Source organism: Dipodomys spectabilis, unplaced genomic scaffold, assembly GCF_019054845.1.
Source record: "Dipodomys spectabilis isolate Male_0828 unplaced genomic scaffold, ASM1905484v1 ptg000229l, whole genome shotgun sequence".
In the NCBI taxonomy this organism is placed as follows: domain Eukaryota; kingdom Metazoa; phylum Chordata; class Mammalia; order Rodentia; family Heteromyidae; genus Dipodomys; species Dipodomys spectabilis.
The window spans coordinates 354,059-415,006 of NW_024870906.1; the positions used below are offsets into that span (position 1 = coordinate 354,059).

Consider the following 60,948-nt stretch of genomic DNA (forward strand, 5'->3'; position numbering starts at 1 on the left):
GAGCAAAGGCTGTGAGACTCTTATCTCCAATTAATCACCAAAGAGGCTGGAAATGGAGCTGTGACTCAAGTGGTAGAGTGCCAGCCTTGAGCAGAATCCTAAAGGACAGCTCCCAAGCCCCTAGTTCAAGCTCCAGTACACACACACACACACACACACACGTAAGTATGAAGCCACTAACAGGGCGATCTTTACTCAGGTCAAGAAAGATTATTGACATTCCTACTCTTCTCTCTGTGGTGTTACAAAGTCTGCTTTCATTTTTGCCAGTTCTGGGGTTTGAACTCAGGGTCTCGTACTTTCTAGGCAGGCAACCTACAATTCAGCCACATCTCCAGCCCCGTTTTTGGCTATGAGAAAGGATCTCACTTCCTGCCGGTGTGTGTGTCTGGACAGTGATCTGCCTACTTCAGAATTCCCATTGTTGCTCGGATGACCAGTGTGCTCCACCACATCCAGTTTCCCTCTATGGGAATGGAATCATGAAGACTTTTCTGCCTGGGGTGTCCTAGAACTTCGATACTCTGGATCTCTGCCCCCCACTCACCCCAGCTTAAAGTTTCAGTTGCATGCCATTGTGGCTAGCTATAGGTTGAGCAGGGATCTCGTGAACTTTTCTGACCCAGCTGGCCTTGAACCATGACCCTCACTCTCTCAGTTTCCCAAGTAGTTAGGATGACAGGCATGAGCCGCTGGCCCCAAGCCCCAGGCCGCAGCCGGGTTTTCTTGGTGGAAGTTGCAGGTAAGCTTTCCTTTGCTAAGCAAAGGGTTGAAAAACGCTGATCTAGTGCAATGTCTCCCTGACATCCTATGGCTGTCTCCATTGCCTCTCATCATGTACACGCCCGTCTTCTTTGCTTGCCCTCAGCCACCTCTTTGATGCTCTTCCCACCCAATGGGATTAGGAGGAAGGATGGGTTGATAAAAAATAATCATCATTTAGAAACCCACAAAAATGCGTAGGCTAAGAAGGGGTTTGGGGGCTCCGGCTGTTCTCTCCCTTTATCTGTGTCCTTCCCCCCCCCCTTCCTCCCTCCTTCCCCACTCCTATCCCACCGTAAGTCATGGAGGACCTGTCACGAGTACGGAAGTAATTACAGAGGACCAACCGCACAGCGGCACTAATTACAGCATAAAGACCAGCTACCAATCCAATCCTATCCATCCCTTTTAGTCACAGTCCCTGCGTTTGTAAGATCAGGAAGGCCATATATCTTGGAGCAAGTGAGGGGTCCCAGAACAGAGAGGTTGGAGGTGCCGGAGCAGGCAAGTCCAAGGAGAAAGGGGGATCAGATTCCAAGTGTCATGGGAAACTATTGGAAGGTGAGGCATCAGTGAATGAATGAACAAACAGATGAACGGATGAAGGGCATTGCTCTGTGGAGAACAGCGACCAGGAAGTGTGCTTGCGCGTATCGCCTGATTTACGTCCCTCAACAATCCTGAGGAGAGCTGTGACTACCTCACTTTCCAGATGAGGAAATGGAGTTTTGACTCTCACCTGACTGGTTAGAGCCAAGATCTGAATCCAGACCCAGGGGTGTCCTTTCTCTGTGTGCCTCAGGCTGTTGTCTTGTTTTGCTTCTAGGCCTGGCCAAGAAAACCCTCTCAATTATGCTAGAGAGAGGTGGTCAGGGACAGGAGGGAGATGAACCTCTAGCAGGTGGATGTGTAATCATGTGATGGTCCACGGGGGAATGTGGGTCCTGGTAAAATAGAACACAAGGGACAAAATATATCTCTTATACCACATTTTATCATTTAAAACATGTTTACGGGAATGTATAAGACCTCCAGTTCACTGTTGAATACAGAAATGAGATAGTCCCATTTTTTATCTTGAAGAGAACGCACTCTCTGTCTTCCTTCCTTCTGTCTGTCTTCCTTCTGGCTCTGCCCTCACTCTCTTTCTTGTTTATCACCAACATAGAGCAATGCACTTCATTCATTCACCCTTGTCATCGTTACCATCATCATCATGATCACTCCTTTCCTGTTCTGTCTCTCTCTCCTCTGTCGTCCCTTTCTCCCACACAGGGTCCTTCATTAATGTACATGTTAGAAGAGGAGACTTCTACCTTAGCAGCATTGTCTCGGGACTCTTTTAAATACTAGTGCTAGGCTGTGTCTGGACTCTTACATGGCTTCTTTCTTGGACCCGATCTTTCATATTTAGACCAGTGATCACAAGAACTAGTCTCTCATATTTAGACCAGTGATCACAAGAACTAGTCTCTCATATTTAGACCAGTGATCACAAGAACTGGAGGCTTTTCGCTCTTCTGAATTAGCAAGCCAATGGGGGAAAGTCCCTCTTTGTCTAGCAAAGTCTGGGAGCCAATGCCCTGTGGCGGATCAATCCTGCCTGGGCAGTGTTCCCGCGACTGCAGTCACTGTGTTCTTATCACTGAGTCACTTGTCCCTCTGGGGGGATGTGGGTGGTGAGAGCAGCTCCTTTGTAACTTCATGCCGTGATGCAAGTGGCTTGTCCAGGGGAGAATAGAGGTGTTGTCACTGGAGGAAGAGGGAGCAGATGCTTGGTGAAGCAATACAGTAGCTGTCTGCTGTAGGTGGTGCTGGGGCAGGCTCTGGGGCAGTAAAGAGGCAGGGAATTCTGGGAGGAGGAACTGGGTCAAAAGCACAAGCCAAAGGGCTGGGGCAGGACCCAGCAGCCTGGCTCCCCGGCCCCAGGGTGGTGGTGGAGGGGGTGGTGGTGATGGTGGTGAGGGCCAAGGGCCGAGGGAGGCCGCCGGCTTCCAGAATAACCTTTGTTGCTTTCATTATCGCCAACACGATGACATCATTACTTTTGTCCTTAGCGGTTCTGTTGTGGAAAACTTCAAACATGTCAGAAGGTAAACAGCCGGCATAAAAAGCTTCCCTGTACCCACCGCTCAGCTTTGCATTTTGGTTTGGCATTTCTGGAAGTTTCTGGACCTGTAGTGAGGCCGAAGGGTGAAAGGGTGGGTGAGAGGAGATCTTCCTCTTACAGTGGCCAGAAATCAGGAAAGGACTGAGGACAAGGATCTAATTCCAGGGCACGTTCCCAGCACCCCACCTCCCACAACGAGGCCCAACCTGCCACAGACCACCGCTGCTGAAATTTGAATCTGGCAGGGGGTTCATCCACTGGCGAAGACAGAGCCTTCACGGTCCAAGCAGTTCTTCAAGCCCTCCCGTCTGAACACCGCCGGCAGTGCAAGCCGAGCTTTCCATACATGGGCATCTTGGGCAAACCATAAAAGCTAGGCATCCCTGGCACACAGAGCCATGCAAAACCACAGCCCAGCCCAGCACCCAACTCACCATTGCAAAACACAGCCCAGCACCAGAGCTGGGTTCAAATGCCTGTGAATTTTCAAAGAATACTTTTATGAGCTGGTTTGTTTGAATCAAGCGTTGCTTTATTTTATTTTATTATTTGAGCCAGAGTTTCAGTGTATGTAATCCACACGGACCTCAAACTCTCCATCCTCCTACCATACATAGCCTCTAGACACTCCATTTAACTTTGGATCAGTTTCCTCTCCTCTCCTCTCCTCTCTTCCCTCCCTCCTTCCCTCCCTCCCTCCCTCCCTCCCTCCCTCCTTCCTTTCTCCCTTCCTCCCTCCTCTCTTTCTTTCTCTCATTTTTTCTTTTCTTTTTTCATTCTTTTTTTTTTTTTTTTCGGTCTGGTCGTGGGGCCTGAACTCTGGGCCTGGGCGCTGTCCCTCAGCTCTTCAGCTCAAGGCCAGTGCTCTACCACTTGAGCCACAGCGCCACTTCTGGCTTTTTTCTTTTTGCTTATATGGTGCTGAGGAATCGAACCCAGGGCCTCAGGCATGCAAGGCAAACGCTCTACCGCTGAGCCAACTTCCCAGCCCTCATTCTTTTTTATCCTGAGCAGGCACACAACATCTGGTTCTCTTGAAAAGAACATTTGAGTTCTTTGGGAAGGGAGTTACTGTGGGATTTTTTTGGAGGGTAGCTATTGTATATATTTGGTCTAAAAGTTCCCTCCTATTCTTAGTTTGCTAAGATTTTTAGTTGTGGATGAATGCTTAGATTTACTAACTGACCTTTCCGCATCTCTATGTCTTTATTTTTTTTCCTGCGAATTGCTGTCCACTTTTTCTGATCTAGAGAGAAGTTGTGTCAGACTGGAACTTTGTCTTCCGTGAGTGTTTTGGTAGAATTTGTATGTGAGGCTTTCTGCATGGGTCTACTGTTTTCCTTGTAAGATTTTTTAAACCGCAAATTCAATTTCTTTCATGGTTTCAAACTCTTCAGGTTTCCTACTTCTTAAGTTAATTAGGTGAGTTATATTTTCCTATGAATTTGTTTGTTCCACCCAAGTTTTCAAAGTTACTGGCATCAGATTTTCATAATATTTGCTTTTAGTGTCGCCTTTTCCATGCTGATATTTCTGTTTATTCCTCTCACCTTTTTCTTGGTCAGCATTGCCTAGGGGTTATCAGTTTTCTTTGTAAAGTTGGTTTCTTTCAAAACAAAATCAACTTTTGAGTATGCTGATTTTCTCTATTTCAAACATTTCTCTTTCCATTTTATTAATGTCTGCCACTTTATATATCCTTCTACCTTTTCTGTATGTTGTGGCAAACTTCTTTACATGCCTTAGACTGGACACTGGACTCGCTGATTTTATCCTTTCTTCTTGGTCTAATAAAATATTTAAGAGCACCAATTTTTTCCTTTTTGCCTTAGCCACATTCCTAAATTTCTGAGATACAGGTTTTTTTTTAAATTATAAAATAGTTTGAAAAATATTTTTGATATTTATTTAAATGAATTCCTACTCTACTTTCTTTTACGCTAATGAGTTTTGGCAGCAGCTTTCTATTTTAAAAGGGAAAATTAGAAAGTGAGTCTTCATTTACCGTCAGTGACATGCACCACCATGTCCTCGCCTGGACAAGAGCTTTGAAAGGCACACACCGATGCGACTCCCACCTCTCACCTCGAGATCATCCGCAGAGCAGCAGTCTGTCCCTACACGCCAGAGGCAACAACGACTCCAATTTTACCTTCATCCAGTAGTTTTGCCTTTGCTAAAAGAGCATACATGCAATCATTGTGCATGTACTCTTTCATATCTCACTTCTTTACTTTTTTTTTTGGTCAGTCGTGGAGCCTGAACTCTGGGCCTGGGCGCTGGCCTCAGCTCTTCAGCTCAAGGCGAGTGCTCTACCACTTGAGCCACAGCACCACTTCTGGCCTTTTCTGTTTATGTGGTGCTGAGGAACTGAACCAGGGCCTCATGCCTGCAAAGTAAGCACTCTACCACTGAGCCAACTTCCCAGCCCCTCTTTCCTTTCTTATAGTAGTTTTTCCTGGTATTACTTGTGTTTTATTGGTATTCTCCATCTTTTTTCTCCTTCTTTGCTCTCCTCCCCAACGCCCCCTCTCCCTCTTTTCTCTCTTCTTTCTCCATTTCTCCATCTTCCTCTCCTTTTGTTCTTGGACCTTCTTTCTCCCAGCATCCCTCTATACATACACAGCACAATTTATTGACCCACTCTCCGATCCATGGATATACGGTCTGGAAGTGTTCAGGTTTGGGCAATTATGATTAAAGCTGCTGTGAATTTTTTTGTACAAGTCTTTTGGAGGAACATGATATATTTCTCTTCAACAAATACCTCAGAGTTGAACTGCTGAGTCGTACGTAGGTGTGTGTTTACATTTATAAGAAGCCAAACCATTTTCCAAAGAGGTTCTTCCAACTCCCACCCCACCAGCAAACCCTCAGTAATGTTTGACATTTTCAGTCTTTTCAATCTTCATCATTCCAGCAAGAAAAATATTGTATCCTACTTGTTGTTTTTAATCAGTTTTATGATGCACAACTTAAATACATTGAAATGCAAAATATTTAAGCATATAATTTGGTGAATCTTGACAAATGTATAACTACCTTAGTAACCCCACCCCAAATGATGATGTAGAATATTTCCTACACTTTGGGGCTCTTTGCAGTTGATTGCTCCCCACTTCTGCACCAGGTACACACTAATCTTATTTCTACCTTCCTAGGTTCATTTTGCCTGAATTCCATTCATGGAGTTATACACCGTGGAATTCCTTTTGTGTGGCTTCTTTCAGTCAGCTAATTTTTTTTTGAGATTTATTCATATGTTTGTGTTTATTCATATTTGTTTCTTTTTTAGGGCTAAATGTTATTCCGTGTATGGATATATTACAGCTGGTTTATCCATTCACTTCAAGATGACATTTGACTTACGTTTAGTTTAGCCTTGTAAGACTAAATCTTGGGGCTGGGAAGGTGGCTCAGTGATAGAGTGCTTGCCTTGCATGCATGAGGCCCTGGGTTCAATTCCTCAGCACCACATAAGCAGAAAAAGATTAAGTGATGCTGTGGCTCAAGAGGAGACTGCTTGCCTTGAGCTGAAGAGCTGAGGGACAGCGTCCAGGGCCAGAGTTCAGGCCCCATGACAGACAAAAAAAAAAAAAAAAGACTAAATCTTCTGCAAATATTTTTTGCACTAGTATTTTTAGATATATATGCAAGTTTTTAATAAGTTTTTTTGATATATGTTTTTCTTTTTCTTTTTTCTTTTTTTTTGTCAATCATGGGCTTGAACTCTGGGCCTGGACGCTGTCCCTCAGCTCTTCAGCTCAAGGCTAGCACTCTACCACTTGAGCCACTGTGCACTTCTGGTTTTCTGGTGGTTTATTGGAGATAAGAGTCTCATGGACTTTCCTGCCCAGGCTGGTTTTGAACCACAATCCTCAGATCTCAGCCTTCTGAGTAGCTAGGATGACAGGTGTGAGCCACCGGCACCCGGCTCTATGTTTTTATTTCTCTTGAATAAATTTCCTAAGCCCTGGAATAGCAGAACTAAATGGCAGGTGTAGGTTTAACTTTTGTTTGCACCTATTTCAAAGTTGTTGTATAATCTTACAATCCGATTAGGAGTACTTGAGAGTTTCAGTTGCTCACATCCTTGCCAATAGTTGCCATGCTGAGATGTTTCTCCTCATTTTAGCTATGTCAGAGTGGGTGCAGTAGTTTTAGTTTGCATTTCCTAGATCACTGATGGTATTGGCTGTCTTCTCATGCTAACACATTTTCCTATGAAGTGCCTGTTTATGTGTGTCACTGATTTTTTGTGTTTGTTCATCTTCTTATGACTGAGTTATAAGAGAACTCTCTATATAAATTCCATTTATAAATTTTGTCCAATAGTATCTCCAAATGTGTAATACACAATTATTGTTTGTTTATTTATTTATATAATTTACTTAAGTGGATCTCTTAGTGAACAGATTTTAATTTTGTTGTATTTTGGTTGTGGGGGAAGGTGCTTGGGATCCAGCTCAGGGAAATGTGTTGCTAGGCAAGCACTTTGCCACTGACCAGACCCCTACCCCAAGCAGATTTTATTCTGATGAAATCCAATTGATCAATTTTTAATTTTTTTTGTCAGTCATGGGGCTCGAACTCATGACCTGGGCTCTATCCTTGAACTTTTTTGCTCAAGGCTAGTACTCTACTACCATGAGCCACAGCTCCACTTCTGGTCTTCAGGTGGTTAATTAGAGATAAGCGTCTCACGGACTTTCCTGCCCAGGCTGGCTTTGAACCATAATCCTCAGATCTCAGCCTCCTGAGTAGTTAGTATTACAGGTGTGAGCCACCAGCACGTAGCTAGTTTTTTTAACTTAGCTTGTGAGGATATAAACTGAAAAAAACATCCTATTTCCTTCTTTGTCTTCTATATCTGTGGTCCTCACATTTAAGGGGCATCAGAATTCCCTGGAGGAGCTTGGATAAAATGCGTATTCCTCTCCCTTTTTCTCCCAGCACAATCCATTCTGCGACTCTGCATGAACAGGTCCTGTCTGAATTGTATGGGCTTCTGGCTAGTTGCACCCCAACAGTGGTCCTTGCTGGGAAGCACTGCACAGACCTCCTACCACTTCACCACAAGCCTTACACTTTGAAGTGTAAGAAAGAAAACAAAGGGCTGGGTGTGGCTCATGCTCAAACCCCCATAACAAAAAAGAGAAGGACTGGGCAGGTAGAGGCAAAGAAAAAGGAATGACCCACATCTCTACAGTTCACGCAACCCCAGGATGTCTGCTCAGCCACCCCTGGGGTGGGGCTTTGGGAATGGCTAGCCTTTAGCAGCCCATCCCTGATGGAAAGTTCAGTGTGGTCAAACCATGTCTTTCAGCTTCCAATTCTTTCTCCTGTGGCTCTGTTTTGACAGGTGTATCCAGGGCTGGTGAAGTAGAAGCTGCCAGCTCAGCTCTGGCCCTGTGAAAGGAGCTGCAGGAAGGGCAGAAAGTTTGCCCAGAGCAGTCCTGCCCTGCAGGAGAGAGAACGAGGTTGCCAGGTGATTGAGAAGGCCGCCCTGGGGTTTTGAGAGGAACTCCAAGGCTGGGGTCCAGGTCTATCGCTTCCAGGAAGCCCCTTGCTCTCCTTAGGTGGCCCAACAATGACTTTAGGACTTTGCAAAATCTGTTGCAGAATAAAGCCACTCTCGTGGTGAAGTCTGTGCTTGTAATCCGGTGGCTGAAATTCCACCAGCCATCCCTTCTCAGTTTGGGTTTAGACTTTATTGCCTTGGCCCTGGCAAGTTCCAGGAAAGTAACCAAGCAGAGCAGGAGGAAGTGCTTTGTTGGAATGACGGGACAGAGGAACACAGCACACCAGGCCCAGTGGAATCAAGACCAATTCCATTCCCTTAGTTTTCTGAAGAAGAATCTCAAGATCCAAGAGGCCAGTGCTGGGTTTAGGGTTCCACAGGAAGCAGGGCCAGGCCTGCCTGGCCCTATCCAGGAAGCACGGCCTATCCAGGTCTGTGTCCCCTGAAGGACTCCATTCTGAAGCCCACACAGCCTTCACTCCAAGGATGCACAGCTCCATCTCGCAAGATCTTGGAACATGGTGATTCCAAGGCTTTGCTTCAGGCTGTATGGTACTCATTGCCTACTCCTAAGCCCCATGAACACTCTGGAATCTCAGCAGTATTTAAAAATACGCACATGCTCTGAGGGTTCTGTGATGGCCTGGACGGAGGGACTGGGGTGGAGAGAAACAAAAGGAAAGGAGCGGAGTCAGATCACCCCATGTCATCGCGCCGGCCTCCCATGGCGCAGGGAGTCATTTCGGAACAGGAGGGGCTTGTGCCCTGGCCACCGCTTATCTGTCAGAACACAAGTGTCCAGGTCGATTGGAGCTTAGCTGCTAGGTGATACCGCCATTACAATGGTGGTGTCTCCGGAGGGCTAGCCATTGACTTCTGTCCATGGTGAAGCCCTCCGTCTGAGTTTTCCTGGCTCCGAGTTTGAGGTCATTAAGGGTGGTGGGTGAGGCCCTAGCTTGATGGAGCTGTGTGGCCTTAGAAGAGGACCAGTCCCCGCCTGCCGCCCTGTAAGAGCATGCTGAGAAGGTGGCCATCCGCACACCAGGAGGAGCTGTCCCCGGGTGTTGGACTTCTGCGCCTTCAGAACTGTGGTAAATAAATGTCTCCTGCTCAGGCCACGTGGTTTGTGGTGTTTTATGATGCCAGTCTGAGCAGACCGAGACTCTGGCCAACAGGCCAGAGCATCTTCTCAGCAACCTCGTGGAAGAAAACAAGCACAGAACAGTTAAGCAACTTGTCCAGGGCTGAGTTATGGCTAACAACCTATGTCTGCAAATAGGGGAAGTCAATGAATCTCTCCAGCACTCACTTTCCATCAGTAGCGAGGATGGTAGCTGCTATAGTGAAAGTTGTAGGGAAGAATAGTGTTAGGAAAATGGAGGAGAAAGGAAGGAAACAGGCTGAGTGCGATCTTCCACGGGCTAGGACTGTTTATTGAGATAGAGTGGGAAGGAGCCCAGGCTTCCCGGGGGCTTGGAGCCTGTGTACAGGAGCTGGGTTCGATGTGGTCTGAGCCAGGAAGCAGAGGTGAATGGAAAAGCCATTAGGTCTAGGGAGTTGGGGGCTTTTCGGTTGGGCCCACGATGGAATGTTTAGGTGGATTGCCCTGCCCGCACATCAGGTATGTCCTCGAGTCCCGGGGATTTTGCCTGGTGTCTGTATGCACCTGGGACTACTAATAGGGTAGGGGTCGATCCTTCAAATAGGAGTTTCTATTTGTGAAGTATTAGGATGGTCTCCTATTGGAGGTGTTTGCGATTATGACTGTTCCATTGTTGTTGACATAATTCTATTTCCACAGCGCCCGCCAGGTTTCACTGACAGCTTGCGCCATCTCTCAGGCTGCTGGGTCTCTCATTGTATTGCTGTCTATACTCCCTCTCCGTCTTCCTCTCCCCCTCCTTCCGCTCCTCCCTCCCCCTCCCCCTTCTCTCTCTCTCTTTCTCTCTTTCTGTGGTTACAGCTTGTTGTAGCAGGGTCCCTTCCTGTCTTGGGGATTCACAATGGGATTTCTTGCCAAGGAACAAAGTTAGGAGCTTAAAAGCCAGGTCCCGTGGGGGTCAGTGTCCGTCTTCTGTTGATGAACCAGATGATGTGGGTCACGGGAGAGAACACAGGAGTCACTGAGAGCCGGAGAAATGAGAGAACAGCCAGTTCTCCAATCTATTGAGGTGTTTTGTTTTGCTTTGTTTTGTGTCAGTTGTGGAGCTTAAACTAAGGGCCTGCGTGCTGTCCCTGAGCTTTTATGCTCAAGGTTAGTGCTCTACCACTTGAGCCATAGCTCCACTTCTGGTTTTTAGTGGTTAATTGGAGTTAAGATCTCAGGGGCTTTCCTTCTCAGTCTGGCTTCAAACCAGGATCTTCAGATCTCAGCCTCCCGAGTGGCCAGGATTATAGGTGTGCGCCACCAGTGATTGGCTTGATTGAGTTTTTTGTTGTTGTTTGACCCATGTGACCGTTTCTCTCACGTTGTCCCCAAGCTCTTCCCTTAGAATGTGTCTGCTGCAATGTGACTCCAGGCTATCCCGTGGCCTTTACACTCAGACCTTTTCTTCATTCAGGGCCTGGTCCCTCACCCCAAGTTCCCTGCAAGTGTCCTTGTGGCCTCAAACTGAGCTGACTCTACTGGTGGGTCTTACCTGTGGTCCTTGTCAACACCTGAGCCTTACCTGCTAGACTTGCGTGCGCAGTCTCCATCCTCCTAGGCTTGGCCTGTTTTGTGCGCGGCTGTAGGTGTACAGCTAGCTTTCACCGCATCTCCTTTCCCCTCGGAGAGGTGACCAGGTGAGCTTTAGACCTCGCTCACCCCTGCGGTCTCCACAGCAGCTAAATCAGCCCCCCACCCTCTCAGATCCTCAGGGGACCTCAGGCCGCACAGATGGATGGGGAAGTGGCAAGGCCTTTCTGTGGTGACGCCGTTCAGCACCTCTTTCACTTTTTGATCTACCAAGCCTCCACCCTGAAATAAAGCAAGCAAGCCAGTGCTCAGGGCTTGCCCTGGGCCGGGTTTTACCAGTAGAAGACCTTCATAATCTTCTTAGAACAACAGATCCTGGCGATTTCTGGGGACTTGACCGACATCCTGTTCCTGAGAACAGGCCAGCGCCCCCGGGCACGCCTGGCCCGGTCTGTTCCATCTCTTTGTCTGAGACACGAAGGGGGAGAATCCTCCCGGGAACTGTGCTGGGGCACACAGTGCAGAGCTCGGTCCTGTGTGGTCCTGCCCTCAGACAGTCCCTGCTTCGGAGGCTCCTGCGGCTTACTGCAAACCACTGGGAAGTCCTGGCAGATCTCAGTGCTTCTAGATTGAAGGGCCCTAGGCTTAGGGACAAATGCCACTGTGAGACACTCGGGACGGGTGCCCTTCAAAAGTCAACGCCAATCCGAATCCTAATGGCAAATCAGGCAGAAAAGACAGGAAGACGCCCCTCTCCTAGAAACAGCTTTTTACTGGGTCGGTATTATTATGTGACATGATATCGTCGTACGTGGACAGGGCGTTACATGTTGTGGGCAGGGGCTCGTGCAAGCCAGTTGCACATGTAGGTCGCCGAGGATGTGACGTGAAGGCCTGGAGCAGGCCGAGGGCAGTGTTGGGAGCAGACAGCTCAGACGGGAACTCCTCTCTGACAGTGGGGCCGGAGGTGCGTGCAGGGTGCAGGGCAATGCCACAGGAGCCTCTCCTGGATGTCTGGACTCTTACTGCTTGGGTGGAGAGCACTCCAGCCATTCTGGGTGGCAGTGGGGCAGGGACTCTAGGGACAGGAGGACCTCTGGGTATAGGAGGCGAGAGCCACCTGGCGTCAGCTGATGTCCTCCTTCAGCCCGTTCCTCCCCGGCCCCCACAGAGGAGCGCGGCTGGGAACAGGGCGCGTCTGCCTCCGTGGAGCACAGCTCAGCTGTGCACAGAAACTCTTCATCCCCGCCTTAGCCTCCTATTGCCACATCTGCAGCCTTCCTGCAAGCTAGGGAGCACCTAGGCAGAATGTTCCAGAACCTTACAGTCTCCTCCTCATGCAGATGGAACTCCCGCTTGGACTCCTTCCCAGCTGCTTCTGAGATGCAGGGGCAACATTAGGCAAAGGATTTGGGGACATGGGGGGGAATCCAGCAGGCTTCTGAGGGGTGCCAGGCTCAGGGCCCCCAAAATGCCAGCCTGGGGGGAGCCACGCTGCCCTCAGGAACAGAGGCAGCTCTCTGAGAGCCCTGCGCCTCTGGCTGGTGCCGAGCTCACCTCCTCCCTACAGTGTGAACTGATGCCTTTCAAAAGTTGCCCTAGGTCTTTTCAAAGAGGGTGGGGAGGGCAGGAAACTTCTGGCCCCCGTGAGTGTAAAGTTACCAGAAAGATGGAGCGGGTCTGGCACTCAGAGAGAGACCCAAGGCCTGCGTCCTGAGGCAGCCAGCTCGCTAGTAGGCTCAGTCCCAGGGGAGGGGTATTCTGCCCTCTCCTCCTGCCCAGTCTGCCACCTTGGCCAGCGGGCCAACCGTGTGACTGTGAACATGCATGTGTGTGTGTATACGTGTGCATGTACATACATGTGTGTGCATGCATGCACGAGGGGAGGTTGCTCTCCTAGGGCAGAGTTACTGGGGGCCCAAAGCAGCAAGTCAGCCCTGCATCACAGTCAAAGCATCACGAGTGTCTGTGGATGGTGAGGCTTTGTGTTCCCATCCCCCCCCCCCGGGTCCCCTGCTGTGTGGCAGTGTCCGGGCCAGGGACCCTTCTGGGTAGGGGCTCTATCTTCCAGGTGGGCCTGGGGGTCCAGGCTGGCCAGGGGGACCCTGGATGCCTGGTTCACCCTTCAGCCCCATGGCCCCCCGCTGACCTGGAGACCCTGTTTTCCCTGCAATCCCTGGTTTTCCCTGAGGTCCCAAGGGCCCAGGAGACCCCGGGGGCCCCTCTGGCCCGGGAGCTCCCACATCCCCTTTGGGGCCTGGCTGTCCTCTGGGTCCTCCAACGCCAAAGCTACCCTTTGAGCCTTTGAGGCCCGGGAAGCCTCGTGGGCCGACTGGTCCCCGTTCCCCCACGGGTCCAGGCTCCCCAGGCTGCCCTTGGGGACCCTGAGGTCCCGGGGGGCCTAAGTTGCCAGGGTCTCCTTTGGGTCCTCTGCCGCCAGGGGGCCCTTTGGCACCCACGTCGCCTTTGAGTCCTCTCGGTCCTGGAGGGCCAGGGGCACCTAGGATGGAGAGAAGAGGGCACAGGTCACGCAAGGTTTCATCAAGATAGCGGGTACAGAGACAACGGCACGGGATAGAAGGCCGCACAGGCTGTCACCCCTGGCATTCGGGCGGATCCCTTAGCTGTTGGTGAAGGAGGGTGGGAAGAGCAGGTGTGTGCAGTGCAATCGCACACCGGAGCGCGCATCAGGTTCGAGCACTGCCAACTCCTGGTCTCTGACTCCCAGGCCAACCCCAGGCAGGGGGTCCAGCTGCACGGCCATCTGTCCTACGCTGGAGGCTGTCTGACCTTCTGCTGTGGCCCCTACGGCACCCCAGTGACCCTCAGGCATCTGGGTACAGTCAGAGAACGAGTAAGACAAAGCCAGGCAAGTGAGTCAGCAGCAGGCACTCCCACAGTGAGTCACGCCCAGAGAAAGGGAGATTCCTCCAGGAAGCCCGCCCTGACTGCTTAAGCCTCCTCTCTGAGGTCTGGGGGTACTCCTCTCTAAAGAGAAATAGAGAAATCACGGTGCAGTGGAAGCCAACACTAGGTTTCTGTCTTCTGGGGCCAGAGGCTGTGGTCTCGGGAGGGTGAGACCAGGTGTGTGAGGGGATGAGAGGTCTCCAGGCTGCACAGGGCCTCTTCTCCTGGTTGAAGGGACCTGCGTGTCCCCGTCCCCAGCGGTTCCCTCTGTGTCTCCTCGGACTGCTTCCATGTGGAACACTGACAGTGAATACCTTCGTCTCTATGACCTCAACTTGAAACTCGAGCCTGACGGCCCCGGCAGAGCCCATGACAACCTTCCAGGGTTTCCCCGCCACTCCCTGCCACGCTATGTGGCCCTGGTTGGCGTGCCAGCAGAGAGGCTGCGTGCCAGCCCGTGGATGGGCCGTGGGCGGGGGCGATGGTGGCATCTCCAGGAAGCCAGGAGGCGGGACCTGCCCCCAGGCCCCCAGTGAGCCCCTCCTGGCACCGCAGCCCCCACACACAGACCCGGGCTGGTGGTGTGCGCAGCAGCCTGGGCCTCCCCAGCCTGGCGGCCTCGCCGGGAACTGGCAAAGCCACTCCGGGCTCCTGGGCCAGCTGCGAGCCCGAGAGGCCGAGGAGAGCCAGTCAGCAGAGGAGATGCCATTCGAGGCTATTCTGGGGGAGGAACACCCCTGGGCAGGTCCCTCATCCTTCAGAACTCAATTCTAGAACTCTCGGTGGAGAGCCGCACTGAGCACCCACGGGCCTGTGATGCTCCATGCTTGGTACTCTGTTCCCCTGTGTGCCCTCCTCCTCCTTGGCTGGCCGGGGACTCTGTCCCACCCCTGTCCTTGCTCCTTCTAGATGCTTCTTTGGGCTCTCTTCCTACCTGCCCTGGAGATGGGAAGTCCCCTGGGGCCTGCCCCCAGCTCCCCGGTTCTTGGGTTGTCTGCTCTGGACCTCCGGCAGAAGCAGCCCCGGTCCCCATCCCCTGCCTAAGAAATCTCAGAGATGGGGACACCCTGTCCCTCCCCCCAGCCAGCAGGGGATACCTTCTTTGCAGGACCACCTCTCCTGCTTGACCTGGAGAAGCACACTGCTGGGAGGGTTTTTGGGGGTGGGGCAGGGGTTCAGGCCAGCAGCTAAGGAGAAAAAATGGAGACGGAGGCCACTCGCCCACCCTCCTCCCGTCCCTCGGCCCTCCTCCCAGGGCAGTTCCAGCGCAGGGCGGTGTCTTTCCCTGGATGGGAAGTACCGCGTGCCCACGTGTGCCTGGTGGCCACACAGGCAGATGCCTGGATCACGTGATCCGCCTCACTGCCCCGTGTAAGTGGAGGCAGGACCCTGGGGAGAAGGCCACCTCTCCCACCCACGGCCGCTGCTGCTAGTCACCATCGATGGGAGCACAGAGGCAGCAGGGGGGAGGGGGGGAGCGCAGCGCCGCCCGCACGGCTTGCCTGCCGCACGGCTTGCCTGCCTCTCCCCGGCTTGCTCCCCGGCTCTCACAGGTGCCCGTTCTGCGGCCTGGCCTCCCTGGCTGCCTGTGTCTGGGCTGGGGCCTGGAGCCTGCACCATATCAGCTCGCCTAGCCAGCCCCGCTGCCGTCAGTGCCTGACTTCTTCTCCTCTCTACTGCACGGCAGGGCTGGGCAGGAAGGGCCTGGAGAGCAGTTAACGCCCACCCATGGTGTCAATTGAGCCGGCTGTGCCCTAGTAGGTTGTCATTCTTTTATTTTGGTGTTAGTACTAGAGCTTAAACTCAGGGCCTGGGTGCTATTGAGCTTTCTTTTGTTTGTTTGTTTACAGTTAGCATTCTACCACATGAACCACAGCTCTACTCTGGCCTTTTTGTTTGTTTGGGTTTTTTTAAATTTTTGTTTGTTTGTTTTTGCGAGTCCTGGGCCTTGAACTCAGGGCCTGGGCACTGACCCTGAGCTTCTTTTGCTCAAGGCTAGCACTCTACCACTTGAGCCACAGTGCCACTTCTAGCTTTTTCTGTGTATGTGGTACTGGGGAATCAAACCCAGGGCTTTCTGCATGCAAGCGCTCTACCACTAAGTCAACTTCCCAACCCTGTTTGAAGGTTGTTTTGGTGGTTAATTGGAGATAAGAGCCTCACAGACTTTCTTACTTGGGCTGGCTTTACGCCTTAGTCCTCAGATCTCAGCCTCCTGAGTAGCTAGGGTTGTAGGTGTGAGCCATTAGTGACAGGCTAGGTTGTTATTCTTATTTTGTAGATGACAAGCCACAGTGCAGAAGATGACACCTGGTCCAAGACAACTAACCTGCCGGTCCGGATTCCAGGCCAGCAGCTCTGAGAAGCAGACTCCCTCCCATCCCTGCTGCCCTTGACAGCCTGTGACTGGGACTACTGCACTCAGCCTTCAGGGCTAAGGCTGCAGTGGTCTGGTACTGCCTGAAAGCGGGGGACACCCTGAGGCCCTCTTCTAAAGATGCTGAGGGGTCCCTAAAGACTAGGAAGGTCCAGGTAGGATGACACACACCTGTTATCTCGCTACTCAGTTGGCAGAGGCAGAAAGATCAAAAGTTTAAAGCCAGCCTGGGCTACATAGCAAGACACTGTCTCAAAAAAGCCCACCCGTGGTGGAAGGCTTGCCTAGCACGCGCAAGGCCCTGGCCGCACCCCTGGCAGGACAACAGGCAGAAGAGAAGGTAGGGGCTCCTTCCTCGATGAGCATGGCTATCACCAGGCCCTGGTCTGCGTGAAGACAAAGCCGACAGGCCGCCGCTCACACGGGGAAGGAAGGTGTTGAAGCCGCTCCGAGGGTAGGGATCAGGGTCGAAGGAGGGGGCTTGCCTCCACTCTGCGGGAAGGCTTCTTAGGGCGGGGGTGAGGTGAGGAGAGCCCTGGAGACACCCTGGTAGCTCAGGAAAACATCGGCTATAATTAGCTGCCCGGGCCCATTTGGGCCCAGCCACAGCTGACGGCGTGTCTGAGGTTCGTGGGTGGTCAGCTCTGTGGTCTTGGCTTGGGGTGGGAAGGAGAACAGGACGGCCTGAAGCGGCTGTGTTCTCAGGACAACTGCCCATGAGCAGGGCGGCCACGGGCAAGGGGGCCCCCGCGAGCCGCCCCTCGCTAGAGAAAACCAGGAAACTACGTGGGCAGAAGGAAGTAGAGATGAAGGGGTGTCTCTAAGGTAAGGAACCCAAGGCAATGCATCTGCCTGGACAATGGAGGCGCAGGGTGGAGCAGCCGTAGCTGGGGTGTCACGTAGAGTGGGTGGGCTCACGTGCCTCCTGTCCCAGGCCACTATTGGCCTGGCCGAGGAGTCTCAGTCCTGGCTGTGGTCCCTTGAGAAGAACTGGAAACATGCAAGCACGCAAAGAGGCGCCAGGGCACTTGATCTACTGCCTTAGGCAAACTAACCTCCCCAAAGAGCAACCAGAACGGTTCGGGAAATGCCAGATCAGCTTTCTAGGAGCTCTAGAGAGACAGCAAGGGTGGAGCCCCAGGGAGAAGAGGCTCACGGGAGACAGCCTGCCATTCTCGGCTGTTTGTCCTCTCTAAGCACTTGTGGGATGGTAATCCGTCTGGGCAGAGACTGAGAAGCCAAACAAATGATGGCAGATTTTCGGCTGGGACACCTAGAAGAGGTCTTGGCAGCTGCACTGGGCTGGAGAGACCAGGGATCATGATTCCTCTTCACCTGCGCACCTGGCTCCTCTGCCTAGCCACAGGGGGCCCTGCCCTCCTCAATAGGTCATAGGTCATCTCTTGAATCCTGGAGCTGGAGGTGGGGGCTTGTGGAACAAGTTTCCAAGCCAGATCCTTCTCACTCTTCTGCCCACCCTGGGCTTTTAGCCTATGCTTATACTTCCGTTTATTCACTGATTGAGCACAGGCCCTCAGGACCAGCCAGGAGTCAGGGGTCACACACCTGCTGGGTATTTGTGAGTAGGATCAGGAGCCCCGGCCATCAGGCAATTTGGCTTTGTGAGAATCCCCTGTGCTAAGGTGCCTAACTTCAGCTTAGAAGAACAGGTTCACTTCGCCACCACTGCTGATGCTCACAAGGGCTCCATGGAGCCCTATACGAGGCAGGCGTTGAAAGTGGCCACGTGCTCGGCTCTAAGTCACTCAACTAATGAGTTGCGACAGCTCCTGGCTCTAATTTCCCAAGTACGGTTTCAGCATGACACTGCCTAACACAGACACAGAAATCATCCTACAGAGAAGTAAGAGAGAAATATGCTAGCAGAGGCACAAAGCACTTAGAGGCACCACGGGCTTTCTGTTGGATAAGTAGAGGCTTTGAATTAGAGCTGGGAGGTCTCAGAGAGGAGCTGGTTCTACCCATTCATTTACAGATGACAGAGCCGAGGCTGGAGAGACAGGTGAAGCTGTCCAAAGCTCCACAGCAGATTAGACACCTGCCTCTTTTCCTTCCATCAGCCTTGGCACCTCTTCATCACCCTGGCTACTGCCACCCTGTTCCTTTAGTCCAGCCAGGAGCTCTGCCGGAGAGGCTTCACAGGCAGCTCAGTGTCAGGGCACCAGCATGTATCTGAGGAATAGCCGAGGGATGATCAGGCCTCTACACGGCTGTGAGGAGCACTGTGCCCTTGAAATGTCCTTTCAGCCAAAGATTTTACATATGGCCACTTTGACAACCAGGGGAAATGTTGGCCAAGAGACACCATTTTGAATTGCACCCAAAGGACCACACAGATACAGGTTTGGGTGAAATCAGGTAGGAAAGCTTCAGTTGCTGTGGAAATACTCAGTACCTGGCTTTGTGGCAAAAAAGTAAAATTGAGCAACAAGCAAACAAGATCGCTTCACACACCACCAATTAAAGCAAGGAATAAGAAAAAAAAGCCCTGGCGCCAGTAGAAACATGGTTGAACCATGTTTGAGCTCATAGTTCAGGCAGCTATTGACAGGGCCTTACGCTGTTCTACTCTGCCGGGCGAAGACGGTAGCTAATGTAAAGCTCCAAGACTCTGCTCCTGTCGTGTTTACAGTGTTTCCTCTCCATGCTCTGTCCCATGCCTCATACCAACACATGACCTAGGCAGAAGCCATGCAGGGGTTGTTAGGCCCCGAATGTCCCAATTCAGCTCTCTTCTACGGCCTGTGCAGAAGACAGATGGTCGTGGAGGTGATGTGGGTTACTGTAAGCCAAACCATGTGGGGACTCCAACTGCAGCTGTTGCTTAATTATTTGAAGAAGTAAAGCACCCACTGTTTCCTGGTATAGAGCTATGAGTTTGGCAAATTACCTTTACGTCCATACCTGTCATATAAGACCACCAGAAGCAGTGTGCTTCCAGCTGGCAAGGTTGGCATATAGAATCTACATGCTACCTCAGGAGAGCAGCGATTCTCTAGCTGTGTACCATCACTCAGTATGTGGGGACCAAGCCTGTCCCTTCTCCATTCCACAAGGTACCACACCGGTCCATTATGTAGAAGACATTGTACCAAACGGAGCTATGGAAGAAGGACTAGCAAGGCCTCCAGATTTATTGAGTCTATGCTATTAGCATATCCGAGGGTGAGAAATAAGTCTGGTGGAAATGCAGAGGCCTCCCCTCTGAAATCTATAGAGGTTCGCTGTATGGTTTTACTAAAATTTCCCTTCTAGAGGAAATAATAAGTTGTTTCATCTGGATACTCCTAGAAAACTAAAAGAACAAAAAAGAAGTGCAATGCCTAGTGAGCGTCTTTGGATTTCAGAGGGACACATTCATGCTTTACTCGCTGTGTTACTCCAGCTGACTTACCACGGACCTGAAGAGCTGCTATGTAGGGAGAAGGCGGTGTAACAGGTCCAGTCTGCTGAGCAGGCTGTCCTGCCACGTGTGCCAAATCATGCAATGGTACTTGAGATGCCAAGGGACAGGCAGGCTGCTCGGGAACTGCAGCAGAGTCCCTTGGGAGTTTGGAGCAATTCCCTGCTTTTCTCTGCAAATAACTATTCTCGGAAGATCACAGTTCTTGGTCTGCTCTTGGGCTCATAGATCCATTTAGCCACAGGCCATTCTTTTACCACTTAATCTGAGCCACCTTTTGCCTATCAAGGGATGGACCTGGTGTCACAGCGATACTCCATCACCAAATGGAAGTGGTGGGTATATGATTAGACCTAAGCAGGTCCTGGAGGCACAGTAAGTTGCAGGAAGAAATGGCTCAGATGCACAGGGTCCCCACTCTTGCCAGCCAGGACGGCCTACATTGTTTCAGCCTACACCTATAGCCTCATAGAGAGTTTTCTGATTGGGAAGAGAACAGTTGAGCTTGATTTACAGATGGTTCTGAATGACCTGCAGACACTACCACCCAATAACCCCTTTCTGGGACATCCTTGAAGGACAGCAGGGAAGGAAAATTCTCCCAGTGGATAGATCTTTGTTCCTTTTTGAGAAAAGGAGAAATGGCTGGATTTGGGATTATCCATTGATTCGTGGGTGTGGATGATGGTTAGGTTGGTTGGTCAGGGACTTGAAAGGAACATGATTAGATAATTGGTGTCAAGAACATTTGTGGAAGAGGTTTGTGAATAGGTTCCTCTGCATGGGAAAGGTTGTGAAGTTATTTGTGCTTCATATGAATGCCCAGCAAAGAGTGACCTCAGCAGAGGAATTCTCTGGTAATCCAGTGGACAGAGCAACTGGTTCTATGGATAGCAGTCAGCCCCTTTCTTCAGCCACTCTGTCCGTGCCCAGGGGCCCTTGAACAAAGTGTCCGTGGGGGCAAGGACGGAGGTTCTGCATCGGATCAGAACCATGGAATTCCACTCACTAGACCAGCATGGCTATCATAACCATTGCTCCCGTCAGTTCTGCCAGTAACAGAGATCAGTTCCGCAGGGCACCCTTTCCTAGGCTTATCAGCCATTCACTTTGAAGGTTGGCATTGACCGGCTGTCATCATGTAAGGATCAGTGTTTTCTTCTTACTGGGGTAGAGACTTTGGATGTGGCTTTGCCTTCTCTCTAGGAAATCTATCAAAATTACAATCCATGTACATACACAATGCTTTATCTTATCTGTCAACTTCTGACCAAGGATTTCCACACACACACACACACACACACACACACACACACACACACACACACACACACACACACACACACACACACACACACACACACACACACACACACACACACACACACACACACACACACACACACACACACACACACACACACACACACACACACACACACACACACACACGGAGTTTGGAAATTCACTACCTGAATGGAATTCACTACCTGAACCAGGTGGAAATGCTAGAATGGCCTTTAGGAGACTGTTAGAGCAATAGCCAGACAGGTTTGGATTTGGTTCTCCAGGTGGCTGCATGAGCTCTGATCAGTATCTAGTATATGGTCATAGTTTTCCTTTAGCCAGAATTTTCTGGTTCAGGAATCAAAAGGAGATAACGGGGTGATGTCAGTTACTATTTTATCGAATGATCCACACACCAGAGTTTTTGTATTTTTTTTTCTTTCTGTTCTTGCTGGTGTTGTGCTGGGTTTTCTAAGTTCTAACGGGAGGAAGGCTTCCAGGAGAAGACAGGACAATGATCTAATTGAACAGGAAATGGAGATTGCCACTTGGCTACTTTGTGCTCCTCATGACTCTGAGTCAACAGGAAAAAAAAGGGGGGATTAATTACTGTGTTGGCTTGGGTGAGTGATCCTAACTACCAAAGACACAGCGTACTGCTCTTTGCCAATGCAGGCAAGGAAGGGTGAGTGTGTCTGCAGTGACGGAGAGTGCTTAGGGGGCTTCTTAGAATTGCTATGCCCCATTATGAAGGCCAAGGGAAACCTTCAGCAACTCATTCCAGGCATGAACAATAATGACCCCGAACCTTTAAAAAGGAAGATTTTTTTCAACCATCCTAACAGGTAAACAACTATAACACCCCGGTGCTCACTGAGGTCAAAGGATATTTGGAATGAATAGTAGGAGGAGGTAAATATGAATTATTACTGCTAGTGCCACAGAGCAAAGACTGCAATGGCCAACAGCATTTCCTCCTTACTTTTATGAATACATCTCTGTGTGTAATTCAACAAAAAGGCTTTGTTTCTCCTCTTATTTCCTTATCATGTGTCCCTGAAAACATAAGATTTATTGACTTGAATCCTAGTGTTTCAGGGTTGGAAAGAGAAGAGTGGAAAAAAATCACTTGAAGCCGGTCAGTCTTTGTGGTTTTGGTTGTATGCAGGACAGTTGTGCCATGTTAGGTAGAAGTATGATCTTGTTGTTTAGTGTTATTTAGAGATGGAGTATGGTGATCTAAGGAGATGTGTGCAGATGCCAAGCTGAGAAGAGGTAGACTTTCGATGGTTAATTTTATGTGCGAGTTTTATTGGTGTGTGGGATGATATTTGGCCAGATACTTGGTCAAACAGTCTGGCTGTTTGTGGGAGTCACTTTTTGATGAGTGTGATATTTAAATTGACAGCCTAAATAAAGGAGATCACCTTTCCTAATATGAACAAGCCTCATTAAAGCATTTAAAGGCTTGAATTTTTAAAAAGGGACCCTCCTTTCAGTAAGAGAATCCTGCCTGCTTGCTATCCTGAGACAGCTCCTCAGCAAATAGATTTGCTGTTTTTTATAATCACGTGAGCTGATTCCATTCTTTATAATATCTATCTATCTATCTTCCTATCTATCTACTTATCTATCTATCTACCTACACACTATTGGTTTTGCTCTCTGACAGATGCAGGATCACAGAGAGGCTAGGAGGAGAGGGCATACCAGAGGGACAGATAAGGTTGGATGAGCAAATGAGAGCCTGAATAAGGAAGGGGTGGAAAGGGAGAAAGGGAGAGTAGGCAGTTTCTAGGTCTTCCTATTTCTCTCTGTGGACCCAGTTAAACCAACCCTTGTGTTCAAGCCCCGATTTGTAGGACAGGCCATGACACCTTGCCAAGGTGTTTCTTAAGGATGTCTGTTGTCCTGTTATGGGATTATGTTAGACACACAGGAGCTGTGTGTCTGATAAGATTCCACAAGGACCCGGGGGTTTGGTGGCAATCCTGCCAGCTCCGCCTCTTACCTCGAAGGATGGTGACGTTGCGGAGAATTTCTCCGTGCTGCGTGTCCACGGCCTTCATCTCCTCCACAATCATGGAGAGGTTGCGGACGTTGAAATCCAGCCGGGCACTGAGCAGGCTGAAGTGCTCTCGGAGCAGGTCGGTGGTACCCAGCATGAGGGAGACGGACTTGTTCAGGTAGTAGAGCTCCTCGGCGTGCGTGTGGAAGCCCAGCGTGCAGGAGAGCCGCACGTCGTCCAGGTACTTGAGCATGCTGTGCACGTGGTTGTCCGTGGCATTGATGTTGGTGAAGATGGTGCCAATCTCGATCTCGTGAGAGGCCATGCGTCCTTCCAGGGACTCAAACCTCTCCACGGTACGGTTCTGGGCATAGCGGGTATGGTACTGCAGGTCATGCATGTTCTCCTCGTGGTCGTCCAGGGAGGATGAGACGTTGTCCAGCTGCAGCTGCAAGCCCATGACCTGCAGCACCAGGTCGTGCATGCTCTCGGCATTCTGGCTGATGCGTTGGGAGGAGGCCCCCAGGGTGGCCTGGATGCTCTTGACCGCTTCTCCGGTCTTGGCAGAGGTGGCGCGCAGGCCGCCAAAGAGACGAGTATAATTCTGCCAGTCGGTGACCATCTTCTGGAGGGTCAGGGTCTCCTCGTCCGTCTTCCGCTGGATTCCATGGATCCACTCCGCTGTCTGGCCCACGGTGTAGTTGATCTGGTGGACGGCGGCTTTGGCATCATAGCACTCCTGAGTGAGGTCCTTCAGAGAGAGGTCTAGGCCCGTGGTGGTGGCCTGCCAGCCCCTCACCTGGGCCAGGAAGAGCCCCAGAGACTGATTGACTTGGTGGATAGAGAAGGAGCAGCCACCCGTCTCTTGGGAGATCTGACTGCTGGTGGTGGAGAGCAGTTCATGGGCCCGCGAGGTCTGGTCTAGCTGCACTTCCTGAGCCAGCAGCAGCTTCTGAAGCCCCTCCAGCTCTTCCTGTAGCTTCTTAATCTCTTGGCCCAACTGCCCAGCCTCGTGGCAGACAGAACAGTTGTTCAGAACTTTAGGGTCTTCAGGGGAAAAAAAAAAGGGGGACATTTTGCGTTGCTGAATGAAGAACCGTGGGCTAATGGCACTATTTAAATTAAACATTTCACGGTAAGGCTCCTTGCCCTGATTTCGTTCCTAAATCCTACTATGAAATCCTTGGAAAAGCCCTGCTGTCTTTATTCATTTCCTTTTCCTTTTTTTTTTTTTGTCAGTGGTGGGGCCTGAACTCTGGGCCTGGGCGCTGTCCCTCAGCTCTTCAGCTCAAGGCTAGCACTCTACCACTTGAGCCACAGCACCACTTCCTCTTTTTTTTTTTTTTCTTTTTTAACTAAACGTCTTTGGGATCTGACCTGCAGTAGCCTTGTCTCCACCCCACCCCTGTACCTCAAGGACAGCTCCGAGGAACATGTCACAGAGAAAAATGGCTGTCACTCGGCCATGAAGTGGTACACTGGGACTTTGCGTTTGCAAAGCAGACCGCTTGAAAACCCTCTGTCCTTTCAATTGGTTCTCTCTTAGAATGTTCCTGCTTGGGGCTGGGGAATAGAGAGCATCATGACTTGTGTTAGGAGAATCTTCACCACTTTTGAGGGTAGGAGCACATCATGGGCCTCGAACCCAAAGACGCCTCAGTGTCAGGTGGTGATGAGTGTGTTGGGGGTTAGCCTGTCTGGCGGCTTTGGAAAGTCTTCAAAAATCACTTGAGCTGGGCACTAGTGGCTCATGCTTGTCATCCTAGCTATTCAAGAGGCTGCGATCTGACTGCAGTTCAAAGCCAGTTCGGGCAGAAAAGTAGGGAGACTCTTATTTCCAAGTAATCATCAACAAGCCCAAAAATGGGGCCACAGCTCAAGAGGTAAAGCACCAGCCTAGAGAAAAAAATAAATCAAGGGAGAGCACAAAGCCCCGAGTTCAAGCCCCAGTACCAATACACAAAAAAGTCATCACTTGACATTCATGGGAATCTTTAGGGAATGGATTCTGTAGACTATGTCTAGATTTATGTCTGGCACGGAATCCTCTGCCCTGGGCCAACGGGACGAACGATGCTTGCCTGGAAAGGGAAGGAAGCCGAGTGGGGACCACCCAGTCCTGTGCCTAGAAAGTGAGTAAAACAGGTCCTGCTCTGGGCGCCGCTGTGTGGGGCCTGCCCGATTCTGAGGGATACCAGCCTTTTATCAGTACACAGAGCATGCTTACCCAGCCCTTGAAGATTTTCCTGCATCGATGTAAGCTTCTTGTCATAAATGGACTGGGCCAAGGAGATGTCTTCTGAGAGAGAGTCTACTTTCCTGAAAACTGGAGGGAAACAGGAGAATCTAGGGCATGGTCTTGGTTCAGAAGCAGTGGTCATTTGTTTGGAAGATATTTTTTATCAGATTTCATGCAAACCCAAACCATTCATTTACTCTTAAGAGGAGGCCACTTCCCAGTGGTCCTAAACGCAGATGCGCCTAACGCCAGTCTGACACATGTCATGTCTGATGACAAGACCAAATCAGGAAAATTCACAAAACATATTAAAAAAAGAAGAAAACTATCCTTAAAACAAACCATCCAGGGATTGCTGCTCTTTATATCTTTCAGTTATGTTAACATCGACAGTATCTATATCCTGTATCTACACGGATATATACTTTTGCAGAAAGTATATACTTTTGTAGAAAATAAAAGCAAAATTGGGATGTTCTAACTATCTCAGCTTGTTTTCTTTCGCTTGGCTTTGCTTTTTTTGTATTGTGTCATGTGCATTTTCACATCAAGGCTTACCTCTCTTTTAAAATCATTACTTTCAGTGTCTTCATCCCTATACAATAATACTCCGATGACATACAAATCTCTTCTTTGGGGGGAACACTTAAGCACCTCCTCTTCTGAGTTCATAAATGAAATCTGATATGTAAATGCAAATAATACTTGATCTAGAACTAATCCTTTGTTTAGGATGCTTGTATGTATATGATTTTTTTTCCTCTTAGGATAAATTGTGAGAAATAGTGCTAAGGACATCAATAGTTTTGAAGTCCTTGGTACAAAGGTATGCTTCTGAAAAGCTTATACCACTTCGTACCTCTTGTCAGCAAACAATCTTGTTAGCCAAGAGCTAGAGTGTATTTTAGCAGCAGGGGCCTGGGTCCGGCCGTGGCAGGATGGGTAGTTGAACTAAGCATGTGCAGGCTGCTCCCTAAAGATTCTCTGGAATGCAAATTTAGGGGATGGATTTAGCACGGCTGACAGAGCCAAGTAACACGGGTGTTCAACCCAGATTGTTGTAAAGTCATTGGGTGACTTTGGGCAAATTAGTTAACCCTTCTGGAGCTCGATTTGTTAATCTATCAATCATTTATTAAATGAAAATGTGAAGTTAGGTGACATCTGAGGTTCTGATCAGCTCCAAATTGCTATTACTTCCAGTTAGTTGGGATCTCTGGGCTCTAGCTGACCTTGTTTCAGAGCAGTTAAGAGGTTTACTTAATAACAGTAACATCGTGGGAGCACTTGGGAATATTCAGCCCCATGCTGGTATAAGGGTCTCCCTCTTTACAGTTTACAAGAGGCACTATTTCCCTGGAGCCTCCTCTCAGTCAAGAATCCACCTATCCGGTTGGAGACTAGAAGCAGAGACAAAAGACTTCCAGGTTTATTTTCATAACATTTCATAAGGTTTACTTTCCAGGCAGCAGGTAATGGCCATGTGATTCACCCCATTCATTGTGTATGGCAAACTATATAGTGTTTGGTCAGCAATTTTCCTTATGTTTTAGATCTGCTTTCAAGCCAAGTATATTGGTTTACTGAATATCCTCGGTGAGGGATAGAGCCCGCTCCCCTCCTCGGTGCTCAATCTCAGGGCTGCCATCCAGGGTCAGGGGCCCCCAAGACCCTGCATTGCCTCTGCCTACCCCATGCCTCCTCTGTCTTCTGTGGTAGGCTAGAGCAAGCAGAACTACAGTACTGGACTTTCAAAGTCAGAGGCAAAGAGTAGAATGGGATAACCATGGCACACCATACATTTTCAAAGGGAATTGTTTTTATTAGCCCACCTTTTGTGAGCATCCAGAAGGGAGAACTTTCCTGGACTTGGCCATATGTCTCACCCGGATCAACAGCCACACTCTCAGAAACCAGATGCCCATAGTTCACGTGTTTGGGGTCTGGGAGTTTACAGCTGAATGAATACTGGACGATCTGGATGCAGGTATGCTCCCAGCCTCATTTTGAGAAACACTCACCTAGGCTGTGGAAGGGGCTTAGGGTCGCCTGATGCTGTGACCTCAACCTTGACTACCTAGGGCATCACTGGGACAGCTGAAAGACATGGGTTTGGTTCATTACCTGGGATGGGGCCCAGGCACCTGCAGTTTTTGCCTGGTGATTGTACTACGTAGCTAACACAGCCATCTGGAAATCTCAGGAAGCTGTCCTCAGAAGGACACAGCTTTGCCCAAGGTCACACAGCTAATTCCTGGTCAGGGATTAGGAATCAGCTTCCACTGTGTGTTTTAATCATTTGGATGTCCCAGTCAGAAAGATGCTGGCTCTGCATTGCGGGCTGCAGATCCTAAGTGCTTGTCTTTGCAGGTGAATTGCAACCAGACCAGAGCAGAGGAGCCCTGAACTCACCTAGAGAAGCAAGCACAGCCACAGCCACCAGGAGCAGAGCCAGGAAGAGATAGAGAATCCGCACTGAAGTGTGCAAAGACAGGTTCTTTTGGCAACGGCTACAGTGGGGTCCTGGCCGGCCTGTGGAGGAACAGGGGGTTAGTAGCTGAGACTGGAACAGAGCGGTCCATTTAATTTTCCTTCTTTGTCCTACTTCATCATCACATTTCAAATCGGGCTCCTAAGGAAGGGAGTTCTCCCTCCTCCTTCTCTACTCAGATACTCAAGACTCTTGATACTCTATGCTCTAGTCGAAGAGCCTAAGGCAAGGTCTTGAAGAGCTATCTTCATCACCATCATCTTTCTCTCTGGTGTCTTCATCCACCCCGCGAGATGGGCAAACACCTCTCTGTCCTTCGCACTGGTCCATTGATGACCCGTGACACGGGCAGTCTTGTTGCCCCATTGATTGACCAGCTCATCCCAGTTTGTCCAAAGCCTTCTAGGTTTTAGGACTGAGACTCCCCTGCCCTAGAAATTCCTTAGCAAGGACCATCTAGGGTATTTTACAGCTTGTCTCAGTTTTGAAATGGAAATCTCCTGAAAATGAAAACTCCTGAACCCCAGGCCGACCAGAAGATTGGTCACCAGTCCCCAAACTGGGCAAGTATCCAGTTGTTCTGGAAACCAAACAAAATGGTTACACTCTGCCAGTCAAGTCACTGGTGTGGGGGAGGATGGAGGCCAGGAGCCCCTGGAAACTCTGGTAGGGTGGCTCATGCCCAATAGGATGCAATGATTATTAGTATTATGACCACCTTCGGTCCTCAGCTCCACCCAGACCTGGGCCCCCTCCCATTCCTGGAGTTCCTGCCATACACCTGTCAGCTCCCTCTCTCCGCCCAGACCCACCTGAACTCCCATCTACCTCACTTCCTGTCCCCCAGACCCTGCTCCTACCTGGATGGGGATGGAGGCCATGTGCTCCCTCTCCGGGGAAGTATGGCTCCTCTAATAAACCTTATAATCATCTTTCTCCTGTGCCTGCCTGCCTCTGCATGGTCCCCTGGGATGGATGTGTGGGATCCTTCAATGATGACCTTGTCTAAAATCCCCAAGGTGAGCTCCACTTCAATTGTACAGGCTCAACAACTGTACGTGGTGAAAAATCCTGGTGCCCAGTTCGCACTCCAGACAAAAAGGAATTCACATTTCTCAGGGACCACTGGGTGATTTCAATGGACAGCCAAGGTGGACAACAAAAGCCACTAGTCCAAATGCAGTTCAGGTGGCATGGAAGACAATGAAGGGGACAATCGGGAATCGATTAGAACATAGGCCCCGTGCACAGGGTGTCTGCCAGGGGAGAGGACAGAGATCCTTGATTGGGGCTGAGGAGAAGCCCCGAAGACAAACAGCATGCATGTCCACTGCTGGCTTCCCGGATACCATACAGCCCAGGGCTGCACGCTCCTCCCTCCACACACCAGGAAGCCTCAGGAAAGGAGAGTCAGGATTTGGGAGCCCTAGAGCTGATAAGGTAGCTTATCAGTCTGGAGGAGAGAGCACAGGACTTTCATTCCCAGAGAGGAGAGGGGGCATCCCTGGAGCCCTTACCCTCCCGGGCGCATGGGAAGGAGGACATGTCTTCGTCTTCCCCCGCCAGCTCCTCTTCCGTAATGTACAACGCATCCCCGTCACTGCCAACAGACCGCACTGTGAAGGAACCAGGGCCGTTAGACCTGGGCTGGACAGACCCACACAAACACAGCCCTCCCCAGCTGCCCATTCGGTACCAGCCCCCATGCCTGGGCCTCCCCACCGGATCCAAACCAGCATACCCGAGCTCCTGGAGACCTGAGGTAAGTCAAGAAAAGAACAGTGGTAAGACTGCAAGGCCTCGCTCCTCTGGCGAGATCTTCCCATGTCCCATGAGCTGAGAAACATGGAGCCGACACCACCCCTCTCCTACCCGCATCTTGCTCAGATCCAGCTTTATAAAGAGCTGGTTGATCTGACTCAGTACACACAGTAATGGAAGTGGGATGCTCTGCTTCGGGGATGAGGTTGAATGTGGCCCGTGGAGGTGTGGACAGGATGGAGGTCTGAGGACACAGGATGGAGACACACCTCCCCCAGGCCCCGCCAGCGTGCTAATGGGAACACGGGATGAGAGGGGCTCCTAGGGGAAGGCCAATGCAGTACTGCCCTAGGATCTTGTGGTCCTTAAAATGGACCTAGCAATGTGTTCTGACTTAGGAAATTGTTTTCCTTCCCCAGGCCCTCATCTCCTCCCCTCAGGAAGATCTGGCCTTTTACAAAGAACAGAAGGAAGGTGCCTAAAGTAGGCCGAATAAACGGAACCCCCAAGGAGAAGTCTGAGAAATGACAGATGGTCTTCAATGAGCCAAAAGGGCTTTTGTTCTAGGAAGGGAGAAGAAAGCTGATGGTGAGTTCTAAATTGTTGGGGAGAGATCTATGGAAGAGAGATTTAAACGAGGTCTCCAAATCAAAGGCAATAGAAATCAATATATCTAAACACATGAAAATATTTTTTGTTGTTGGCATGGTTAAAAAACCCACCATAAGCAAAGTTGTCACAAGACAAATCCAAGTGTGCTGGCATACACCTATAATCCCAGCTGTTTGTGTGTGAACACACAGGTGTGAGTGTACAAGTAAGTACTCCACAGAGGGCTGGGAGAGTGGAAGGAGGAAGGAGGGATACGAATCCTAAGTACAACGAACTGTCTCTCAACACAAATCCTATGAAATCACCCACTGCAGTTTTGCATTGTGACTTGGGCTGTGATCCCATGGTGCATTTGCCAACAGTTTACAAGAACAGCTTTGCTGCAGTGGTTATAGGAGAAGAATCTCTTTCCCATGAGCCAATGCTGCGGGCCCAGAGAGCTGGAATTCCTGACTTCCTGTGCTCATCTCACCCAAACTCACCAGCTAGCCAGGGCTCTGACTTTCCCCCACAAGTTGGGCTGGAAGAGGCTGAGCTGTGGCCTGTCAGATCTTCCCCATAATGGGCCCCCTCGGGGAGGAACTCTTCTGCCCCTCCCTGCCCTGGCTTTATTTCCCCACACCCCCTGGTGGTGCTCCCCTCTAGTGGGGGGACTCCTCCCTGCTCTGGCTCCAAAGCAATTTCATCACTTCATTGTTTACAGTCTTTGAGGGAATCTGAGATGATTTAAGTCAAGCAAGGCTGAGTGGCCCTTCAGCAAACACCTCTTCCCAGAGCTCTGTCATAATCTTGCCCCTCCAGTGAGAGGCCCTCAAATTGCCCGTCCTCAGCTAGGAGGAATTAATAATGACAGCTTTCCGGTACTGCCAGGCGTGGCCCAGGGGAAGGGAAATGACAGCCCTAGCACAGGCCTCTCTAGACTGGGGGAAGGGGATGGAAGGGCTCATCAGTATTTGGCCATCTTCCCACCAGGCCTTCTAGCTCTGCATCTCATGGCCTCCTGATCCCTAGAGGGGGCTTCTCCCCTTACTGAGCCTGGATTTCCTGTTCTCCAGTGCTCAGCCCCAGACCTCGGGGACTCTTGATTCACCTATGTCTGGAATGCCACAGCAATCCACCGCGTTAGCCCTGTTCATTTTAATGCGAACATAATCCAAAGCATTTGTGAAGCTCTCACTAGCCAAGCCCTTGGCAAGCATGTTCACATGGCATCAAGATCATTCCGCCCAGAGAATGAACACAAAGGCATAAAGAATGAGAAAAGCTGGTCGCTAGGTCAGAGGAGTGCTTGGATACCAGCTTGGATTCCCCTACCTTGCTCTGGGCCAGGCAAGATCAGCAGAGACTGGAGAAGTCGTTTCTTCCACCTCCCCATCTCCCCCACCCCCTGCCCCACCTTCTGGGCCATAGGACTTAGCATGGGATGCACCAGCTTTCTGCCGTGTTTTTGCACAAACACAGTCTGGGGACTCCACGCCTGTCGTGTTACAGAGACTCTGGGAAGTGAAGAGCGCCCACACTGGAGGTCCCAAACAAGATGCACATGCGCACACACAATCCTGCAGAGCTGCAGATCCAGCCCTCAAGGCTACAGACCCGACAGGACCTCTCCACTGTTATCTCGTTTTTATTGTTTTATTTTACTTCTAACCTAGCAAAGCTGGAAGTTGGATAGAGAACCAGAGGGAATGCACGATTAAGGTGAACAGTGGGTGATATCTGTTTATCGTCACACCTTCCGGCAATCTGTCACCGCCCTCAGTCCCGCAGCTCCACCGCAGCTCCACCACTGATCCATGGCGGTGCTCACTAAGGGTGGCCTGCAGATCCTCTGGCCTGCATCTTTGAGTTAGCTAGCAGTGTCTGCTGTATTAATTATGAGCTCACTTTAATTTAAAAAATGGTTAATGACTTTTAAGGGTTAAATCTGGTTTATTCTTAGGGCATGCGGATACCCCAAGTTTGCAAAGGTTCAACGCAGCAGAGTCAAAATCAGCGCCCAGAGGAGACAAGAACATGCGAGGGTTGGAGTGAACAAGACAGTCTCTGCCGGCCTCCCCTCTGCTGGACGGGCATACGACACACTTCTAGAGCTAAAGAGGTAAAAAGGAGGAGAGGAGAGGAGGAAGTGTCAAATTTTTGTGGTTGTTGCTCCTTAGCATCTGACCTCTATTTCTCTGGCCCTCTGAGACAAGGCTCTGGTTCTTGTCTGGGTCTCGCACCAATATCGCACAACATTTAGGGCTTTGGTTAGGGTGAAAGTTATGGGGCACCAGGTATAAAGCATATGGGGGCGGGGCTGTTGGAATAGTGGAAGTGTTGTGTCATAACAGGCCGAAGGTGTGGGACAGAGAGCTCCCCTTCCCTTCTCTTCCCTTCCTTTCCCTTCCCTTCGCTTCCCTTCCCTTTTCCCCCTCTCCTTCCTCTCCCTTTCTCTCTCTGTTCCTCTTTGTCATTCTGCTGATTTCAGGATCAGGAACAAGAAGGGCTGGGGAGAGGGCAGAAGATACGGAGTTCCTACCCACTTTTCTAACGCCCTTCTGTGGGTCCTATCTGGGACAGTCTGCTGCTCTGGGAACCAAAGCAGCCAAACTATCTAATGTTCTAAGAGGCAGTCGTGTGTGTCCTCTGACTGGAGGCCCCACGGAGTCAGAGCTGTGGGGAGGAAGGGTCTCCTGGTCCTGGTGATAAGAAGCCCACTTCGTGAAGCACATAGCAAAGGCACAGCCAGGCTCCACTATCCATGTAGCCCTTGCTGCCCAAGTCACAGGCGGGGTGCCTGGGAGGGGAGGGGATCACACAGCTTTTGAAGGACAGTTCTGCAAGCCAGACCCACAAAGTAGCAAGCAAGGACTGGCGATGTGAAAGGGCCTCTGTTCCCCTTGTACCTTGGGTCATAATCTCCTACTTGATCACCAGAAGGAACAAAGGAGAAAGGCCTTTGCTGCCACAGGGCCATGTGAACAGTGGACTGGAGGTGCGTGTCTTGGCTCTGGTGGCTGCTGACTCCCTCGGGGGTTGATCTCCGGTCACTTCTTCCTCTGGGGATGGAAAGAGCCAGGACCTGCTTACCAACCACTAACTCCATGGTGGTTGCTGATGCTGGCTTTCTTTTGGTTAACCAAAAAAATGTGGAGTTGATTCATCCTCTGCCTTTCTGAAACTTCTTTCTTCCATCCCAGTCAGCCAGAGGGAGAGATTCGAGGAATGGAATAAGAAGTCTTTCTTTGGGCTCTTCAAGGAACACATTTTGATGATTATCTTCAGCCCAGTTCACAGAGTGGGTTTTCCAAACAGCCAATTGGGCAGGGAAAAATAAAGATCTTGAAGTCTTCCCAGGAGCGAATGCTATATTTAAAGTTGCGGCACAGCTATCGTTTAAGGTCGGAGAATGCTATAATTAAGGGCGCAGAATTGTTTTCATTAGGAGGTGCCTGCCCCCGCCCCCTCCACGGCTTCCTCTGCGGGTTCATCTCCGTCCTGGCGGGAATCGGCTGCCCCTCTCAACCCCAAGGAAGCTGGGCCTTGCCTTCCAGATCCTCCTGCGTGGCCAGTGCTCATTGTCTGCTCTGTGTCCTGCCGTGCCTTTCCTCTTACGTGTGTCTCCTTCTTCCTTTCCCCCACATTGCATTTCATTTCCCCATATATTCTGCTTTGGAGACAGGCAACTCCAATTCCTCTCCTGGTCCCTCTACCTCCCTCCCTGACTGCCTTGGGCTATGTTCCCCATGACCAGAGAGGTATGAGGGAGGTGGGGTGGTGGTGGCAAATTCTCCATTTGTTCTTAATGCTCATCCTAAACTATGCTCCTCCCTTTTATGTTCTGTTATTCTCCCATTGTTGGCCTTCCGAGTTGCAGTTTTTCAGTAGATGAGATTTCCCTACTCAGCACAGATATTTCACTTTCTACCCTTGCCCAAAATGCCAAGAGCAATCCCTGGTCTCTGGGACAACCCACCTAAGTTGCACCTTAAGGGTGAAATTGTCTCTACTTGAGAATAGGACTCCACTTTTTCATTCCCTACGTCACCCCTTCATATCTATGCTGGTGTTGTTGGTGGAGACGGGCCCTTCTCTACAAATTCAGTAAGACGGCAGGGTTGGTTTGATCCTGGCCATTCCTCTGGTCCTTCAGCCCCTCTGTGTTGTTTTCATTGAAGCTCCCAGCTGCCTATCCCCAGGTACTCCCCCTCTGAGTTTCTTCTTCCTGTTGTAAGTCAGTGGTGATGTCCCCCACTTCCCATACCCACCACCCCCTTCTAGTGCCTCAGGCTCGTTAGGCAGGTACTGTACCTCTGAGCCATATCCCAGCCCTTTTTGCATAGGCTATTTTCCTTCTAGGAGTTTCCTAAGCCATGACTCTACCATTCCCAAAGGTGTGGGTGTACAGATGACCTCTGCCCCCTGCTGATCCTGAGGGAAAATGTGAACAGCTCCAGAATCTACTCTTCAGGGGAGTTGATTAAATTAGTTACTGTAGAATCATACTGTGGAACATTATATGACAATTTGAAAATAATATAGATCTCTGTTGATTGCCTGGGGAAAATATCATAACTTTCTGTTGATCTCTTTAAGAATGTTTTTGGTTTTGGCAGAACTGGAGTTTGGGCTCAGGACCTTGCACTTTCCAGGCAGGTGTTCTACCTCTAAGCCTCATCCCGGTCCTGTTGTGTTTGTCCCCAAATATTATGGTACCTGGGTTTGAACCCAGGGCCATACTTACGTAATCTCATGCTCTGCCATGGAGCGCCACCTATTGCCTTTCTGCTGATTTTATTTATTTATTTATAATTTTTGTGCTAACCCTGGGGCTTGAACTCAGGGCCTGGGCACTGTTCCTGAGCTTTTTGCCCAAGGCTAGCACTCTACTACATGAGCCAAAGCTTTATCCCAGCTTTTTTTTTTTTTCTTTTATTAAATGGGAGATAAGAGTGTCACAGACTTTCCTGCCAAGGCTGGCTTCAAACTGTGATCCTCAGATCTCATCCTCCCGAGAAGCTAGGATTACAGACCATGTGAGCCACGATACCAGGTCATTTTGCATAATTTTAAAAAACACATGACAGAATAACACTGATAGTATTGCCTTACCTATGTGGGAAAAAAGTCCATGTGTAAGTGCAATCATAAAGATTCCTGGAAGGATAGTCACCTATATCCTGTCATTTATTATTTCTGAGGGATACAGTGTCCCTTTTCTGAAGGTTTTGGGTTTTGGAAACAATGAGCATGTGTTAGAAGAAGATTAACCCCAGCTAGGAAGGGAAATGTCTACATCTGTAGCCATTGCTTTTCCATCGGGTCCCCATATAAACAATCATCCTTCTCCTCCCAACACAGACTTCCCCACCTTGCCACTTTCATTGCCACACTCTGGCCATTTCCCTTTGTCTCATATCCCTCTCCCCTCAAATGAGTACGGTCTGTCCTGATCTTGAAATTTCTTTTATGCTTAGTCCAATTCTCACTCCAACTTCCTACCTACTGCCTTTCCCTACTCACAGCCAAGGCCACTGCATCTGCCTCCCCTTTCCTCCCCTCTAAGCCTAGCCTTCTCTCAGCCAAGGGACCTTAGGCTAAGTCTCTGATTACTCCATTGCTCCTCCTCTTGGAACTCCTTCCTCTCACTTTCTGTATCATCACCATCCAGTTCTCTGCTTGGGTCCCTGGCCACTCCTCCTGGCTTGATCACAAGCCATTTTCTTCCTCTCATGCTTTAAAAGTAGAGTTTTCCCAAGGTGGGCTCAAGTTCTAAGACAGGGCTCTAGGGAGGAGGTGTCAAACAGATCTCAGCTGACAAAATCCGGCCACAGCTTCCCTGGCCAGCAAGACATACTTTGGAAATGGTCCCTTGCTTGCAAGGACTCTTATGGGACTCTTAAGTGTCACTCCTTTGCTCTCTGACATCATCTGCCTTGATTATCCAGTTCTCTTTGTGGTGTGCATGCCTTGCCTCTGCTGAGACAAATCTGCTTCCCCCTCAGCTGGACTGACTCCTCCAAAAATGCATGCTAGCGGGCTGGAGGGTGTGGGACAGCAGCTCAGAATAGTTAACTGTCCAGCTTGGGTTCAATTGGAGTGAAGGTATCTCAAAGTGTTTAGCAAGAGGTGTTGAGGACAGTGCTGGATGCATGGGTCAGGAGCTCACTCTATTTCCATGTGTGCAACGGATGAGACTGGAGACTGGAGAGACTGCTCAGGGAGAATGTCGTGGGGACCCAGTGGTCCATGCCTGAGGTCTAGGTGTGCCCAGACAAGTGGCAAAGGAGGACATCAAGGAAGGGAGCTAGTACTATGCCACTCTCCTTCCGTGGTGCCTCTCTTACAATGCCTGCCATCGCTAAGAATGACCTTTTGAATGACTTGGGGTACAAAGCTTCAGTGTCTTAGCAAAGAAGAGAAAGGACAGTGTCTGAGCTCTCTGTGTCTTTCTTCATTACAAAACATCTGAGGACATACAGATGCATGGATCTTTATGGAAAAATCTGTGCTGAGTTCTGAGAATGCCATGGCATAATTCTTGCCTTCAAGGCTCTCATTCCAGTGAGAAATTCAGATGTGCACAAGGGACAAATGTCATGAACACACCTGGGTGTCTGGGGAAAGAGAGACTGAGACACCACGTTCCTGAAACTCACACTCTGACAGCACCCTGTGGGCTCATCCCGTCTGCTGAAGAGGCCTCAGGAGTCCACTAGGTCGATAAAGCTGGTCTGTGCTAGCTAGCACTGAGCTGACCTCAGGGCCACAGGGCTTTCAACACACAACATAATTAAAACACAGATGATGCACATATGAGTGGCATGGTCCGTCATGCCATCCTAGATGCCAGTTCTAACACCCAGATCAGCTGCCAGTCCATGCCAACTGCCAAGTTACACACCAACGCCTACTGCAGGGCAAGATGCTTTTTCACTTCACAAATTAGCTCTGGATGTGAGTCTTCCATTATTAAAACCATCTCAGCTGGAAGGAAGGGTGACATTTTTTGAGAGAGGATGTCTGAATGTTTGCGGCTGATATTCAACATCCACACCCCTGGGGGAACTCCTACAGTCCCCTGAATCGGGCTATTTGGACCCTTGTCACATCAGCCCTTAGTCATCTAGCCCAGGGTCCTTCCCGTGTTTAGAGGCCTGGGGATGGAGGACCAGCCTTTTGGGCTCCTCACAGCCAAGCTGTTAGGTGGACATCTCCCTGGTCTCAGACTGTGTTTTCACATACACCGTTCTTTCCGCCTGCCCTTTACCCAGCCGCGTGGACACCACCGGAATCTAGGAAGATTCGGGGCTTGCTCCTCTCATGCTCAGGAATGGCGGGATGGGGTGTGGCTTTGGTCTGTCCTCAGCTAAGCACAGTCTGGGGGGTCTAAGCCCACATTCCATGTCTTCTCCCCCACTCTCCAAGTGGAGCTGGTCCTGGACCTCAGGGACCACCAGGAGGAGAAGCCCAGAGACGAAAATGGACAGGTCTGGGACTCCAGTTAGAAATCTCTGCAGCAGGCTCCCAAGATGTTTTTTTGGGAAGATCTGCCACTGGACGTGTGGAAACTAATCTACAGGCGGCTGGCTGCTAATGGCTGAATCCAGCGGGAGGCTGGAGGTGGGCTTGTCACCAAGAAGCTGGTGGCAGCTGTGCTCCCCAGGTTACGTGTAAGAGGGACCAGGCGCCAGCTGACATCAAAGATGCAGCTGCCTGGGAGGCCTAGCAGGCTGGCTGTGAGCAGGAGGAGCTCTGGGTGGAAACATGGCAGGGTGGGCGCTGGAGCTCAGCCACAGGTGGCCAGCTGCTCACCAGGCGTGTTTTCTTGTTGCAGCAAGTCCCCGCCGACACCCCTTTCCCCCAGAACACAGCACATCACCGTGCCTGTTTTGAGCAGAGGACCATGATCCTTTGCCAGCAGAGGTAACTGGAGGATTGGCAGCACCTCCAGAGCCAACCTCTCTCAGGAAGCCCGCCCGTCCCCACCCCGCCCTGCCCCAAGGGGCATTTTGTTTTTTCCACTTAGGTGAGAAAAATCCTAGTTCATCTCACTTCATGGATCTTAAAGGCCAAGTATTTGCTGCTGGCCTGGCATTTCTACCTCAGGCAGAAGCGATGGGGGATGGGGTCAACCCACATCGACCATGGCAGCCCGTCCCCACCGTCCTGAGCACTTTCTGGCTGGGAGTTCTTTGGGCACCTGGGAGGGGTGGCAGGTGAGCGGCTCATTTCTGGGAGCCGAGCAGCGAGGCCTCCTGGGATATTTACTGCTATCAGCTCTGCCCTCCTGTCTTTCCTTCTCTGGTTTTTTGTTTTTTTTTCCTTAGAATGTTTGCCTGGAATGTGAATGGAGACAAAACCACTCTGAGAATGTGCAGCGTCTCCCGGCCCTCGCCAAGGACCAGGGCAACCCGGCCTAAGCGCTTTCCCAAGCCTTCTGGTGATGCCCTGCCCGGCCTGCCGATGGGAGGCGGGCTCCAGAGAGACAGTGGGCAGGGGTTCGCTCCGCCTGCCAGGGCACTGCTTGGAGGGGAGGGGGTATGACTTGCCTGGCTTATCCAGACAGTCCAGGACATGGAGAGGCCATGAGGCAGCACTGGCAGAGGTGCCAGAGGCCAGGGGGCCGCAGCAGAGAAGCAAGGTTTATTCTGGACTGGCAATCAGGCCCCTGACTCTGTGTCTTAAGTCACTTCTTCACGGGACCAGCAACAGCACTTGTGTGCAAAAAGACAGAGAGGGGGGAGAGCTCATTAATTATTATTATTATTATTATTATTTTTTTTTACCAAGTCAGGCACAGGGCTCATGGCGGTCAGTTAGCTACACAGGAAGCAGAAATCAGGAGAGCAGAGAGTTGAGACCAAACCTGGGGGTGAAAAAAGTTCTCAAGATCCCATCTCAACTTTGGGAGTACACAAGATGCATAAATAGGAGGATCACAGTCCAGATCATCTTGGACAAAAAGCACAATCTGAAAAAATAGCCGAAGTGGAAAGGGCTGGGGACTCAAGCCGGCCAGTGCTTATCCAACAAGCATGAGGCCCCGAGTTCAAACCCTGGTGGTACCAAAATCAGAATTATGAAGCGTTTCGAGTATAGCAGCAAAACAAGGGTGGGACCCCGTGCGGCTGCAGCCCTACCCGCCTGGGCCTCAGTTTCCTCCATCCACCCTACAGTGTGGAGGCAGGCAGACTCAGTCTGAGGTTAGTCTGTGGAACCCTTTCTTCAAATGAAGCCCGGGACTCTTTGGTTTCAGAGATGAGGAGCTGGTCTGGGTAAAACAAGAGGAGGGGTCCCAGAGCCCGCCCTGTACCCGTCTCAGCGACGCCTGGCAGGAGAGCCTTCGGGGAATGGTTTCCAAGGGATTCTGCACTTTGCACTTTCCCTAAGTGGGAGAGGGTGGGTTTCTCACGGCCAGGGGCACTTGCACCTAGAACAACGCAGAGATGCTCTGTCTAGAGCCGGCTTCTCCTAGGCCTCAGGAGGCTCAGGAAGCGCAAGCATGCTCTCTCCACAGCTCACCACAGCCAGGCCCTGGGGCTGGGCTACTTGGGGGCCAGTCTGGAGGGGTTTCCGACCTAGGGGGCCACCCTGGCCATGGCCTCTGACTGTGGGGGAGCTGGGTTCGGTGCGGGTCAGAGGTCAGAGCTGGTGGGGAAGGGTGTAAAGGTGAGGAAGGGCAGGGGCTGGAGATGGTGGAGAATCAGAGGAGGGGGTGGCGGGCTGGGGATCCCAGCTGCTGCCTCTGGCTGTACTGGTTGCTAACGGGACCAGAAGCTTCTGTGACTTGACCTTTGTGCTGAGGGATTGGGGGGTGGGGGGCAGGTCCCTGCGGGGCACCTTTCTCAGGGTGATGGAGAGGGCAGGGCTCCTTCCTGGGGCCTCTCCGGATCTGAGCCCCCCTCCCCGCTGGTTCCAGGGTCCTCAGGATCTGGGGATCCCCTGCCCCGCGCCTCCTTACCTTTCATGGTCCCTTCTGCCAGGGCCCGGGAGGCCCCGCCGCGCGCGCCGGACGAGGCAGGAAGCCAGGGGCGCCCGGGGCACCGATCGCTGCCCGGTGGGCGCGGGGCCCAGGCCGGTCCTCCGGCTGGGCGTGCGGGGTCCGGCCGAGGGGAGTCCGTGGGGTCCCGGGGTGCCGCCTGGGGACGCCCCGCGCGCTGCCCGCCGAGCCGGCGAGGTCTGCGGCCGGCCCGCGCCCCGCGCCCTCCTCCCCGGCCGCGCTCGCATCCCGCCCGCCCGGCCTCCCCCCCCCCCCCCCCCCCCCCCCCCGCCCTCCTCGTCACCGCTTGGGCCCCGGCCCAGATCAACTTCCTTGGTAGTTTTAAAACTGCCGCGGTGGCGGGGCCTCTTCGTGGGGGCCCGCGTGGGGAGCGGCGCGGGCGGACCCCGGGTTTCACTCCTACAAAGCCTTTCTCACCAGCCTGCCGGTCTAGGGCCTGCTTGCCTGGGACTGGTGGGACTTCCACACTGGAAATTCTGCCCGAATCAACAGGATGCATGGACAGCCTCCCCACCAACCGCCTCCCCAGTAACAGGATGCATGTATGTACAGCCTCCCCAGTAACAGGATGCATGTATGTACAGCCTCTCCATCAACGGGATCTATGTATGTACAGCCTCCCCATCAACAGGATATATGTATGTACAGTCTCTGCATCAACGGGATTTATGTATGTACAGCCTCCCTATCAACAGGATATATGCATGTACAGTCTCTGCATCAACAGGATGCACATATGTACAGCCTCCCCATCAACAGGATGCATGTATGTACAGTCTCCCCACCAACAGGATGCATGTATATACAGTCTCTGCATCAACAGGATGTATGTACAGTCTCTGCTGATCAAAAGGATGTATGCACAGCTTTTTCTAATCAATAAATTTACAGTTTCCCCTGATCACACCTAAGATGTTTCAATTATAAATTAGGTGCAGTAAGAGATTAACAATAACTAAATAAAAGGACCAATCATAACTATACTATATTAAAAGTTATGTGCAGATGCTGGTGGCTCACACCTGCAATCCTAGCTACTTAGGAGGCTGAGATCTGAGGACTATATTATGGAATATTGCACAGTAATATGAAAGAAAATCCTGTCATTTGCAGGAAAATGGATGGAATTGGAGGACACCATGTTGAGTGAGACAAACCAAGCTAAAGAAAACAAAACATCAGACACATTGTACTTATAAGCTGATTGTTCACTTGAAGCCCCTCTGCAAAACTACTTAAAGATAAAACGAAAACCCCCAAAATCACATGCTTTCACTTATACGTGGATGCTGGAATTAAAAGGCATACATATTCCTGGGCATATGCACACATAAAACGCCCATCTATGTATGTATGTATGTATGGATGGATGGATAGGTCTAGCTAGCTAGCTAGCTAGCTATTGCTAAACACAGGACTAAAGAACTGCTTATGAGAAGTCCAAGAAAAAGGGGAAAAAGAAAAAGAGAACTAGAAAATGAGTACCTTTGTAATTCATTGTAAGTATATATGAATACAGCATGGAGGCCCCCAGTGAAAGCTGTTGATTCACAAGGGAAGGGGGAGGGGGGAGAGAAACCAGCTCTAATGGCTTGGGAGGAAAACACAGCCTTTCAACTTGGCCTCAATAAGGTGATTCATTTGTAATCATGTTGACCTAGTTGGTGTCACTGAGTATTCCTCTGGAGGAAGGAAAGCAGATCCCTATCCGTCTTGCATTCTCTCTCCCTCCCTCCCTCCCTCCCTCCCTCCCTCTCTCTCTCTCTCTCTCACACACACACACACATACACACACACACACATACTTTGCTTTCACTAAATATCTAAATGTAAAACTTAACACAATAGAAAGCTAGAAGAAAAAGAATATAGCTGTCAAACTCCCAGACAAAGGAAAAGTTTCCTAAGCCAGGTACACATCTAGGAACTACATGCAAGTTTGAAAACACTTCCATAACCAAAAGCAAAAGGCAAGTAAGTGACAAACTGTAGGGAAAAAACAACAACACATTTCCACCCACAGAGTGTGACATTCATTTTTACTTTTGTTTGTTGACCTCCAGAGGTCTCATAAATTGGTAGAGACACAGGTGGATAATCTGACAAAACCAGCAAGTCACAGGAAAGATGGGCAAGTCACAGAAAAGGACATTTGATTTTTAAATGAACAGTTGGCATTGGTAAACATACACAGAGATCAGGGCAGCAAAACATTTTTCACCCTCTGGCTTGGCTCACATTCAAAAGGACAACAGCTTCCAGTGTGGCTGCCCTGTGGGAACAGGGATTCGCAGCCAGGGAGGCACAGCCACTCGAGAGAAAGCCAACAGGCAAGTTGTACAAACACTGGGATATGCCACTGATCCAGCAGCCTGCATTTTCAGTGCAGAGGGAAACAAAGGCCCCACTAAGTTAGGACACATTGGAGCTGTGGCTCAAGTAACAGAGCATCAACCTTGAGTGAAAAAGCTAAGGAATAGGCCCTGAGTTCAAACCCTAGTACTGAGGGAGGGAGGTGCGCGTGTGCGTGCATGCACGTGTGCTCCTACACACACACTATGAATTAAATCTAAAAGCTGAGCACTGATAACTCACACCTGTCATCCTTACCACTCAGGAGGCTGAGATCATGGGATTGAGGCTCAAAAGCAGCTCAGGCAGATAAATCTGTGAGACTTCTCTCCAATTAACCAGCAAAAAGCTGGAAGTGGAGCTGTGGCTTAAGTGGTAGAGTGCTAGCCCTGAGCAAAAAAGGCTGAGTGACAGCTCAAGGCCCTAAGTTCAAGTCCCAGTACTGGTACACACAAAAAGGAAGGCTGTTTATTGTGTCAGTGCTTGCAGGAGTAGGGAGCCTTGGTGAGAGGAACCTGGGAGTCATATTAAAGCAAGGTTCCCACCCCTGGATGAGAGGCACACGAATCATCTCCATGGAATATTATGCAGCGCTCAAAAGATTTCCTACATATTGACTAGGAGGTATAGCCCTGATATTTTATTCCATGGAAAAGAGTAAGCTGTAGAGCAATGTATACCATAGGCTTTAATATTTATTTTTAAAACGAGAAAACATACACATATGGATGTTGTAATGATAAACATGTATACCTACATAGACATTCATGGTTTCAGAAGCATGAGATTTAGGAAGGACTGAAAATATGTCATATCTGGTGCTTGATGCCTCACGACTGTAATCCTAGCTACTCAGAAAGATGAGATCTGAGGATCACAGTTCAAAGCCAGTCTGGGCCGATGAACCCCAGACTCTTCTCTCCAATTAACCACCCAAAAGCCAGAAGTGGAGCTGTGGCTTTAAGTGGTAGACCACTAGCCTTGGGCACAAAAGCTCAGGGACAGTGTCCAGGCCCTTAGTTCGAGCCCCAGGATGGCACCAAAACAAAAAGCAAAAAAAAACAAAAAACAAAAAAAACCCAAACAAACGAGAAAACGCGTACTCTAACCACACAGGACCCCAGCGAAGATCAAAGAGGTAAAGCATAAGCTAGTAATTTGTAAACTCCAGAGCAATGCTCCTTAATGCTGGTTGCTTTTCCTTGGAGAGTTTTAAAACCCCTGATGCTGCACCCAGACTGCTTCAGTCATATCTCTGGGGAGAGCAGCTGGCCTGGGGTTGTTTTCAGAACTGCCCAGGTGGTGGCCTGGCTGGCGCTGGGGTAGTTTGCTGAGAACCCCAGATCTGGAATAATCACTGGATTCTGAAATAATAGTTGGTCGTGGGACAAGTGGACTTGACTTGAAGCTGATCTGGGGGTGGGGGTCATTGTCTTTTCCCCTAAGATTCAGTAACTGAACAATTGGAGCTAAAAGGTTAGAGGTGAGCAAGTCTGAAGTGCATTCCAAGTCACACGGCCGGGTCACAACATGGATGCTTAGAAGCAGCTCAGGCCTGGCTCACCCCACACCTTTTTCTTAAGACCTACATTCCTGGTGCTGTGTTTCTGAACTTTAAGGAGGACCAGAAAATGTCCTCAGGATTCCTCTGCATTGACATTGTGCTGATTTTTATCATGGGTGAGTTTACTAGCCACCATTTATTTTATCTCCGGCCTTCATTGACTGGATGCACCTGCTGCACAGTGACAGCATACAGACAGCCTCCTAGTGTGAGTCCAGCAGGCCTGGGTTTTATTTAGTGTGTTTCTAGTCATAGCTGTGGAGCTGGTGTCTGGCTGCCATGCTGGGTATTGGCAGGGCCCAGAGATGCACAACAGCCAAATGGAGCAGCCTATCAGGTCTAGAGACATGTGGGCAGTCGGAGATGGTGGGAAACACATGAAGAGATAAATAGTTATTGTTTTTTGGTTGTTCACTTGTTAGTTTTTGCCAGTCCTGGAACTTGAACTCACGTCCTAGGCTCTGTGCCTGAGTTCTTTTTGCTCAAGGCTAGTGCTTTACCACTTTAAGGCACAGTGCCACTTCTGGTTTTTGAGTGGTTAATTGGAGATAAGAGTCTCAAGGGGACTTTTCTGCCTGGGCTGGCCTCAAACTGCAATCCTCAGATCTCAGCCTCCCGGGTAGCTAGGATTACAGGCATGAGCCATGGGTGCCCGGCTCAGACTTTTTTTTTTGTCAGTCATGGGGCCTGAACTCTGGGCCTGGGGGCGCTGTCCCTCAGCTTTTCAGCTCAGGGCTAGCGCTCTACCACTTGAGCCACAGTGCCACTTCCAGCGTTTTCCACATACGTGGTACTGAGGAATTGAACCCAGGGCCTCATGCATGCAAGGCAAGCACTTTATCACTGAGCCATCTTCCCAGCCCAGACTTTTTTTTTTAAGCTCTTTATTTGGCCTAGTCATACCCTTCCCAGTGAATCCTAAGGAAAGAAACGGAGCAAACCTCTCAAACCCAGCTGGAACTATACATTAAGTGTGCACAACCAGAAGATGATCATCAGTAAGTAGCACCTGTAAGAAAAGAAAAAAGCAGGAAGGGCGAACTCAACAGATCAACAGACTTTATTTGTGAGGAAAGATAGGAAGGGTGACCATATCTCCTTCAGCCTGGCTGAACTGGAAGTGTTGCCAGCATGTTTCCCTGCCCCACCCACAATGAGGCCTTCTTTAACTATTAGGCAGAAAGTGAAGTCAGGTGGGGTGGGCGGAAGTGGGGTGGGTAAGCAGTGTTATCTTGACTGAGGCGTTTCAAGGTCTTGCATCTGTGTGCTCCAGGGGTGTCAGCGTCAGACCTGGCCTCCGTCTCAGGTCTCTCTTCTCCAAAACTTCAGCAGAGGTTTGTTTGGGGAGAAGGGGAGGGGCGATGATTCAGCGGGGACCTCAGCAAGGGCAGTTCTACAATACAGCCATCAGGGGCGAAGGGGAGTGCGTTCAAGTTAAGTCATTTTCCATCCACACCCCCAGAATGTTAGTGAATCACATGTGAATCAGTAACTGACTCGATGTCCACGTGAAAGCCGATTTGGGGGCCAGGTCTGATGCTGCAGGATGCACCTGTGGTTCTAGTGTCTTGGGAGGTGGAGGTAAGAGGATCATGGGAGAAGGCCAGCCTGCATGGAAACGGAACCAACCCAAAGGAGAAATTCCATGCAAAAGAGCTGAAGTTGTGGTGACCTGAGTGGTAGAACACTTGCCTAGTGAGTGTGAGGCCCTGAGTTTTCAATCTCCAGTACTCTAAAAAATAAAAAAGCTGATTTGTACACGATGACAAGGTGAGGTCATCAGCGGGGTCGCTGGGTGAAGCAGACCAAGATGCCTCCAAATATCAGAAGGCCATCAGGGGAGAGACAGGTTGTATTTCTCTGTGTGGTTCCACACAGAGCTGACTTCTGAAATCTCCTTGGGACATTAAAAATCCAGTGGTACCTTAGGGTGCTTTCCAAGTTTGCACTTTTAGGGGCCTTGTCTGTCTAGGAGCTGGAGGCATAAGGTGATCATTCATTCACAGTGTGACTAGGAATCCCGTTCTTTTCTTCCGAACCCTTTCGTCCTCTCCCCCCTTCCCCTGCATCAGCTGATTAAGGCAGCCCTCCTGGTCTGCCCTGTGAAATCCGAGATTTATAAATGTTATCTCAGATCGCTGCCTCCTCCACCGGAGGCACCACTGATACGTGGAGGAAGAACCAGTTTCCACCCAGAAAAATGTAGCTCTGCGGAGAATCCAGCCTTTTGTTTGGAAAGGCAAATCAAGAAAAGCCTCTTGGTAGGGAGAAATTTTGCTTTAAGTCTTTGTTACATGTTCTTCTTCTGTGCTGTTCTTCTCCTTGGAAACACAAATCCAGATTCTTCTTTGCGTCCAGATGGAAGAAACTGAGGCCTGAAGGGGTAAAGTGATTGGCTCCAAGGTCCCTGGGACCTTGGGCCCCAAGCACCCAGCCTGGGGACGTCTCTACTTCCCCACAGATTGAGAAGTTTCCCCAGGGAAAGAATGGAGATTCTAGTGAATCCAGGGCCGTGGGCAGCTAGAAATTGGACCTTGAAGGGGGAAGCAGCCCCAGATCCATTATGACACTCTTCTTCAGATATTTTACCCGGCTTTCAAAACCTGCCACCAAAAAACCCCCCAAAGTAGGCTGCCTGTTTTTGGTCCATCCACCTATCTTCCCTGGACAAGGCTAGGCCTGGCCCTCTTTCTCAACACTCAGCTTCCTGGGGTCCAGAATGGGTAGCTCAGCTTCTGCTCCAAGAAGCAGCTGCAGGACGCACAGGTGGCTCCTTCACCGGCACGGCCTGGGCTGACCGGGCCCACAAGCCAGGGCCTTGGCTCAAAATGCACTGCAAATTTCAAGTCTGAGACAGGACTGCGTGACACCTAGTGTGGGTGGGCCTGGGTCCCACGTGGCCTGGGGACAGGGCTGTATCTGTGGGAGCCCCTGGCTCGGGGGACCAGGCCCCTTCCCGATCCTGTCCACGTCCTCTGTCCCGGGGCCCACAGGCTCCCCGCGCCGCCGGGAGCGCTTTAGCCTGCTCTCCGCCTGGCACGGGCCCTCCACCTCCCCGAGCACTGCTGGCCGAGTCCTCGCTGAATGGCGCAGGAGTAGCGAGGGCTGAAGATGGAAGATTCGCCCCGGGCCCGGTGGGCGGCTGTCCGAGGCCGGGCCTGGGCGGGAGCGGAGCGCGCAGCGCCGTGCGCGGTGCCCATGCGCCCCCCGGTGCCCCCGCGGGGTGCTGCACCTCCTGCCCCCCCACCCCCCAGCTTCCAGAAAGCTCGGGCCGCGGTCGGGGCGTTCTGAGGGCGTGAGTCACGCAGGTCTGCAGCCGGCCCCCAAGGGGGTGTGCGCGGGCCGAGCTATAAAGGCGGCGCCTCCCCGGGACGCGGCTGCCTCGCCGGGAAGAGCGCGTCGAGCCGAGCGGTGAGCGGGCGCCCCGCGTTCCCTTCGCCGGGCGGGGGTGCGGCGGGGCGCGGCGGGGGCTCGGGGTGCGGCGGGGGTGGGGGACGTTCCCTTCGCCACGGCGGGGGCTCGGGGCGCGGCGGAGGAGGTGCGGCGGGAGCCGGGGGTGGGCTGGGGTGGGCGCGGGGCGCTGCGGGGCGCGGCGGGGGGGGGGACCGCGATGTCCCGCGTTCCCTTCGCCGCGGCGGGGGCCCGGGGCGCGGTAGGGCGCGGCGGAGGAGGTGCGGCGGGGACCCAGGGGGCGCGGAGAGGACCTGCGCCACAGACAGCGCCCCGAAGGCGCAGCCAGGGCCGGGATGGGGGCCCTGTGTTCCTCGGCTCAGATCGCAGTTTGATGGGTGTATGTGGGAGCTTGACGCGCGCGCGGGGCGGAGGCCGCGGGGACCCAGGCTGGGGGACCAGGCTGGGGGGCGGAGGCCGCGGGGACCCGGGCTGGGGGACCGGGCTGCGGGACCGGGCTGCGGGGCAGAGGCGGTGCGGGGACCAGGCTGCGGGGCGGAGGCCGCGGGGACCCAGGCTGGGGGACCAGGCTGCGGGACCAGGCTGCGGGGCGGAGGCCGCGGGGACCAGGCTGCGGGACCAGGCTGCGGGGCGGAGGCCGCGGGGACCCAGGCTGGGGGACCAGGCTGCGGGACCAGGCTGCGGGGCGGAGGCCGCGGGGACCCGGCTGCAGGGGGGCCCCCCGCGGCCGGCCCTCGGGGAGGTGCGGGGCTCCGCTGCGCTGCGGGGCTCCTCCGCCCTCCGCATCTCCTAGTGAGCCTGGCGTGGATCCGAGCGTGAGCCGTGACCACGCACCTGGCGCAGACTCGGCCCGTGCGGTGCCGGCTGCAGAAGTCAAGGCCCTCGGCCCCTAGGCATTGCCAGCCCAGGCCTGCAGGGGCGCAGGGATTCCCGCGCCAGCAGTAAGCCAGGGTCGGAGCTGGGCCCAGAAACGAAGCTTCTTGACCTTCCAGAAACTTCTGGACCTGGCAAAAAATAAAAAGTTGCTACTAACCCCCCTCCCACTACATTATATGTATATAAAATACAATATAATACATACTATAGTATTATTTGACATATATTAAGGAATATATAATAGGTATATATATATATATATTAAGGATACCAAATACCAAAATGAGCTACTTGAGTCCCCACCCTTGCGAGACTAGTACAGCTGCAGTGTGATATAAGGAAGAGAAGACAGCCCCAAAAACAGGCCTTTCCATTATCTTTTACACCCTTTACACGGGATGCAAAGGACGCGGTAAGTGGAGGGAAATGCGGCACAAGGCCCGGGCCTGGGAGCAGCCCTGGCCCGGGGTCCGTGGTGTTGGCGCTGCTGACACACTCAGGCAGTTGGCCGGTGCGGATCTAGCCCCAGGTGAGACTGGCCAGGTGACCTCTGCAGAGGGCAGGCTTTGTTCTCTGGCTGTCCTTGAACCTGCACCATAGGCTCATGACCGGAACCAGCGTGAGGCAGCGTCGGAGCACATGGGGCCTCAGCGAATGGCTCGGGCCCTCAGCCTCCCTCCAGGAACGTGGTTAGAAGATGCTGACAATGTCCAGGGCAGGTCTTTGGTCAGATTTTGAATGAGTCAGTGTTTACTATGATTATGTAAGATATTTGCATTTATAGAACACACTCACTTTCTGAGGTCTGTCCCCGCCCACTTTACAGATCAGGAAACCGAGGGTGCTGGGGATCCGTAGCTAACATCTGTAATCCTAGCTATAGAGGAGGCTGAGATCTGAGGATCACAAATCAAAGCTGGCCCAGGCAGGAAAGTTTATTAGACTCTTATCTCCAACAAAAAAAGTTGGGAATGGAGCAGTGGCTCAAATAATAGAGCACCAGCCTTGAGTGACATAGCTAAGGGACAATGCCCAGGTCCTGAGTTCTAGCCCCAGTCCAGTGTTTGTGTGTGTGTGTGTGTGTGTGTGTGTGTGTGTGTGTGTGTGTGGCTGCCTCCAGGTGTGTCACCTGTGATCAGCATAGATTTCCCTCTGCCCCCAGCTAGGACACAGTTGGATTAGATAATTCATAAAACCCAGCAAGGTGAAGTCTGGCCTCCTGCTTCAGGTCTGCACCCCTGTCAGGGAGACCCCTCTTTCCTCACTGTCTTCCTGCTTTGCCCACAGGCTGTCTTAGCAATGTAGCCTCTGCCCATCTGGCTTACTGACTCAATCCTAAAGCAGCTTCTTCTGGTGTTCTGTCTCTTCATGACACTCTGCAGCCATTGGACTTAGGAAACCAAGATGCCATGGGGCGTCTTAGGACTTGGCTCTCCTCTCCTTCCCCTGATAAGTGTTTACCTGAACCATAGGCTGTGAGGGGCTGGAGGAACTGAGATCTACTTCTTGTTAGATGCTATAGGTAATGATACTGTATGCCTCTGTGTGCTAAACTTACTTTATGGCAATAAGTGGAAGTCTTCAAGCTAGAATAAGCAACAAAAAGTATAAAAACAGAGGCTGGAGGCTGGGAAGGTGGCTTAGTGGTAGAGTGCTTGCCTTGCATGCATGAAGTCCTGGGTTCGATTCCTCAGCACCACATACACAGAAAAAGCCAAAAGAGGCTCTGTGGCTCAAGTGGTAGAGTGCTAACCTTAAGCAAAAGCAGCTCAGGGACAGCACCCAGGCCCTGAGTTCAAGCCCAGAACTGGCAAACAACAACAACAATGGAGGCTGGGAGATTTAAGGACTCCATGTCAAGGAACGAGGACTAGGCCAAGAAGGAGACTTGGAAGGCCAGGTTCTCACCCTGGAGTGGCACCAGCCTGCCCTGGCCCTGTCTTTGGGCTTTGGTCTCCCAGTGAAGGTGGAAGGGTGGCTGGAGAATGACCTTCTGATGGCTCTCCAGGCTGGGGCACCCCCTGCCCCTGTCCCAGGCCCTGCCCCTCTTCAGCAGTGCCCAACACTGTCTTCTGGTTGGAACCGTTGGTGAGGATTTGAGCTGGATTTCCCAGAAGCAGTCATTCTGGGGGCCTCTTCCGGTGAGGTATTTCTGACTGGCTTTATCTCTCCACTTCAGAGGCTCCGTCTCTGCCAGAGGCATGTCAGGACTGAGTGAGCAGCTGGGCAGAGGCGTTGAGATCAAGGCCTTCTCGGTGGGCCTGAGGCCCCGTGGGCTTAGCCACGCACCCATGGTTGGGGAACCGGCCCCTGTCTCTTCTCCCATGTCATCCCTTTGCTCTGTGTAGCATATGTCCCCCTTATTAATGATCTACCAGCATCCAGGTGGGCTTTCTGGACTGAGTAGTCTCTAGACGTGAACCATTTCAGGAAGGGTTCCCTTTCTTCTTCCTGTGGCTATGGGAACCAATTCAGCAGTTCTGGGCAGGGTTGGGGGGCCAGGAGGAGGAGGTTCCGATTTATGCAACAGCTCCAGCTTCTGGAACAGGGTCTATTGTGTAAGACCAGGGCTACGGCGCATGTCCTCTGGCTCAGAACGGCCAGCTCCGTGGTAGCAGGAGCCCCTTGGCAACCCAAAGTGGTGCAGGCTTAGAGGGCACAGGCCGTGTGAAAGGGACCAGGCAGAGCCAAGGGGCACATTCCCCCCACCCTCCAGCTTTCCTAGGGAGGCTGCTCGTTGGGCTCACTGTTAGCCCTTCCCTTTCTTGCCTTACTTTTAATTGATATCTTCGAATCTGCAATGCAGCCCAGCCCAAGCCTCCCATGAGGGATGCCAGATGTCCTGTACCAACCAAAAGGGAGGGATGTTACTGCCTCAGACTCTTGAAAAGCACATTCAGATGGCGCTGGGGCTCCAAGTGGGGGGGGGGGGGGAGCATGGAACTATGATTGATTGGTAATGTCTGCTGTGGGTGAGGGTGCAGTCCTACTTCACAAGAAGAGGGAGGGAAGGTTGAGAGAATGAAAAGGGAGGCATTCGTAAGATTTGATAGGCTTCGTGCCCTTTTGGAACAAGGAGGCCAGGATTCAGGAAGCTTCTGTGCTGGCCTGGTGCCCAGCTCCTGAGTTTCTCTGTGTGGCTGTTCTGTGGCCCCTCCCGGCACGGCCTGCCTTCACTTCCTTCAAAGTGACAGCGGCAGATCTGATCTTTTCTTCCAAGTTCCTCGGGGTAACTGCAGTGGTGCCAGCTGAGGGGCAGCTGAGGGCCACTTGTCCCCCGCCTCTGGAAGTTGAGGCAGCCAAGCAGCAGACTGCCCAGTGGTTACCGTGACAGTCGATCTTCTGTTCTCTCCAAACACAGACCTGCTAGGATTCCAGAATTGGAGGTGGCCATACCATGAAGATTCTCCTGCTGTGCGTGGGGCTGCTGCTGACCTGGGAGAGCGGACAGGTCCAGGGACAGCAGCTGGTCTCCGACAATGAGCTCCAGGGCAAGTACCACTGTGGGGCCCGCTGTTCATGGTAGTGAACGCAGCCTGGCACAAGCAAAACTGCAAGAGTATTTAAAGCATACGTAATGCAATAATGAATGGGGTTGTGGCTCAAATGGTGGAGTGCCTGCCGAGCAAGCTCAAGGTGTCCTAAGTTTAAAACCCCAGTACAGCCACAAACAAAACAAGTACCCCAGACTTGCAGGGGTGTGGCAGTATACGCCTGTAATCACAGCTACTGAGGAGGCAGAAATAGGAGAATCGTAGGCCTAGGCTGATTTGGGCAAAAACCTAAGAATCTATCTGAAAAACAAGCTAACGCAAAAATAGATGGAGATAGAGAGAGTGCAAGATGTTCACTAGGCCTGGGTGTGAGTACACCCACCGTGCCCCAGCTGCAGACTCCCCAGGCTGTCTCCAGCTCATCCTAGTGTTTGGCTTCATTGAGGTATAATTATCAAATACAAATGTTGTCCTGTGCTAAGCAACCTGATGCTGTGGTACACACACACACACACACACACACACGGTGACAGTCACTATCAAGCTACTTAGTAGTTACCTGGACTTTTGTGGTGAACACTCCAGGTCTCTCAGCAATCTTCAGGCGCAGAACATATGTGGTACAGCCTGGCTGTGCCCCGAGACCCCTCTGGGGTTCCATACCTTTTGCCCTGCCCTCTTCCCTCTCTCCCCTTGGACTCAACAGTGGTGCTGGAAGTCATAGATCACATGTGCACCAAGGGCCGGGCATGGGGTAGGCACAGTGCGAGGGACCTGAGTGGTAGGGCCTCCTGGTGCCCCGGTGCTGTGCCGTGGTGCCAGTCCCCGTGGTGAACAGAGCCGTGTAATCATTGCCCCGCCCCAGTCCCTGAGTGCTGTGCTCAGGAACCAAGTCCAGATGTTTCCACAAAGATTTGTATCCCAAATACCAAGAAGTTCTTCTGTTTCGAGTCTTAAAAGCTAACACACCTGGGTTTAGTGTCTCTCCCTCCCCCGCCTTGGAAACTGTCCCCTGGTTCTTCGGGGCCACGTGGCAGTGGCGGGCATAGGGCACGGTCCCCTGGGGCATGATGGGACATTGGGCTGTTCAGTGGGGTGGGGTTAGAAGGGCCTGGCCTTGACTTCCCCTGGCCTGAGCAGGCCTTTCTGACAGTCCAGCTGGCGCCAGGGTTATCTCCCAGCATCCTCTCTTCCTCTCCCCTCCCTCTGTCTCCGGCCTGCTGTTACAGAAATGTCCTCCCAAGGGAGCCAGTATATCACTAAGGAGATTCAAAACGCCGTCCAGGGAGTGAAAGAGATCAAGACTCTAATAGAGAAAACGAATGAAGAGCGCAAGTCGTTGCTGACCACCTTGGAGAAGGCAAAGAAAAAGAAGGAGGTGAGCGGAGCCCTGCCCTGGCTCTCCCTGCTGGAGGGGAAAGAAAGGGGTCCTGGTAGGCATCTTGCAAGGTTGCCATGGTGATCTGTGGTTTTCCCAGGGCAGTGTCAGCTGATGCTGGGGGCTGTAGGGAAGGGGTAGAGAGAAAAGCATTTGCTTTTGAAAGCCTGCGGGTGGGGGAGGGGGGGGATCTTGGATCTGGTTCTGGTACAAGGCTGGTCCTGGGCCTGATGCCTGGATCATTTCAATTGATTTTTCTAAATCCTGACCTTGTACAAGCTCCAAGATCAGCCCTGGAGTGCGGGCGTGGGGCGAGGCTGTGGTGGTGGTGGTGATGTAGGAGGGGCTAGCAGTGTTAACATCTGATCTACCCTTACTGTTCTTACACTTCTTTCACAGTCTCTGTTCAAAATTTAAAACTTATACTGTAAGTGTCCCTTGTAACCATGTGTTAATGGATACTTACCCACCTTCTGCACATGGTGTAGCCCCCTTAACCACAAACAATCTGCCCTGAGACCCCAATGGCAGCCTGAAGCCATGCAGGGTACCAAGCCCTGTGCATGTTATGTTTATTCATATATATATATATATATATATATATATATATTATGTCTCCGTGGTAGTTTAATTTGTAGATTATTCACGCAAGAGAAACAGAACAACAACAAAACAGAACAACTACGCTGTAATAAAAATTGTGTGACAGCAGTCTTTGCACTGTAGTGATACTTTTGTATTATAAGTTTATAATCTTTAAGTAGTTGTACAGAGGGGTTTCAATTCAGCATGTCGCTGTGTGGTACAATGCACCTCCATCGTGTCACCCCTCCATCCTTCTCCCGCTCCTCTCCCAGCCCCACCTGCCCCCTGGTTTTCCTAGTTCCATTTTCACATGTGTACATTGAGTTGTAGTCATATTTTGGGGTTGTGGCTGACCAAGGAGAGCTGATAAGGGAGGAACTACTGTACCACGATTGGTTGAACGTGTCCTTGACTTTTGAGCATTTAGGTTGGTTCTGACATACACGCTCGCTCTCTCTCTCTCTCTCTCTCACACACACACACACACACGTAAATATATACTTACCATAAGTGAATACTGTGATGAACATCTTCGGGCCTTTATTTGGGAGGCCTTTGGGATAACCTGTGACAGTTACCCATCTGACATGACCGTGAGTGTGAGTCTCCGTGGTTGACGTGATGCTGACTCCTTTGCACACCAGGGACCACAGTTAGAATAGAGTCAGGAGATCTGGGAGCTGCTGGTCGGTTGGGGAGGCGCCTTCAACACTAGGTGCTGAGCGCAGGGAATGCAGGACATGGGAGCGGGAAATCCTTGGATAGACGATCCGCAGTGTCCAGGGAAATCCTTGGATAGACGATCGGCAGTGTCCAGAGAGAGGAGGGGTCTGGGTCAGTCCTGCAGGTGGGGGAAGACGCAGGAAACAGCTGGCGGTGGGGGAACAAGAGGACGCTGACAGCCAGGTGTGGAGAGCGGTCCAGGAAGATGGATGAAGGAAGGCTGGGCTCACAGGGCTGACCACGGAGGGCCTCGGGCCGCTGGTGTGAACGGGCGGGGCGGGGTTGGGAAGAGGAAAGCCTGTGGTCTGTGTGGCTCACCTGGTCTCTTGGCTTCCTGTAGGATGCCCTGGAAGACACAAGGGACTCTGAGAAGAAGCTGAAGGAATTGCCAGACGTGTGCAACGAGACCATGACGGCGCTGTGGGAGGAGTGCAAGCCCTGCCTGAAGCAGACCTGCATGAAGTTCTATGCCCGCGTCTGCAGAAGCGGCTCCGGCCTGGTGGGCAGGCAGGTGAGGGGGAGCCACGGCTTCGAGGCAGGGGAGGACCTCGCGCCTGCTTAGGTGAGAGGAATTTAGAATTGTTGGTGTGTTCGTGGGGATTCTGATGTGAGTCTCAGGGCAGTGATTCATGCCTGTAATCTCCGCTAGGCAGGGAACACAGGTAGGAGAATGGCTGTCGAAGGGCAAAAGCGTGAGACTCTATCTGAAAAATAACCTGAGCCGGACCACTGGGTCGGCCCTCACTGCGTCTCTCGCCCGCTCCCTAGCTGGAGGAGTTCCTGAACCAGAGCTCGCCCTTCTACTTCTGGATGAACGGGGACCGCATCGACTCCCTGCTGGAGAACGACCGGCAGCAGAGCCACGTCCTGGACGTCATGCAGGACAGCTTCACGCGGACGTCCCGGATCATGGATACCCTGTTCCAGGACCGCTTCTTCTCCCACGAGCCCCAGGACACCCGCTACTTCTCGCCCTTTGGCCTCTTCCACCGGAGGCCTTACTACTTCTTCCCCAAGTCGCGCCTGGTCCGCAGCCTCAGGCCTCTGTCCCCGTACGGACACATGGACTTCCCGGATCTGTTCCAGCCCTTCTTCGACATGATCCACCAGGCCCAGCAAGCCATGGACGTCCCGTTCCACAGCCCGGCCTTCCAGTCCCCCAGCATGGACGGCACAGGAGGTCAGGGAGGGCTCTTCTCTTTCTTCCCAACAAGGGGTGGGAGCCTGTCAGATGCTGGGCTCAGTAGTTGTCATCGCTGTGTTGCCTAGCAACCCACAAGGGTGGTGCCCGCCCCATTGAAAGAAGAAGGGGACCAAGGCAGAGTAGTAAAGGGAAAACCAGTACTGCAGGGCGGGCGGTGTGGGATTGTCATGTTGATGGTCATCCAAGCAATCGTGAGCTGCTTTCGCTTGGGTACTCTGGGGAATATGGTGTGGTTGCCATAGCAATGAGTTATACCACAGCCTGTGTTGCACTTCAGGAAGGTATTCGTGGCTGGGACCTTAGGGTCTGGCTGGGGATGGGTGCTCAATGCATAGACAGACAGACAGACAGACAGATGAATAAAGGGTAACAGGAATGTGAGTAGGCAGCACTTGAGTGCTTTTCTTTCTCAATGCTTGCCCAACAAGGGTCCTGTACCACATGGTTCTCCTGGCCCCCGGGCTTGGCTTGAGATGTCCTGGAAATACCACCGGGTGGGGAGATTGCACTGTCAGCTCTTTTTTTTTTTTTTTTGGGTCCGGTCGTGGGGCCTGAACTCTGGGCCTGGGCGCTGTCCCTCAGCTCTTCAGCTCAAGGCTAGCGCTCTACCACTCAAGCCACAGCGCCACTTCCGGCTTTTTTCTTTTTGCTTATGTGGTGCTGAGGAATGGAACCCAGGGCCTCAGGCATGCAAGGCAAGCGCCCTACCACTGAGCCACCTTCCCAGCCTATGCACTGTCAGCTCTGTCAGGGGGAGCCCTGTAGTGTTACGTGGAGCTCGGTTAGTGTCAGGGGTACAGGAGCTGTAAGGGGGATGCCTACCTGGGTTCCAGAGACTGAGCAGTCCCGCGGAGAGCGATGGGCCGGGTATAGCACACAGCGTGGAGGAGGCCGTGATGCCGAAGCGAAGCATGCGCAGTGAGGGCCTGGGGCAGGCGAGGGAGGCAGGGAGGCATCACACGATGCCCAGGGCAAAGGCCCAGGCCAGTGGGTGAACGACCAAAGTCTGACGCTCCCTGACTCAGAGAACATCGGAGAGGACCACGCAGCAGCATGGAGGGCGTGGAGACAGCCATGGGCCCACGAGCAGGGCCCAGACATGGGTGGGCCCACTTGCCAATCACTGACGCTTCCCCCGCCCCTCTCTCCCGCAGAGGGCAGCGATGACCGGGCGGTGTGCAAGGAGATCCGCCGGAACTCCACGGGATGCCTCAAGATGAAGGACCAGTGCCAGAAGTGCCAGGAGATCTTGTCTGTGGGTGAGTCGGCGGGGCCGGCCGCTGGGGCGGGCCACCAGCAGCTCACAGGGCGGCCTCAACGCCGAGTTCTGCTGTGGGCAACCTAGCCTCAGCCCAGAGCAGACCCGTAACCTGTGGGCCTGGCTTCACACGCAGGGGCCGAAGCTCAGCGAGGTCCCTGTAAAGCACTCACCCCTGGGCCAGTCCCAGGTGAAGCAGTTTGGACAGAGCACCCCCCTTTCCCCGGTGCTCTTCTTCCACAGTGCCAAGCGCAGGAGATGGGCGACATTTCACTTGCACATTCTGAGAGTTGAGGTAGAATGCATGTTAGCCGGGCAGGGGTGGCTCATGCCAGGATCATAGGATCCTGGTTCAAACCCATGATTCCTGGCAGACGAATCCGTTCAGCTGATGTTCTACCCCCTTCCCCCAAGACCTTTTTTATTTTTTCGATGAAGGAAACAGCATCTTTGTCCACCTTTGTCTTTATCCACGCTTTGTTTGTATCGGGGACCATAACCAATTGCTTGTGAAGGAGCCAGGAGCTGGGTTCTGTCCTTCGAACTTCCCCGACACGTTCCACCTTTCTGCCTGCCGAGTGAGTGTGTTGTATTTCTCTCTTCTCTGGGCAGACTGTTCCGCCAGCAGCCCTGCGCAGGCCCAGCTGCGGCAGGAGCTGAACGAGTCCCTGCAGATGGCGGAGAGGATGACCCAGGAGTACAACCGGCTGCTCCAGTCCTACCAGACCAAGGTGCTCAACACCTCCGCGCTCCTGGAGCAGCTGAACCAGCAGTTTAACTGGGTGTCCCGGCTAGCCAACCTCACGCAGGGGGAAGACCAGGCTTATCTCCGGGTTTCTACAGTAAGTTTTGTCGCCGCCAGGGGTAGGATGCTGGGGACACTGGTGGTGGGGAGGTGACTTGAGCCTCTCAGGATGGAAATGGGGCCACTTAGAACTTTGGATGGGCATTGATCTCAGGGCAGGATAACGGGAAAACCGTCCAATCATAGCTGCCCTGATGGGCAGAGGGAGAGCCCCCATGGCTGGTGGGAGATTGGAGAACTGTGGTTGATGCGCCAGGGGCACTGCGCCTGGACTGCTTCTCTGCCCTGTACTGTGGAAAGGCGCATGAAGCCCGGCCTTGTTCTCTTGTCAGGGAGAGCAGCTTCTCTCAGTGCTGGAAGCGTCTCTGTGTCCCCTTTTCTGTCTTGATTCCTTTCAAACACAGACCGGCCAGCTGCTGTGTAAAGGAACACTTCGGGGACTGCTCTTCTCTCCGGGGCAGCCGGCCGCGTTTGCGGCAGGCACGGTCCCCCGGAGTGGGCCTCTGTGAATGATTAGCAACAAGCCACCCCCAGCCATCCCCAGGCCACGGGAGGACTTGGCATCCGGGGCCTAAATCGCGGTGTGCGCGGCTGCAGCCAGGACACGGCGGCTCTTTCCTTGCCTTTCTGTCCAGGTGACGACCCACACTTCCGACTCGGACACCCCCTCCCGCGTGACGGAGGTGGTGGTGAAGCTCTTTGACTCTGATCCCATCACAGTGGTTCTCCCCGAAGAAGTCTCTATGGACAACCCCAAATTTATGGACACAGTGGCAGAGAAAGCCCTGCAGGAATACCGCAGGAAGGACCGGTAAGCAGGCAGCCTTTTTGTGACTCTTGGTAAGTGGGTCACCCCTCTTGTGATTCTCTGGGGCGCAGGCAAAGGGCCGAGCCCACGGAGGAGCTAGGAAAGCACGGGGAATTTTATGGTTTCCTTTGGGGAATGTTCTTCCTAGGTGGATAAGAAGGGGGGTGCGCTGGTGCCTCGGTGACCCCTCCTCCTCCCCTGCCTCCCTCTTTTCCAGGGAGGAATGACACACAAGCACTGCTCCTGCTGCTTTTCTACATGCAGGGGCCTTGGGGTGCGGCTCCCCAAGGTGAGCCCCGGGCCCCCCAGATAGAGCTCTGCATGTCCGCGTGGCCAGCCCCCAGCCCACCGGCCTCTCCTCCCTCTGGACTGCACTCTAACCGCCTGCGGCTGCGTGCTTCCCCATGCAACTAATTCAATAAAACTGCTGTCGTCAGAGTACTCCCGGCTCCTCTTCCCCGCGACTTTCCACCTCCCACATGCCTCCATTTTGGTAGGAGGAAGAAAAGGAGAGAAATAGAGTAAGAAATGTAGTGGCCAGGGGTCTGGGATTGTAGCTCACTGGGCCCTGGGTTTGATCCCCCTGGTCTACACACACACACACACACACACACACACACAACAATAACAATAACAAAAAATTTTAAAGTAGTATCTGAGCTGGTGCAGGGGTAGAATATCATACGGTGGAGAATAAGGTTATGCATGACAGAGTTGACTGAATTCAACAATTTCTGTGTGTGTGTATGTGTGTGTGTGTATGTGCATGTGTGTGCACGTGTGTGCACACATGTGCCAGAACTGGGACTTGCATTCAGGGCTTGGAGTTCTTGCTTGGATTCTTTTTTCCCCCACAAGGTTCTACTACTTGAGCCACACCTCCACGACCAGCTTTTTGCTGGTTAGTTGGAGATAAAGAGTCTTGTGAACTTTCCTGCCCAGGCTGGCCTCAAACCATAATCATCAGATTTCAGCCTCCCGAGTAGCTAGGATTATAGGCGTGAGCCACCAGTGTCTGGCTGACTGCTTCTTATTTGGGGCAGCAAGACCAGGTTATCAAAGCGAGCTCCTTGCTGTGAGAACTCGGCGGACTCGCTTGAGGGACGACGTTGGGTATCAGGGCAAAGAGGGTGATCATAGGCACATGGGCCTTTTAACACACAGAAGCTAGTTTGCAAAAGATCAAGTGGATTTAGAACCCCGTGCGTGGGGCCCTCCACCCCCTAGCCCTCCCCTCCATGCTCCAAAGACAGGTTCCCAATGGTGGCTGCTCATGCTGGAGAATACTGAGCTGCAGTACCCAATCTTGCCAGCAGGTGACACTGGTCAACCATGGTACAAATGTCACTTAAAAAAAGCCTCAAACTGGTCATTTATTATGGATTTCTGTCCATTAAATATACTGCAAATCTTGTTATATCCCAGACCGGCAGCAAGTGCTTTAGCAGCTCAAGATACTTTTAGTTACCTGCCTTGTCTTTTAAGGTATAAAATAGGCCTGGGTCCTGTAAGCCACACATTTATAAGGTTTAGCTGAAGTCTTCTGGTGTTTTAGTATTGATTTCAAGGAAAAAGCAGAGTAAAATCAATAGACAGCTAATCATGCCCTAGTTAGGGTTATGAGGTCAGAAGGGATTTGTTTAAACAGACCTAATTGTAAAACTTACACATTGCGTCAATGTCATAAAACATGTTTGAGGCCTTATTTGTTCTTTTCTGGTCTGGAGTTGCTAGATTCTGGCAGTCACTCTATCCAGGACTTGGGGTTCTCTTCATGTACCCATTTAAAGCTCACACGTGACTGTGCTAAAAGTCTGAGGCTCCCAGGAGCCTCCTTGCTCCACGCCCTTCCCCCCTGTGCCAGGGACTGGGTTTCAGGGTTGGGCGGGGCTGAGCCACTGTCTCCAACCTCCGTTCCAGCCGAGGCCTTGGCCACAGCACAGCACCGCCTCCTCTGGGTTTGTATACAAATGCGTGTGGCCAATGTCCATTTTTCATGGTTTGGGATTTTCGGGAAATGACGGGGCCTCTCTTGACCTCTGAACGGCCCTGATGTGTCAGAAGCCGGGGGAGCAGACCAGCGGAAGGCAGCAGGCCCAGTCTGCCTGCTTCCCTGGCTCCCTCGGGGGCGTGGGTTCCTCCCAGTCTTCCCTGCCAAGGCATCGATACTCGGTGGTTTTTCTTCCATTCTTCGATGAGTGCCTGCCTTTGTCCTTCCCAAACAGCTCTGCTGTATGGTTCAAAGGTTACAAGCCTACCCACCGCCAGCCCCTCCCACCAGGTGGCCTGGTCTGCTCGGCCAGTTTCGAGGCAGCACCCATGGGAGGTG

General features: G+C 51.8%; 2 protein-coding genes and 1 long non-coding RNA gene across 3 annotated transcripts; 1 reads left to right on the top strand and 2 right to left on the bottom strand.

Moving 5' to 3' along the window:
• Window positions 1-11,839: 11,839 nt before the first annotated feature.
• Scara3 (scavenger receptor class A member 3) lies at window positions 11,840-40,356 on the bottom strand. The gene is made up of 6 exons (XM_042697795.1): window positions 40,123-40,356; window positions 29,321-29,419; window positions 27,725-27,844; window positions 25,301-25,399; window positions 23,077-24,120; window positions 11,840-13,570 (listed from the first exon to the last, which is right to left on the bottom strand). The coding sequence occupies exons 1-6, from the start codon at window positions 40,127-40,129 to the stop codon at window positions 13,131-13,133; spliced, it is 1,809 nt and encodes a 602-aa protein (XP_042553729.1). The 5' UTR covers window positions 40,130-40,356; the 3' UTR covers window positions 11,840-13,130.
• Window positions 40,357-47,169: 6,813 nt separating this feature from the next.
• LOC122123489 lies at window positions 47,170-51,800 on the bottom strand. The gene is made up of 3 exons (XR_006150413.1): window positions 51,722-51,800; window positions 50,963-50,968; window positions 47,170-47,182 (listed from the first exon to the last, which is right to left on the bottom strand). It is a non-coding gene; the product is annotated as an uncharacterized LOC122123489 (long non-coding RNA).
• Window positions 51,762-59,060, top strand: Clu (clusterin). The gene is made up of 8 exons (XM_042697796.1): window positions 51,762-51,855; window positions 53,088-53,236; window positions 54,885-55,055; window positions 55,313-55,724; window positions 56,903-57,007; window positions 57,619-57,848; window positions 58,447-58,622; window positions 58,837-59,060. Exons 1-8 carry the CDS (start codon window positions 51,762-51,764, stop codon window positions 58,844-58,846), a joined length of 1,347 nt encoding a protein of 448 aa, XP_042553730.1. The 3' UTR covers window positions 58,847-59,060.
• Window positions 59,061-60,948: the final 1,888 nt, after the last annotated feature.

Bases quoted from the DNA above. Each gene is read 5' to 3' on its own strand.
- Clu (XM_042697796.1), top strand. From the start codon at position 51,762: ATGAAGATTCTCCTGCTGTGCGTGGGGCTGCTGCTGACCTGGGAGAGC. The intron at 51,856-53,087 runs GCAAGTACCACT...CTGCTGTTACAG, and splicing joins CTCCGACAATGAGCTCCAGG to AAATGTCCTCCCAAGGGAGC. The intron at 55,056-55,312 runs GTGAGGGGGAGC...CCCGCTCCCTAG, and splicing joins CCGGCCTGGTGGGCAGGCAG to CTGGAGGAGTTCCTGAACCA.
- Scara3 (XM_042697795.1), bottom strand. The intron at 25,400-27,724 runs GTGAGTTCAGGG...GTTTCCCTCCAG, and splicing joins GGCTGTGCTTGCTTCTCTAG to TTTTCAGGAAAGTAGACTCT. The intron at 13,571-23,076 runs GTAAGAGGCGGA...TCTCCATCCTAG, and splicing joins CAACGTCACCATCCTTCGAG to GTGCCCCTGGCCCTCCAGGA.